The following is a 70,867-nucleotide window of genomic DNA, read 5'->3' as shown; positions in this document are numbered from 1 at the left end:
GTAGTCTCACTCATGTCACCCAGGCTGGAGTGCAATGGTGCAGTCTTGTCTCACTGCAACATCTGCCCCCTGGGTTTAAGTGATTCTTGTGCCTCAGCTTCCCAAATAACAGGAATTACAGGTGCCCATCACCACATCCGGCTAATTTTTTGTATATTTAGTAGATGCAGGATTCCACCATGTTGACCAGGCCGGTCCCAAACTCCTGACCTCAGGATATTCGCCCACCTCTGTCTTCTAAAGTGCTGGGATTACAGGTGTGAGCCACCGCACCCAGCCCCCAGCCAATCTTTTACTCAATTCACTATCTCATCAAGGGCGTGGATGCTTGAGATTGAATTTTACTTTTTTATACCGAATCAAGTATTTCATTAAATTCCAACTCAACTACTTCTACTCTTCTATATCTGATTTTTATTCTCACTTTTTGTGGAAAGTATGTCTGTTTATTTGGAGTAAATAAATGATCCATATAACCCATGGTCAAATTTTGTGAATTGGATACTTCTGGAGCTTGAATATTATCACTAAATTCAGATACTCAATTTGCTCTACATCCTCAGAAATTTCTCAAAAATAACAATTTCTAAATTAATTTAGAGTTTAAACTAATTTGGAAGAACTCAGAAAATATTCTACCACCTTTACTTTTGCATTTCTATTAGTGCAATGATTGACTTGTATTATTATCAATGCAAGAGCTAAGTGAATTCCAAATCATCATCTCAAATTTTGTGAAGTAGGGACCATGTCTTGCTTTGCTTTTATACAGAAAACACATTGCCTCTTGGAGTCATCTACAGGCCCATATGCTTTAAAATGTTTGAAACCTTGAAATGATGATGGCATATCAAACAAACACAAAATGAGGTGGAAAGACGCTGTCACGTCATGAATTTAAACTCATTTTTCCTTTTTAATTTTATTTTTAAAAACATTTTAAATAGTGACTGTGAATTAGTCATTCTCAATATCATCAGTGCTAACTATGTTTTTATATATTAATTATCAAGACAATTTAATTGGTTCCACTATGAAGCTATCTATTTTTTTTTATTTTATAAAATTTAAAATGTCCTTTAAAATGAGTTTAATTCTCTAAGCTATGGAGCTGGGAGGAGCAATCAAAAACCCATAGATGAATTTCTGGTTAGACCTTTCATATTATGGGTGTAAGTGTAGCAACTAATTAATTTCACCTTTCGTAAGATCTCCCTCCAATATTTGAAAAGGAGTAATTTTCTCTTCTTTATCTCTGAGGGGAAATGTTCTTTTTTTTTTTTTAAGAAAGAAAGGAAGAAAGAAAGAAAGAAAAAAAAGAATTAAAAAAAGGGATGAAGGAGAGGAAGAAAGAGGAAGAGGAAGAGGGAGACAGAACAGGAGTGTTGCTTTATTGCCCAGGCTAGAATGCAGTCTAAAAATGTGTATGCCAATAGTTGTGCTTAATAATGGAGATATGAAAAAATGAGGGAAGAAAATAACAAACAAGCAGCCAACCAATATTTCATTTAAACCTGTAAGTAGATGTGATGTTGTACTGATAAGAGTGTATATTTTGTGTATTTAAAGTGGAGAGTTCTATAAATGTTTATTAAGTTTACTTGTTCGAGATCTGAGTTCAAGTCCTGGATATGCTTGTTAATTTTCTGTCTTGTTGATCTGTCTAATATTGATGGTGAAGACTCCCACTATTATTGTGTGGGAGTCTAAGTCTCTTTATAATTCTTATGTATCTGGGTGCTCCTGTATTGGGTGCATATATATTTAGGATCCTTAGTTCTTCTTGTTGCATTGATCCTTTTAACATTATGTAATGTCCTTCTTTGCCTCTTTTGATCTTTGCTGCTTTAAAGTCTATTTTATCAGAGGCAAGAATAGCAACTCCTGCTTTTTATTTATTTATTTATTTTTGCTCTCCATTTGGTTGGTAAATCTTTCTCTATCCCTTTGTTTTGAGTCTTTGTGTATCGTTGCATGTGAGATGGGTCTGGATGCAGCATAACGATGGGTTTTGGCTATGTCTTTTGATTGGGAGATTTAGTTGATTGAAATTTAGGATTAATAATAAAATATGTGAGTTTAATATTGCCATTTGATGTTAGCTGGCTGTTTTGCCCATTAGTTTATGTAAATTCTTCATTATGTTGATGCTCTTTACTTTTTGATACATTTTCAGAAAGGCTGATACTGGTTGTTTCTATGTGTAGTGGTTCTTTCAGAAGCTCTTGTAAAGCAGGGCTAGTGGTGATGAAATCTCTGAGTACTTGCTTGTTCACAAAAGATTTTATTTTTCCTTCACTTATGAAGCTTAGTTTGGCTGAATATGAAATTCTGGGTTGAAAGTTCTTTTCTTTAAGGATGTTGAATATTGGCTCCCACTCTCTTCTGGCTTGTAGGGCTTCTGCTGAGAGATCTTCTGTGAGTCTGACAGGCTTCCCTTTGTGGGTAACCCGACCTTTCTCTCTAGCTGCCCTTAGTATTTTCTCCTTCATTTCAACCCTGGTGAATCTGATGATTATGTGCCCTGAGGTTGGTCTTCTTGAGGAGTATATCTGTGGTGTTCTCTCTATTACCTGGAGTTGATTATTGTCCTGCCTTGCTAGGTTGGGAAAATTTTCCTGAATAATATCCTGAAGAGTATTTTCCAGTTTGGATTCATTCTCTTCGTCACATTCAGGCACACCTATCAAACATAGATTAGGCCTTTTCACATATTCCCATATTTCTTGGAGTCTTTGCTCATTCCTTTTTATCCTTTTTTTTTCTAATCTTGTCTTCTCGTTTTATTTCATTAAGCTGGTCTTCGACCTCTGATATCCTTTCTTCTGCTTGATCAATTCGGCTGTTAAAACTTGTGCATACTTCGCGAAGTTCTCGTGTTGTGTTTTTCAGCTCCATTAATTTACTATTATTCCTCTCTAAATTGTCTATTCTCGTTAGCATTTTGTCAAACCTTTTTTCAAAGTTCTTAGTTTCTTTGCATCTGAGGGGAAATGTTCTTTGCTTGTACATCAAAAAATTTAAGAAGTGGAATGATTAAACATACCTCCAAGACCCAGCTTTTTCCAGTATGTGAAGATTTATGAGTACTACTAACACTGCCAACAATAAGCAGGGAAACCATGCTAAAGTGGTTTCCCTGACATGTCCCTGTTTTCTGGTTCTCTCTCTCTCTCTCTCTCTCTTTTTTTTTTCTATAACATTGGAAACTTGTAGCTGGACATCTCTTTTTGTCTCTTCAACCTTAAAATTCTATCTTTGCAAATTGACTTATTTCCTAGTGCTAAAGAATGAGAATAGATGATATTATAAATACAAGAAAGGGATGATCATAAATTAATCAAGTAGCTACTCTGCACATATTCCTTGAGCATCTGCCACATGCCCCAAACAAAATGAGAATAAATTACAGAGCAACACATAAGGAGGCTTGAGATATAACAAGACATTCAAAATACATCCACAATATATAAGTTAACAATGCAATATATAAACATAACTACATATATATTTATGTGCTTTATGTTGTAAATAAAGAATGGATTCAAAGAAGTGGAAGAATAACCAGAACTTCAAGAGCTTTAAGAGCTAGTAGAGAGTGGCCTCACAGAAATGGTGCCTCTTGATCTGACATTAAAAGGCCATGTTTAATGTAAAAAGACAGAAAGCCAACAGTAGAGAGTACTGGGCAGGATACAAAACCAAATAAAATGAACAAAAATCTTGAGTAAAAAATATGATATAAGTGTGGACAAGTAAAAACAACGTGAGAACTATATGTGATTATGAACATAAAACCAAGCTATCTACACACAGTCTTTTTGTCACATTGTATAGCCTTGCATTGTTCTTACTTCAGGCCATAACAATGCAAAAATAACAACAACAACAACAACAACTACCCCACTGAGTTCCCATCTCCATCCTAGTTAATTACTTTTATTTTTTACCCAATCTGTTTTATCCTATAAACTACTGATAATTAGTTCATCTAAGCACTGCCTGGATTCTGTCAGCCCCCCTTCTTAAACTCTTAAATGCTTTAATTGGCTATGGTATGATGCCCACAATTCCAATTCTCATATTCAAAATCTTCACTGATCATATTTAACTTGGCTTTCTGAGAATATTTCTTACATCCCCCTAAGTGTTTCCTAACCTTCAGCTCAATCTGTTGACTCTGCTTAGAGTGCCTCTCCTATCTTTCACTTATCAAAATTCCTCCAGAGATTCAAAGTGCACCTTGGTTTTTATCTTTTCTGTTCTTTGGGTGTTCCCCAACAGAAATGACAGCTCACTTTTTAATATGCCTATGTTTATTTATTGCATTCATCTAGTCTTTAAACATGTATTTTAAATACTAGTTAATTTTGATATTTTAACTTGCCTTCTAGTTCAGGTAGAAACTATACATTACCAGTACTCCAGGACTAAAGATTTAGTTTGTGCTCAACAAATGGATGTGAATTGAACTAAATTAAATTGTATTCATCATGCATGAACAAATGCCTTGGCCTGTTGGATCTATTTACATGCAATGGGAAATTGCAAGGACAATTGCTCATTTTATAGAAGTATTGTTCTTAATCTCAACAATGGTTTGAAAACTTACTTTAGCATATTATTCCATGTATTTCCAACAGAATAGTGTGAAAGGACATTATTATCTTATTTTACAGATGAGAAAACTGAAACTCAGAGTGTTTATGTGCTTTGTTGAAACTGTCGCAATTAGGGAATTCCCAATCTTAGCTTCCAAATCAGTATCTTCTCATTTCAAGACTTGGGCTCATTCTAACAGACAACTGTGAAATATTCTTATCAATTCATGATAACTAGGGAATTCATGTACCTATGAATGACTGTAATTTTTTATCTCTCCACATCACCTGTGATCCAGTAAATTAAGCCATGTATTCAACAAATATTTATTACTACCCCAGCCAAACACACACACACATGCAAACAAGCTTAGATAGATACTGTTAGGCTTAAGAAAGCCTGAGCCCCACATGGAGGTCTCTATGATTCTGAGTGATGGGGAGGATAATGGCAAATGGACTCGTCATCCAGTTGCTTCTCAAAGCATCCAGGAATTAGATTTTTGTTGTTGGTTTTAAATTTATCTACAAATATTTGAGGTCACATTAAACATAATCTCTCTCTTTTTTTTTTTTTTAACATGAACATGTACCTAATGGGTTGAAATTACACAAATTCAATGGCAGGATTTGACTGAAAAAGAAATAATCAATGAATGAAAATTTAACACAAAGCCAGAGTGCTTTCACTGAGGTCAAAATAAAAACCAGACCTAAAGTCTGTATGTTAGGCATACCACAATTATAGTGTCACTTTTGACATTATGGATATTGATGAGCCCTCACAGGTCAGGAGCTCAGCCTTGGAAAATTGCTTATTCAAATGATGTTCAGTCTCGAAGTTGCTGAGTGAGCCATAGCTCAGCCTCTCTGTGAATATTCCCAGGGCTTCTCAGGCTGTTCTCAGATGGAAAAGTTGGCAGAAATGCTCAGCTTGCAGTACCCTACATTCCATTTGGATCAATTCCTAGATGGAAACAGGACCTAAATTATGTTGAATCATCCAAACATTTGGGGAGTGGGAGCAGTTGTAGCATGTGCCTCTAAATATATAAGGTGAAGGGAAATGTTTTCATAATTTAATTTACTTGGTCCATTTTTTATGTTTGCATTTTTAATGTGTTTTTATCCACAGTTGAGGACCCATGACTTTAGTCCAAAGTTTTTATTTACCAGCATCAGTATCAAGCTGTTGGTAGCAGTAAGCAAGTAAACATAGGGTGAACTAGACGTGAATTTACGGCTGTGAGACAGTATACTCCAGAATTTACAAGGAGAGTTAATAAAGTGGGAATGTGTGTGCAGCTAACATGAATTCATGGGGTAAAAATTAGGCAAAAGCTTAAAGGTTTCCATTCAGAATAGAATAAAGAAACACAGCAGATCTCATGTTGGTACTTAAGAAGAGCCCAAAACGCTATGATACAGAGTGTGAATAGATACAAATGCTGAGGCTGAGTCAAGAGAAACCAAATATAATGAAGACATGATACAAAATTCATAGTCTATAAATTTTAAAAGACTTTTGTGTCCAAAATATAAAGAGAAAAATATTAAATATAGGAAAAGAATACCAGATAGGAAGACTTGTTTAAATACTACTGAACCCAGGTTGCTTTGTATGGATAGGCCTATGTAAAGGCATAGCAATGGCAGGAAAAGATGATCCCAACCAGGTTTTATCTATTCTTAGCCTTGATGTTAAACAGCCATGTGGTATGAGAAAAAAAATGAAAGGAGAGTTGATTACTATGCAGTGTTCTCCAAAGGAAGCCAACCTTGTAGAGCCAGGCCTGGTGAGTGCACTACAGTACAGGGAAGATTTAAATCCTGAACATCTGTGTTTTATCAAGCACTTTACATACACTGCTCCATGAAAACCTGCAAGGTACTTATTCACTGAGCAAGATGAGGAAACCAAGTTGCAGAATAACTTGCTGAATGTCACACAACCAATAATTGAGAAGGATGAAGTTCAAGTCATGATGTGTCTGTTGACAAAGTTTGTACATTTTCCAGCCATGCTAAGTGCTCCTTGGTTGATAAGATTTCTAGTTAAATAAATACAGGTCATTTTCTGAAGTTGATGAGAACTTGGAGAAAAGAAAAAGAATAAAATATTATGACAGAAAGGACACTTACATAAAATAAGAGAGCTGTCTACACAGCAATATTAACTCCTCAAAATATAATAATAATGAATAAGAAAATGGTTTCAGAGAGCTGTAGTGCTGCTGACTAAAAGTGTGACTGCAGTTATTAATAATATAAAACATTTACTCTGAAATACAGCATCTTCTCAACAAATACAACTAAACGTGCCCAAACATTTGAAGAACTGTAAGATCAATTTCTTCCCCATATTACAATTAAATGTTTTAGTAGTTCATTCTTTTCTGTATTCTTTAGTATTCTCAGAGAATTATGCATATATTTTACTATCTGTATTATGCATACATTTTTACTATCACGTAAGTGAAACGTGTAAAATTTGAATAGCATGGTATCAGATTTGGAAATAAATATGCTTGCCAAATACTGCCTGAGCTCTGTTGCCAGTTGTACGTTCAACTCATGATTCCAACATTCCCAGGTTTTCCTTTCAACTCTTCCTTGTACAAATGAATTGTCCTAAATTTGTGGTTTAAAAATGGTATTTGGTTTGTTCACTCATGCAAGAATGAGACATCCATTACAAAATTTCCTAGCATCCTGAAATTAGTTTGAAGGGAACACAGTTAGTAGAGTTAAAGGAAGGCAATTCTGCAAAAGGGAACAAAGGTAGAAAACTTGATAAAGACTAAAGGTTTGAGTATAATGGTTCCAAAAACGAGGTACTAGATGAACAGAGTTGCTAAAACATTGTTAGAATTTAATGCTGGGAGAAGAGCAGAGTGAAAAAAATCACGAACTGGTCATCATCTCTAATGTACTAGGCTTCCAACCAATTCTATGACCTTGAGAAAGCTGTGTTAAGACTTAGGGAGTAATATCAGTACAAGCCAATCCCAAAATTCATTGTCTTCAACAGCAGTGGATTAGCTGGGAGCTCATCTTCATATCGTGGGAGCAAGGGTGACAGGGCAACAATCCTATCTGAAACATTTCCAAACACCAACGTGACAAAGGGAAAAAAGAATCTGAAAGAGCGTTCTTGGCTCTAAAAAGTTCCACATAAAATGACAACATCACTTTTACATAATCAAACAAATGATCTGGCCTCATCCATCCTCCTTCAGGTGAGGTGAAGTGTAGCCTTGTAGTCTTTTAAGTTGCTAGAGTAGAAAGGCCTTGGGATTTTGGATAGCCCTGCTGGTATAAAGTTTATCTTGTAATGTGCCTGTGAAACATACTGCTGGGAATGTAGACATAAGAGTGAGGAGGCAATGCTGTGCATGAGTGCCTTCTTGTTCAAAAAGAGTCCTTGCAGGAGCTACTGTCACTACCGGAAGTAGTGCTATCTCTTGGAGGCCTCTAAAACATATCGGTTTTAATTTAATCAATCCCTCCTGAGTCTAGGAAGGTAGCACAGACCAGCCAACGAAATTGAATAATTCAGATTACAGGATTAACTCATTAATGCCCATTTGTACCACTCCATAAAACAAACCTCAGTCATAAAAAGACATAGATAAAGTATAATTTTTTTTTCATAAGAAAGGGGGAAAGATTTCCATCATGGGCAACCAATGTCCAGGAATGCAATGCCTTTCTAAGTGACAAAAGGCAGTGAAATGGCACCCCTGAAAGCACTGAGTTCGAAGAAAGAAGGATAAGGTGGGAACGGTTTCTCAAATAATCTTTGTTTTCTTTTTTAACAATATTGTTGAGGCATAATTGTATACAAAGAATTGCACATATTTAAGGTTGCAATTTCATGAGTTTGAACGTATGCAAACACTTGTGATATCATCACCACAATCAAGGTTATAGACATGTCCAACATCCTCCAAAGTTTCCTTATGTTCCTTTGTTTTTATTTTACTCTTTTATCTTGTTTAGTGATAATAACCTTTAACCCGAGATCTATCTTCTTAACAAAATTCGAAGTGCACATTACCATACTGTTCACTAGAGGCAATATGTTGTACAGCAGACATCTAGAACTTCTTCATCCAGCATAACCAAAATTCTAGTCATTGTACAACAACTCCTTACTTTCTCCTCCCACCAGCACCTGGCAATCATCATGGTATGCTTTGTATCCACAAACCTTGCTATTACAGATACTTCATGTAAGTGGAATCATGCGACTACCTTATTTCAAGTAGCATAATGTCCTCCAGCTTCACCCACGTTGCTTAAAATAGTTGAATTTTCTTCTTTAAAAAATACTCAATATTATTAGTAGCATTAGTAATCATGATAATTATAATCCTATATGTGGAAATGTTATGCATTTATATTTATTATCCCATTAGGTCTTGTAAAAAAAAAACTGTGTAAGACAGAACAAGTTACTTTCTTGAAAACTCTTAGAAATTTTATGTTACATGCTCATATGATTAAGATATGTTATTGTCCCAAGAAGCAATATGCTTCATATAGACAGGAAATAAAGAACTAAGACATGCACTTTAGCAAGGAGAGAATAGAAGGAGGGAAATTCCATGATTTAATAGCAACCATTCATCAAGATAGGTATACTGTCACTGCACCATTCCAAATTTTTAACTAAGCCTGAAAAATATATGATATGATATTTAATTTTCAGTTTTAATTTTTCTCTCTACATGCTTAGAATTAGGGATACAAATTTAAGCGGAAAGATCATTTTTCAGCAAACTTTTGAGCTTATGTCTAGTTCAGGGAAGACATACATACATACCTACATACATATCTGCATATATAAAATAAAACTACCTGGTATTTGAAACTCCATAACTGTCACCATGATATTTTGGTTAAAGATCAGAATCCAAATGAATAGAAAAACAACAACAAATAATTATTAACTTAGTATGTACGGAATAATATTCAGATTCCTTAGTAGAGCACTATTTCATAACCTTCCAAAATCAATCTAAAATATATATTTATAACTCTTTTCTCCAACACGTATCCCACAATAACAATGAATTGCTTAATATTGAGAAACCATGATCTTTATCAATATTTTTTCTTGTATAAATGCCTATAAACATTCAAATGTTTAAGTTTATCTTAAAGTTACATTTGCAATTAATATCAGCAAATTTGTTGTTATAATTACTCTCTCCATTTTCTATAATCCCATTTTACTTCCTATCACTATTACAGCACGTAATACATTTTACTCTGTGCTTTAAGTCTTGTACATACATATGTCTATTTCTGTGTGTGTGAAGATCTTGAGGGCAGGTATTGTGTTTTATTGATCTATTAATCCCATCAGTTACAAATTCTACAAGCATTTGTGTGTCTAATACTTTCCCTGATTTGAAATAAATTCCCATTGCTCTTTTAGTACACCACTTGCCTTCAAAGTATCTAGCCATTACACAAATTATAATGATTACTTTCAAACCATCCCAGGATTTTTGTAAGACCAACCTGTTTAGATATCGGTAACCGAGCAATTTAAAAATGTCAGCACATTAGATTATAATATAGGACATCAGATGATTCATGATGTCACTATGAAAATTCTCTAGTATTTAACTTGAAGCCAGTGCTCTAGTGCTGGGAGAAAAATTCAGGTCATCTGACCCATCCTCCCAATGCTATAGGCGATAGAAGTCTGTGTAGCACAAAGCTGGGCTCTGCTCACCCTGAGATTGAGGAATGTTTGGAAAACATGTAGGGGTCTTAAAGACTGCTGTCAGTGTTCTTTTTACAGTGATATTATAGAATTTTCTGGGATAAAAATCCATCCTTGCCTTCAAAGTACCTAACCATTACACAACTCATAATTGCTATCTTCAAAACTTCCAACTCTTCATTAAGCCAAACCATACACTAAATCAGGATCTTTATTTGTAATGATGCAGAGGGCAAGGGATAAGTTGTTCAAATAGTCTGAAATGTGAAGCACCAGAAGAGTACTTCAGTTTTGCCTGTATTGCAGCCCTCCTGTGTAAAGTAGTATGTAAAGTTCTGATCCATATGCCAGCCGGTTCTATTGTGATGCTGTTAGGTACCAAATATCTTACCAAAATTCTGTTATCTATATTATATAGGGAGGTGGTATGGTTAATTAGATCTCTATTATCTTTGAAGTGTTAAAATGCTATCATTCATAGTTTGATTAAAGTTAGAGATTTTGTAAGGAACCCTCACATGTCTGTTGCCACTTTTGGGAATTTCCTGACTGCAGGATGCTGTAGTGGAAGTAGTCATTCTTTACAGTACAGAGGAGCTCTCTGTATTTAGCCACCTTTAAGCTAACAGACCTGAACCCCTGTCTGCTGACTTGTAACGCTATATGGAACATATCATGTTATTGGTAACATTTTCATCTCTTAGAGGTTATTTCAAATCACAACACAACAAAAGGAGCTGTCTTGTGTTTCTTGAGTGAAATTTTATTGCCTCCCACTTTGCCTCTAGTGCACTGATGACACATTTAGCTTTTTCATTTTCATCGTAAGGGGAGAGCTGTCAATTTATAAGAGATGGCAGACATGTTCCAAAGGTCAGGCACAAATTCTGACAGTATGTTATGCTTAAGATGGTGTTGGGAAAACTGGCTAGCCATGTGCAGAAAACAGAAACTGGACCCCTTCTTGACACTTTACACTAAAATTAACTCCAGATGGATTAAAGACATAAGACCTAACACCATAAAAACTCTAGAAGAAAACCTAGACAAAACCATTCAGGACATAGGCATAGGCAAGGACTTCATGAATAAAACACCAAAAGCATTGGAAACAAAAGCCAAAATAGACAAACAGGACCTAATTAAACTCCAGAGCTTCTGTACAGCAAAAGAAACAACCATTAGAGTGAACTGGCAACCAATAGAATGGGAAAAAATTTTTGCAATCTACCCATCTGACAAAGGGCTAATATCCAGAATCTACAAAGAACTAAAACAGATTTACAAAAAACAAACAAGAAAACCCACTCAAAAGTGGTCAAAGGACATGAACAGACACTTTTCAAAAGAAGATATATATGAAGCCAACAAACACATGAAAAAAATGCTCATCACCACTGGTCATTAAAGAAATGCATATTCAAACCACACTGAGATATCATCTCACACCAGTTACAATGGTTATCATTAAAAAACCTGGAGACAACAGATACTGGAGAGGATGTGGAGAAATAGGAAGGCTTTTACACTGTTGGTGGGAGTGTAAATTAGTTCAACTACTGTGGAAGACAGTGTGGCAATTCCTCAAGGACCTGGAAATAGAAATTCCATTTGACCTAGCAATCCCATTAGTGGGTATATATCTAAAGGATTATAAATCATTTTATTATAAAGACACATACATACATATATTCATTGCAGCACTGTTTACAATAGCAAAGACCTGGGACCAATCCAAATGCCCATTGATGATAGGCTGGATAAGGAAAATGTGGCACATATACACCATGGAATACTATGTAGCCATAAAAAACAATAAGTTCGTGTCCTTTGTAAAGACATGGATGAATCTGGAAGCCATCATTCTCAGCAAACAGACACAACAACAGAAAATAAAATACCACATGTTCTCATAATCTGGCATTTCTCCCCATGTTATCCCTCCCCAATCTCCCTACCACTCACTGTCCCTGCCCTATTCCCCTACAACAGATCCCAGTGTATGATGCTCCCCTCCCTGTGTCCATCTGTTCTCATTGTTCAACACCTGCCTATGAGTGAGAACATGCAGTGTTTGATTTTCTGTTCTTGTGTCAGTTTGCTGAGAATGAGAACATGGGGAGAAATGCCAGATATAGGTGATGGGGGGATGGAGGCAGCAAACCACATTGCCATGTATGTATCTGTGCAACAATCCTGCATGTTCTGCACATGTACCCTAGAACCTAAAGTGCAATTATATATGTATTTTATATATATATATATATATATATATATATATATATATTTATATGACAGAATATCCTGAATGTAGTTTTCTTTAAGCTTTCTCTGCTTGGGCCTTCCTAAATTAAGAAATTGAATAAAAGCTAAAATTAGAATCCAAATTAGTTTTTCAGCTATTTACTCACATCTTTTTAATGTGATTATGACTAATTAGGGACACAGGTTTTAAAAATGCCTAATCATTACATTGCTAATTACATTTATGAAAGATATTCCAGGAGATTAAAAGCAGGATGACATGAGGAAAGAATGTGATGACTAATTCTTCCCATTTACTATTGGACAGTAGAAAATCCAAATTATGTTTTAGAGAGTTGTAGGGAATCCTATATTCTGGGTCTATTTTGCTTTACGCTAAGCCACATAAATAAAGGAATCTTGACTAAAGGAGCATAAGTCATCAACGCCTAGCACAGCCTCAGAAAGTTAGCTTCTGACATTTGTTGTCGTGGTATCTTTCATTCATGTATCAATTTAACACACATTGACTAGGTACTTAGTGTAAGACATTGTTCTAGGACTGGAAAATAGATGGCTATGTCATAGCTATTATGAGGTCTATCTTTCAGTGATTGGGAACGGAAAATAAACAAATCTATGCTTTCTCAGAAAGAAGTAAGAGCTATGAGGATAAATAGAGTGAAGGTGGAGATGAAGCAGAAGCGGGGGTTCAATGAAGCTGCTTTGAAGAAAAGGATACTGAGTAGACAGCCAGAGGAAATGAAACAGCAAAGCCTGCTGGAATTCTAGTAGGGAGAGCATCCCATGCAAGATGGTGGGGTGGGGGTGGGGGGGTATGTGCAAGCGAGCAGTATGCTTGATGTTTCTGATAAGCTGCAAGACCAAAAGTGGCTAAAGCAAAATAAAGGAGTAAGCGAAGAACAGAATTAGAGAGGCTCCTGGTGGAGACCATGGAAGCCTTGCTGGTCGTGTTCAGATGGGAAGGGTTTGGAAGGTTTTCAGCACAAGAGTGACACGATATGGCATATGATTTAAAAGAGTAATTAATTAGGACTAATGTGTAGAGAAGAGTTTTTTGGAGAGTGCTTCAAAGATGAAATTAGGAAACTATCAAGAGACTTTAGAAATAGTCCAATAAAGGGTTGATGATAACTTGAAGTGGAATGGTAGTAATGGAGACGGTAAGTTGTTTTCAGTTAAGAGGGTAGAGCTGAAGAGCTATGGAACTGGTGGATTGTGAGTTCTGTTTTGAGTGTGTTGAATTTGAGATACCAATTAAATATCCCAGTGGAAATCCAGAATAGATCAATATAAGATAATGCTGATTGAAAAAAATATATATTCTTATGAGAATAAGAAGGAAATTCTTCAAATGTCAAATATAATTCAAAAAATAGCTCTGTAGCATGGTATTAGAAAACAAATATAAAATTTTAAAACAGAAAATTTAGGCTCAAATCTCCTTCCTTCCATTTTGAATAAGTTATATAATATCTCTAAGTCTCAGTGTCCTATCTGTAATATGGATTCAAAAACAACCTTTCTAAATAGTACACATGGTAATTTTTTGAAGATTCAATGAGTTATTGCATAAAAGTACTTTATAAATTCTAAATCAATATTGTTTAAAAGTTTCTGCTAATCAGAATTGTCTGCTAATGTTTTATTTGTTTTTGTTTTGATTTTGTCTTATTTGTATGTTGGCTTTTAAATCTCATTATATGATTTTACCTGAAGTTAACTGGGACAGAAACTTCAAGAATGAAGCTTATTAATCTAGTGCTCTAAAAAAATCAAGAGCACAACTTTCAATTTTCTTCTAGTTTTGAAACTCTCTGGTCCAAATCTGTAACTTTTACTACATTTAAAAAATTATATTTCATTATATAAATAGCTCTGTGAAGTTAAGCCAGTATTATATCAGATTTGATATGCAAACCTTTGCTTTCTTTAAAATTTTCTAGTTGGGATACTCTATGAGATGACAATTCTGTGACAATTTTAAAGCCAGATGTCCAGGACAATTTTGAAGAACATGTTTATCTTCAGAGCCTATCATTCTTCTTCACATTCTTTTTGTTTACCTTACATTCACACTTAAGAGCTCAGGTCCTCTTGGCTAAAGTAATCTGACTGAATTACATGCATTCACTACGGTTTTTAACAACTTAGTGCATTATTACACCATGCTCTGAAGCATCTTAAGAAATCCTAAGTAATACATCAGCATATTCTGCAATAGACTTTTGGAAGAGGGAATATTGAACACAAAAGACTAAACAGTAAAATCTGAAGTATTCCCAGATTTGCATTTATTTAATAAAAATAACTTGTAAAAATGTTTTTTTACCGTGTGTTCTTGGAAAGTAGTTCCTTTCACCTTTAGAAAAGATGAGTCTCGATCAGTCTGAAGGAAGTTAGGGAACGTGGCAGCAGCCCAGGTCCCAAGTTAGTCATTTAAGAAGTCAACTGACTCAGTTACTTTTCATCTGACACGGATGCATGATTGTGTGAGGGTGGTGATAAAGAAACTGAAGAAGAACTGACAATGGAAGAAAAAATAAGGTCTACTTTAACCAGATATAGGTCTTGATGTCAACACTGTTGTTTGAAAATTCTCTTTTTTTCAGACTGTCCTTCATGAAAAATGTGGAAGGACTCAATTAACCAGATGTCAAAATAAAACTAAGTTATCTTGGGTCATATAGAATTATGAAACCTTAAAATTCTAAAATAAAATTGACTTTCTGTGCTAATAGCAGAGTTTAGACTGAGAGCTTGATATTCTAACTGCCAGTCCTTTCTCATTATAGCTTTTCTGTCTCTTCACGATTTTTTTTTTTGCAATGTACTTGTTTCTATGATAGTATGATGAAACTATTAATTTTTAAAAAATATTTCATGGCAAATTAATTACCACTTGTAAGTCAAATATCAGGTCTATAAATAATAAAAATAGCTTTTCTATTTATTGTTGTAATAAAAAAGCCAACTAGCATAGCATATGTGTCTCCTTTTCTATTTTAGTAAAACTACATATAGATAACATAAAATTTAAAAATTTAGTGACGGGCTTCCTCCTAGTGTCTTCCCATGAAATATGTTTTCAGAATATGACTACAATGTTTACACTATCTCTGTTTGGAAATGAATGACTCCTTCTCTGGCTAGCTTTTGGGAGTAAGTATACAGACTCCATTGTCCACGTACATTAAATAGAGAAACAAATAGAATAAGAAAAGCCTGGATATCTTGGTGTCCAAAAGTTCTACATTGAATATAAAACAACATGTCTGTCTGCATCCGGAAAAGCAAATTTCTCTGTCATCCTCTCTCTATCCAGGTATTATAAGCTAAATTTTGTCCCCCACAAAATATATCTGTTGAAGTCCAAATCCCCAATACCTCAGATGTGACTGTCTTTAGAGATAAGGTCTTTTAAAAAGATAATTAAGGTAAAATGAGGCCCTATGAATGGACCCAATCCAATGACTAGTGTCCTTAGAAAGAGAGGAAATTAGAACAGACACATGCAAAGAAGATCATATGAAAACAGTGGAAATAGACAGCCATCTGCAAACCAGGAAGTGAGATTATAGAAGAAAGTGATTCTGATGACGCTTTAATCTCAGACTTCCAGCTTTAAGAATTGTGAGAAAATAAATTTCTGTTTTTTAAGCCACTCAGACCATGGTATTAGTTATAGTAACCTTAGCAAACTACACCAACACCTATCTTTTTATTTTTTTTTAACATTCCTCAGAGTGCAAGCCTATATTTGTTTTTTAAATATTGTCACTCTGTAATTCTTCATATTGTTTTCTGTGTACTTTCCTTATAATTATTTGAATAAGATTATCATGCTATAATACTGGTTTGTAGTCATGTGCATCTTTACAAATATTCCAGCAACATTTGTCTTAGTGTGATTCCTTTTATAGCTTTTGGAAACTCAACTTGAAAATTTTGCTTTTGCAGTTAATAACATGTTTGAGATTTAGTTATTTAGAAAGCATCCAGAATTTGGCAGGTACATATTAATATGCATGAATAAAGGCAGAGCTGCATCAACATGGCAAATAGTTTGTTACCCAACTAAAAAAATTGGTTACTGCTTCAAAATAAAGCATTTTTCATACAAGTGGAATTATCAACTCGACCCCTCTACCTCATCTGATCTCCCCGTCATCCATGACACATCATCATGTTTTTTTTTTTTTTTTTTTTTNTTTTACTGTTTTCAACTTGGTTTCAACATGGTTTTTCTCTTTTTTGTGTATTTTGGCTCTGTGTGACCTTAAATCTAAATTCTGTCTATAATTCTTACTCCCCCCAACCATGCCCTTTTTTCCATCCCCAATTGCCATCACAGATAAAATGCAAATGTTAGTCTCTGATAAATTGTCAAATTTCCAAATGATAAAAAACATTACCTTTTCTACTTTATTCATGAATAGATTTTTTGTGAGGATTCTTTTTACTATGATGTAAAATATAGATGTAAACTTCTAGAAGCAGTTGACTACGAACACATATCAATATCTATTTTAAAAGCTCTGCAGTTTAACTTACTAGATTTTCTTTTTTGCATCTTTGGATTCAAAGAAATTCAATATACATTTTCTGAAAACCCATTTCCACTCAGAACTAATAACTCTTCTACCATCCTCTCATGTAATCTGCACATTTTGCTGTAGTGAAATTATTATCAGCCCTTTTATGGAGAGGAAGAAATCGAGACACTTAAATATTTAATAACAAGGCAGTCCTCACTCAGCTAGTAAGAGATGAAGCCAGGATCCACACCAAGAGAGCCTAAATATGGAGCTCATGTTCTTATCCATAAGATATAATGAGAATACTTTTTTTTTAGATAAGAAAAAGAGAATTTTATCCAATAAAGCAATTTAATTAATTCACTTTACATCAACATAAAGTCAAGAACTATGGAATTTTACTTACCAGAAAATGAATAGAAATATTTCCATTAAATTAGGTAAAGCTTTCCCAGTTCATAAATAATCAGTCCTGTCCATTTTGTATTAAGCTGTGATTTGACCTCATAATTCATGTCAACATGATCGTCCACATAGTTATGATCACTGGATTGTCATCAGTATTGGAGATGACATCGAATTGTCACCTCTGCACCAAACACTCAAACATGCATGTTTAGAGAAGCAGATAGTAGTTCTTAAAAATGTTCAGTGGAAACACAGAACATGTTGTTTTATTTTCTTTTTTCTTTTCTTTCTTTCTTTTTTTTTTTTTTTTGAGATGAAGTCTCGTTCTGTCACTCAGGCTGAAGTGCACTGGCATGATCTCCGCTCACTACAACCACCACCTGCTGCGATCAAGCAATTCTCTTGCCTCAGCCTCCCGAGTAGCTGGGACTATAGGCAGCATGGTAGCTCACACCTGTAATCCCAGTACTTTGGAAACTGAGGCAAGCGGATCGTGAGGTCAAGAAACCGAGACCTTCCTGCTAACGTGGCGAAACCCTGTCTCTACTAATAATTCATTTTCTTTTTCTTTCTTCTTTTTTTTTTTTTGAATTGGAGTCTTGCTCTGTTGGCCAGGCTGGAGTGCAGTGGCACCATCTTGGCTCACTGCAACCTTCACTCCCTGGTTCAAGTGATTCTCCAGCCTCAGCCTCCTGAGTAGCTGGGAATACAGGCGTGTGACACCACACCTGGCAAATTTTTGCATTTTTAGTAGAGATGGGGTTTCACCATGTTGGCCAGGCTGGTTTGGAGCTCTCAACTTCTAGCGATCTGCCCAATTTGGCCTTCCAAAGTGCTGGGATTACAGGAATGAACCACCATGCCCAGCCACACTGTTTTATTTTCTACTACCTGTGTGTTATAGATCTGTGTTAAAAACAAACAAATAAACAACCACCACTACAACAAAAAGCCCTGGGAAATTAAGTTAATTAGTATTCTCATTATTTTCAGTATTTACTATATATTAATATCTGACATTATCAAAGAAACTAGAGGTGATAGAAGCAAAATGCACAATATTGTGTTAGCTTAGAAGCAGCTCAGTATAATGAACCAAAGCAGGGACTTTAGGTTCAAGCAGCCCTGGATTGCATCTCTTTTTGTGATCGTGGGGTTTTAAATTAGATAACATTCTGATATTTATCTTTATCACCAGTAGAACTAGAATAATGTTGCCAACATCTTGTGTAGTTTCATGAATTCAGTGAGATAATATGCCTTATATAGTTTAGTTTTAAATGTAATCCAGTATATGTTTCAGGTCCATACTACTGTGAACAGATGCTGGATAGGAAGACAGAAGAAATGTCACAGAAAGATTTCCCATTAAGTGAGAGTATAAATTTTAAACAACTCATCCCAACTGTAAGGTGATGGTATTAGTACTAGAGGTAATAAGGCAGCAGCACTAGCATCACACTGCTCTCTGCAACCTGGATTGGTAAACGATTTTGGGATGAGAACCAGGCTTATCTCTCATCCAAGGATTATATATTATTATGGATTCTATGGATTCTCCACTGGATAAATGACATATGACTATAACAGAAGCTAAGGCAATCCTTTCAGTAAGCTCCTTCCTTTTCTCTCTGATTCATGTGAAGTAAATACGTTTTCTAATACTTTTTCTAAATTTGATTAAAATCTAACATTTACAGTGTCTCAAACTTTCATTAACTAAATAAATATTCACTGATCTTACTATATACAAAACCCTGACCTAGTCTCTATGAAAATTTAAAGATCAATAAATTTTATTTTCTTATGATGGTCTTTAAAATTAAACCATGACGCTTTTAAAATTGATGCTTTAAGAGAGTACTATACAGCTTTATGAGGGAATAAAGACTATCCCTATATGCAATTGGGGACTTATTTCCAGAATACATTGTTAAGCATAAATATAAAGTAGAAAAAAACATGTATTTCATGTTTTCATTCATCTAATAAAGAGGCATATGTAAATACACACACACTCATATTTATGTTAGAAATTAGAAGAATCAACCCCAAACTTTTAAAAGTATAGGAGAGAAGGGAACAGCCTGAGTGTATAAATAGAAGATAAGCTTTAGTTAATATATTTTTGTTAAAAATTTGACTTTAGAAAAATGAAAAAAATTCATGACCATAAAATAGAACTGAATTTAAAAAGAAATTTTTTAAGTAAAAATAAAAAACAAACAATAGATATACTTAAATGAAAAACTTGATGGCATAAATACACAGGAACTATCTCAAATGACTTTTAAATGTAATACATTTAGAATTATATAAAATATAACATTTTGCATATATTTAAATGTTCTTAGGATGATGTACCTTAAGAACAAAAAGAACTGCTCTTAGAGTATGTTATATAATATTACTAAATTTTAGGAATGATATTTTTTGATGGTGATATTAGTAATGTTTTCTTTTTTTAGTTTGGTTATAGTTGACTTCTATTTCCCTTTAAAAGCCTTTATTGAGGTTTAATTTACATGTAATAAACCATGCACAATTAAAGCATACAATTTGGTATGCTTTGGCACTTGCTGTATGTATATTTTGGTACTTGTTGTATGTATGAAGAAGTCATTCACTTTTATTGCTGACAAATATACCATTGTGTAAATATACCCCATTTTACTTGTTCATTCAATTGTTGATGAATGTTTGACTTGATTCCAGTTTTTAACTAATACAAATAAAGCTGCTATGAAAATTAATGTACAAGTCTTTGTGTAAATATATGCATTCATTTGTCTTAAGTAAATACTTAGGAGCAAAATGACTGGGTCATGGAATAGGCATGTTTTTTACTTCTTATGAAAATTACAACTTACTTCCTGAAGCAGGTGGACGTGCTATTCTTAACAGTAGTGTACGAGGGATCCATTTCCTCCATATCCTTACCATCTCTTGGCATTCTCAAACTTTAATTTTTGTTACTGTAATTGTTGTGCAGGGTATCATATTGTGGTTTTAGCTAGCATTTCCCTAATGTCCAGTTTCCTTGGAAATTCTCCTCCATATCTCTAGTTGCTTTTGACAGGTAAGTTTTCTTAAAATATATTTGAATTCTAAAATGCAATGACTCTTTTAACATAGCTGTGTACTATGACAACAATTAATACACTCTTACTACAATTAGTACAATTTGAAAGAAAAAAATTAGCAATAAATTCTAGTTTTATTCCACTTGCAAGACCATATTTTTAAATGTGTAATTACCATAAAATATTTCTGTAAAGACCAGAGCTGTGAAAAATGTCTGATTCTCCAGGTAGTGGGTCCTGTTGTTACCATTTACCTTAGCTGGTGTTTAATGGTGATATAATATATTATAGATGTTCTGGTCATTTTTCCCTCAATCTTAAAGAAAAAATAAGACATCTAAGACATCCAGGCCCACATAATTTTATTAGCCAAAAATTTCTCAGAATGTAAAAAAAAAAATTTAAGAAGAAAAGAAAAGCAGTGATATAAAATAGATAATGATGTTAAAATAAGAAATGATATAAAGGAAATGGATAGAAGAGTAAAGAAAGGTGGTTGAAAATAGTGGCGAGAAAAGGAAATGAAATATAGAAAGTGAATAAAATTTAGAAAAAAGTCAAAGAATGTGGGAATGAGCCAGTTGATGAAGTCTCCTTGAGGAGAGTGGAATGGTATAGAGGAAAGGACAGGGCAGACCATGAAATATTCTTGAGCACTATTTATTCCTACTTGAGTCAATTGCCTATGCTCCTTGATCCTCAAGTTTTGCTTTTATATAGTAAGGATAATGATATAATAGGGTTAATGATATCTGCTCCAGATGATCATTATGAAGATTGTTTTAAAGGTGTATTAAAGATTTCCGTGCTCAGTAACTAATGTTCGCTAAACTGTGCAAGGTGATCCACTAGCGAAACTTGAAAATTCAGTCAGCAATAAGAGAAGCCTTATTACAGAGTCCATTGGCAGAAAGTCTGCATTGAAATGGGTTGGGCAAAAGCAGCAATTTATTCATGTCTTACAAACGTGGTCTTACAAACATCATACAGAGCTGGCACAAAAGAACAGACACTGTCTCGTACACCATGCTTCCTTCCAAAACACTTCTATTGAGTTACAACATCAGAACAAGTCAATTACTGAGTTACATAGTTCTTCAAACATGTATACCTCCCCATTCGGGTGGTGAGATTTGCTAATCAGACAAACAATTAATTTACATGTTTAATACAGTGCAGGATTTGTAACAGGATTCAAGATATTCACATTGATATTGTAATACATTCTAAAACAGTACAATTTTCAAAAATGATGAGATTACGTATTAATATCTCCCTGCCTGTTTCAATTCCTTTCTTGTTTTTCTTCTTTCTTAAAATCAGTTGCAAATAGTTTCACTCAACTTTTCACACTCAAAAACACTTGAAATTTTAAAAGCTAAAAACTATTTACAAATTATCCATTTTAATTTTAAAAGTGTTTGTTGTTGGTTTCATTGTTCCATGTTAAAAAAAAAAAAAAAATCACCTTCTTCCAACAACCAAACCTCACCTGCTACCACCATTAATTTCTGGCTGCTGTGAGAATACTTAGAATTGGCCCCTTACAACTTTTCAGAGGTCCAAAATATATTCTGTTCCATGGCCCATGATACCAAAAGCATATACATAAAAAGGCCATTTAACTTCCCCAAACTACACACCAACTATGGTTCATTTCATGTTGCTTTCACAGAAATGCTGAGTGGAGCAAGATGCTGTGAGGTGACTTTGTAGTGAAATGAAGACAATGATTGGGAAATATGCTTGTTTAATCCCAAAGTCATTTTAAAGCACAAAAAGAGGTTAACTTTTAATATTTGTACATACAGAATGTAATACATTTTCTTTACATTAGGCATAGTCATAAAAAGCATGTATAAGTTGTTTGGAAAATGCATTTTTCATAGAATTTACAAACACTGTGATATCAAACACATTCTCAAAAACTGCTAAAGTACTGACACAAAACCTGACTCAAAATGTAAATTTTTCAGTAGACTTAATTTCTAACTTGCATATTTAATAATTCAACTGTACTCAAGTTCACTATTACTTCTCTAAAAACTCAAATATAGTGACATAACTCTCAAGTTAATTCTTTCCAAATAATCACTGGGTACAGCTTTAATCTAACAGGTTCAGAATGAATTTCAGAACCCTGGCAATGGAAAATGATACAAGACACAAGTCTGTAAACTGCTCTATAGACAACAGCTCAAGACAAATTCGCCTAGAAAAGATAGTGAAACACATTCTTTGTTGTGCCAATTTGACAGCCTAAGTATATTTTCTGTGAACATATGTAAATTATATTAGAATTTCTCTTGAACAATTTTGTAGCCTTACATTTGTTTGTTGGTTAAGTTACACTTTTTATCTGGCAATGTAAAAAAACTTCACAGTCTTTTCAAGTAGTATCTTAGTCTTTTCTGGGGAACAATAAGTTAAATGAAGATGTAAGTGGCCATGTCCACTCTGGGTACAAACGGTGGCTCTAAAAGTACACTTGTACACTGTACATATTTCCTATAAGAAAATGCACTTCTAACGGGATTTCTTTTTGAAATTTCTTTCTTTATCCACTAACTAATTCAACAACTTCATGAGGGTACATAGGGGTCTCTCAGGCCACACTGAGGCTTATGACAGGCAGTGAATAATCCAAGGCCATGGTTCTTATGTGAGGTTATATTTTACAAAATTTAGACTCACATGTAACCTTAGGGGGGAGAAAAATCATATTTCAGCCACAGTGTTCTCAACTCAGCCCTTTGATAAAATAATTTCTCAGCTTGTTCACTGTCCTTTTGAAATGAATTTGTTACTCTTATGATAAAATTGCATCAAATAATTACAAACCAAACTGAAATGACCAGATACTTTTGTATGCAGGACAACCATTTGCACATGACATAATTAATAAATACAAACTAGAGAACATTTCTTTTGTATCTTTGGATTTAAAGAAAAATTGATTTCCCAAACCTGAAGATAAATGGATAAATTTTCACAAGGCAAGGCATACTTTTTATTTTTAAATCTTAACAATCACATGAACTTTTTGTGACATGTTCCAATGAGATTGTCACATTTATAATTTGGGATTCTGGCACAGAATTCACAAAATGTCTTACTATTCCTATTTATATCACTGGTAACCTGAAGGAAAAATGGAATATCTTATGAAAATTTATCCAACTCTTCTAATAAATAGGGAAATTATCATGATACTCATTTGAAGTTACTTTCTGGCCTACTAATTTAATCCATTTCTAACAACAACAAAAAAAGATAGCTTGGTTTCACAAGCTTGCAATCCAGTATGGAAAGAAAGAAAATTTCTCCTTGCCTAGTAAAAATCTTTAAGTTCCAACTCATGGCTAGGATGCTAACCATCACAGAGCACATGCCACTTGGCAATTTGTCTCCTGGGGTAGTCACAGATCTCTTTCCAGTGCTCTCCACCAGTTCCTTCTGCTGCTGCACCCAAGACTAACTGCCCGATCACCTCATTTCGGGCCCCCCTTTCAGAATCCAAAACCAAAAATTCAACACTTATATCTTCAAGACCCTCACAAGGAATATCAAAGACAAACAGCTCATTGAACACTGCATTGGGGGTGCATTTCTTCACATGAGTCTTCTTCTTGGAGATTCTCTTTTTGGCATGGTACAGGTTCACTTTGACATAGGGATCTGCAATAGAACATAACAGGCATTACAATGGGGAACTGGGCTAGAGAGCTGATATCAACATAACAGTGTCCTTAGAGATCATGGCATACCAATGAAATGTGGTTACCATGAAAATAAGTCAGAACAAAGGGAAATATGGATAAAACTTGGCTTTTCTCTTGTCAACAGAATTAAAAATAAGGAAGAATATGCAAAATCAGAGAAAATGGCTCTAAATCAGAAAATAGGGAAAAAATAATGGTAGGAAAGAGGTAACATAAAAGGAAAGAAAATAAAATGTTCTATGGACTCATTCTGATTACTAATAACTTAGTGTAGAAAATAGGGTAGAAGGAAAATATATATATTAGACAACTTCTAGGTTTATTGACTTGTATGACTTTGGGTAAGTCTCTATTTCCCTGACTTTTGGCTGCTTTTTCCACCTAATGAGGATGTAGAGACCACAATGGCAATGGTCTTTTTAGTTTTAACTTTTCTGAATTTCTTCAGCCACAGGCTAGATTTGCTTTCTGTTTCCCAGTGTTGAGCTTCTCTGTGTCATTGATAATATGTAGATTTTAAGTTAATGCTATTTTATCACAATTACTTTTGTCTTTTTCTGGTGGCAGCATACAAGTTAATTTCAGCTTCCTAATCTAATCTTTTAAGACCATGTTTTCAAATCCCATCATTAAATAATAATAATAATAACATTAGATGATATTTAAAGAAGTACATATTTCTAGCTCCTACAATGCCTGTCAAGATGAATAGCATTATTTCCAGTTTCTACATAGTTTAAGAAACATACCCAATAATATTTTGCTAAGGGATGAAATTAGGACTTGAACTCAGGCAATTTTAAACTATAGCTTATTTTGTTTCTCATTGGACTATACAATAAAAAATTGGTGTTTTGTTTAGTTTTTGTAAAGTTAATCACAAAACTAAAAGCTAATTTTTAAAGCAGACACATAAGGAATTAGAGGAAAGATAAAACAAGAGAAGAGTAACAGTAGGTCGTGGGCTCGTTTGCAGTAAAATACATTCCACTCATACAATGAACCTGAGTATTTCAGAAGCATTCTTACCTGAAAGTCCGGATACATCAGATTTAGGCAGATGTCTAGCTTTTAAAACAACCACAGTTAGAGTATTTGTGGTGGACTGATAGCAGAGAGAGATCAGTAACTCACCCCTTCCTGAAGACTTCTAAAGAAAGAGAAAAGTAATATAAGTATTTCTATTATTTTTTTTAGCTTTGAAGTTTGCACTTTCATTCAAGTTTAAATAGCATTGTCATTTAAATGTAATCTTCTTGGTTATTTTTATTTTAATATGCTAAGGAATCAAAGAGTAAAAGCTTTTGTGCAGTACCATCACTGCTTGAAAAACTACTGCCTGCCATCTTGTGGTTCTATTGGGTACTACAGGATGTTTCACTTTGCAAAAAATTGGCCACACCCATTACTTAGCAATGTTTAAAGGATATTTAAATTATATCTTACACAGAATTATATATATATTTTTTTGCTTCTTAATAACACCTCTACTTTTCAAAGTTATTAATAGTAATAAAGTTTACCTAAGTCTTTGCATGAGTATGTGTAGGGTCAAATGACTCTACATATACTCATGCAAATAATTAGATAAGTTTGAATGATTTCAAATTCTTTAACATTGACATATTGAAATTTGAATTTAGACCAAATGAGATTTATTCTGATCCCAACTATCTTCCTAGCCCAAAGGTATAATGGAGTTAAAATTCTCTGCCTCTTTCCCAACAGCAAGTTTCCATTTAAGCCAAGGAATGATTTGATTTCAAGTATTGAAGAGAACAGATTCTGAATTTTTAATACATTGTTTTGGGGCAGTATCATAGCGTCCTTCTTTTCATGCTACTTAGATTTTATTTGTACTTTAAAGATAATGAGTAAGACATCCGATAATTCAAAGTAAAAGTTTTGACTGAAAGTAACGAGGTATTTACTTGGATTTTTTTTGCAACTAAAATGATGGCTGACACAAAACTAAAGCTGCAATATATTTATACAAAATCTAACATGGATCAGCTATATGAGTAAGCACTCTAAGGAGAATCAGGGTAGGAGACAAATCCTCATTCCCACTGTGCCACTAAGCCAGCCAGGTGTCTCAAACAAACTGTTGAATGTCTCTGAACCTTGACCTTCATTAATTTCAATGAAAGGATATAGTCAAAATGAGCTGTCAAGTTATTTTCAGCTCTAAAACACTATGTGGTTAAAAAAAACACATAAATTGGTATATTTATTGATTTTTATAAATCATTCTATTATAGAGAGAAATTATTCTGAAATACCACTATTGAAATCAATTGAGTTTCAAATTTAAATTGAAAATGGGGTTAAATTTGTTTAATGATATTTTATTATTTTTAATAAACCCAGAACTACTAGAGTAGTATAACTACAAAAGCAGAGGAACTCACTTCCTAGTATACAATTTAGAGATGGACATTTATAATTGAATATGACGTGATATTGCCTCCTTGAAAAGCAATTCCATGAAAGTCAATACAATTTCCAAACCCTCAGGAAGAATTGATTTAATTTTAAATTTCAATTTTAAATTCAATTATGCTGACCTTGAAACCGCTTTGTTAACTTGATTATGAATAAGAAATCTTCACCTGTATTTTAAAGTAGCAGTGTCTGTCAAAATATTTATAATCGAGATTAACACATTTATATAAGTGATATCTAAATATCCTTCTATAAATAATACCTATTTACTTTATGTCATTAAAACAATTTGAATCTTTCAGTACAGATTAAATTTTATTTTGTCTGTTCTATTCCCTTGCTCTCCATTTGATTATAATTAATAATAATTAAACATGGTAAGGATGACATGTACAAGCTTATCATATTAATTAAAATTCCTTGGACACAGAAAAAGCTACATAAAAGATTGTTTATAAAAACTTTGAGCACTGAAAATAAATTACCCTAACATTTCTTTTGATGATCTCTCTGTTCATTAACATTTTTCCTTCAGATAATTCAATTCCCGAGAGAGGAATTAGAACTTCCCCAATGATATCATCTCTTGAAAACCTGTCAAAGCTCAAAATTGTGAAGTGCAAGGCCAATTCTTGGATTTGGGTATAGGGGATCCCATAGAATGTAAAGGTTTCATCAAAAGCTGGATCCAAGGTTTTTCTCAGCACTCTAGTTTTCACTTTATGCTTCTTCTCTGGGAGGATCGTCATTTTGATATATGGGTCAGAGGTCATCGACTGCTCATCCATGGCTGGCAAGCCACGGGCTTCCTTTATATTGACCACAAATGCTTTTCTCTCGAAGTTGTATTCTAAGGAGAAGAAGAGCGTTCCCAGCTTCTCTTGTTTCTCTTCTGAAGAAAGGGAAGTGCTGGACTTTAAACTATCGGGGGAAACTGCCTCTTTTTCCCCTTCTAAAATGAGCTTTGGGGTTGCATTCTCTGGATCAGAAGGGCTGCCAGCTTTGAGGTTGGTTTTGGGAAAATTGCCATTGAGATCTCTCTTTTCAAGATCCAGATGTAATGAATTCTTTGGCACAGCTGGTTTATTCTTTTCTTCATTTTTGTCATCTGCTCCAAACTTCTTTTTGCTATTTAGGTTTTCAGGGTAAATGTCAACTCCCTTAAGCACATGCACAAACTTGTATGGAGGAGTCTTGTTAGACTTGGATGATTTTCTCTGACAGCAGATCCATGCAAAGAGAGAGACTGTGAAGACCAGGCCAAATGCACTGAAGATCCCCACCACTGTGGGGATTTCATCTGAAAAATCAAATGACCAATAATATACATTAAAGAAGCAGAGCCAGAGATAAGAGCCTTTGAAAAGCCTAATAGAGCTGGCAATTGTTATAGGTTGGATAGGTTGAATTACTTTCCAACTGTTCTAGGTATGAGTTAAGCACATATTTCACAGTAATTTCATGTATAAACAGATCCCCACAGGGAAAAACAAAACAAAACAAACCATAAAGTTTGGTGGAAACTCTTTCATTTCAGTAGTTTTTCATTAAAGAAATGAAAAGATGAAAATGGTCCTGAATCAGATACAGAGGAATGCTTAATGGCTCTGACTTATCTTTGTTTCCTCAGACAACATGAGGCAACTACGGTATGATGGATCGGTACTAATTTCATTATTTTTAATTGTCATTTTGAGGCTTTCCAGAGCGTCATTTCTTACTGGAATTCTAAGTAGTTCTTTATATACCAAGAATTCAAGCAGCAAACATTTAGGAACTCAGTGGTCCATTTAATTTTAGGGAATTGTGAAACAGTATTTACCATTGCCACAAACTCATTAATAATTTTTATCCCTATTGTGAAACAGTGGTAAAAATATACATATATTAGAGAAAATAAAACAAAAACAGAAGAGCAACAATACATACCAATATTATGTAACTTATAATACTACCATTCCCTTTTATGACAACACAAAATTTCTCAAACACCGAATTATACAAAGTATAAATTAATTAAACTTTAAAAAGATAAAAGCAGAACAATAATTATAAGTGAATCAGCATTCCTTGACATGTAATGAGAACAGTGAGATTTAGACTTCAATTTTATCTATAACTGTGTTTTCCCCTAGCACATGGCATAGTAAATGATAATCAAGCTGAAATTGTGATTATTTTCTTAAATGATGGCACATTAAATTACTGACACTAGGTAATATTCATTATGCATAAGATTTATCCTATTTTATATGTAATCATATTTCTTGAACAAACGGTTAGTTACACTGTGGGAGTAAATGCAGTATTACTACATCTGTACGTAGTGAATCAATAGAGTCAATGCTTAATATAATCAAAGTCAATATGACTACTGTAATATTATATACATTTAGTTCCATTGCAATATGCTTTTTGTTCTAACTAGCAAATAATAAAGTTGAAAGTTCCAGTCCAGAAAGGGTTAAAACTTTTCTAAATAACCACAGGAAGACCAATCTTTTGTTACTTTCCTTCCCCATCCCCCAAAATCTTCTGCCAATCTACTTCATAATTACAAAACTGAACTCAAAGAATGTAAGGTTAAGAAAAGACAAAAAAAAAAAAAAAANAAAAAAAAAAAAAAACTGAAGATAAAAAAATACAATAAAAATCCTGTATTTTAATGTACAGAAACTGAATCATGTAAAACAGTGACTACCACCGTATAAAGCAAGAGCTAAACATAATCAGCTAAACTTAGTATCAGCTTTTCAGTTTTTCCTTCTATTCAAGTCTTTGTGAAAAAAAATGCGCCCACATTCCTGGACCATAATAATCCAAGGCCAGGGAGCCAAAGCAAAGTCATGAACTGAGACAGATCTTTAGCCAAGGTAAGAACAATAAAAACAGTAGAAAATCATTAATTTTCTAAGTAGACTGATAGTCCATGCTAGAACATATTTTCATTAGCACAGTCTCCAAAAATCCCTCTGTATTAGAAAATCATTCAGATTTCTAATGAAGAACTGGGAATCAAAGTCATAACAAAATAAGCCCAAAAACCCAAATGGAAGGCTGGGAAAGAAATTCATTTATGAATATAGTATCACAAATTGTCCCTATTTAGTATTTACATCAAATGGCAAACATTTTATATAACATAGAAATATTTATGTACTCTCTATATATTCTCTACTGATAAAGTCTTATAATCTTGAAAGCAAAGATCATAGTTATTTCACTCAGGTTAATAACAATTATCACACATCTATAGATATCACTCCTCTTCACAAACTTCTATGAAATTTGATGATTTAATAAATACTTGTAAGTAAAATTCTGACTTTTTGCCTTTGGAATATACTGGGATCTAAAAATAGTACTTTTTTATTGTAAGAAGTACATCTAATTTTATGTACTAAAACCAAAAACTTCGTGTAAAAAAAGGGAAACTGAACTGGAAAATTGGATCCCTAATTCAAGTAGCTTTCAGCTAATTGTGCAACCTGCAATACTTCCCTCATCTCTCTGGGCTTCAGTTAGCTCAGCAGGGAAATAAAATGGGCTGAGCCAGTTCATTTTGAAAGTCCCTTTAACTCTACTACCATATGATTCTGTCTTTCACTAGCAACATATTTCAAAGATACAAGAAAATCATAGCAGAGAAAAACATCCTTATGGTACACCCTGTAATGAAATATACATTGCCAAACCCCAATAGACAAGTTGCTTTTTTTAACCAAGATCAAAGCCCGATGTAACCAGAGATATATTTATCTTCTCCTAATAAAATATAGGTTTACCTACAAATAAGAATCACCTACAAAATAGATGAAACCAAGATGGGAAAAACAGACCCCTTTTTCTTTACTCAGTGCATGCTTCTATATACAGAGGCATCTGAAAATTTAAGAACTTCTTGAAGGTAAATTCTCCCTAACAGAAGACAATTTTAAGGAGAGAGATACCAAGGAAGGGAGAGAAGCCACAGTAATAAGCCACATTTGCCTGTTTGCCATTCTCATTTTCCTTTAAATTAACTACCTAGGAAATCTGTATTCAACAACCAGGGAAAAAATAAAGGAATAAACAGCCCACCCCAGAGTATTCAAGGAACAACCGCAGTCATAAGTTCAGTAACTTGCTTACCAAATTCTTCCCTGCTGGTGGTGATCGGAGCCATTTTTTACTGCGTGTTCTGTCCGAGGTGCTGAAGGGAAAACTGCCTGGCTGGATTCACTTGCCTGGATCTGAAGCGCCGGCTTTCCGAGCGCTGAAAACAACAGCGCAGAGCCCAGGGGACCAGCTCCTGGAACAGGGAGGAGGCAAAGAGGGAGGTCCACTCGCCCTCGCACAGTGATTTGCCACCTCTGTTCCTGTTTTGGCGCTTCTGAGAAGCTCGTCTCCGAGACTCCAGACGTGGCTGGAACCCGAATTGACGCAATCCTGACGCTACAGGGCTGAAATCAGCACCTGCCCCCCTCCCCTCCTCCCTTCAAGCTTTCCTTCTTGCTTCCTCCCTCCTCTCTTGAGGATTCAACACACGCTCACCAATTATTTTAACTGTTGGACCACTAGAGATTAGCTTTGCTGTTTTGTGGGGGCTCAGAGGCACACCGAGATGACCCCGGAAACTGATCTCTGTCAGTTCCTAATATAAAATCTCCTGATCACCTAGATGAATAAAAATATGTTTCTGAGTTATCACAATAACGTAATCTACAGAGGAGAAATTTCTGCATCCAGTGACTCATTTTAAGATGCAAAAACATATTTTCTTGCTTTTTAATTTTTTCTTTGACATGTTATACCTATGATACTTATTACATTTAGAAAAATTCACTGCAAATTGATCCATTTAATATAGAATAGTTTTCCCAGTACAATTTTTTATGTTCTAATGAATTATTAGTCTAAATATTTTGCTGGTAATGTTGTTCCTTCCTGATCTGTCAGCTCTCTTCCCTTTAATATTTGACCAGTTAAAGCACTTAGGAACAGATGGGAATAATTCCTTGGATATTCAGACTCTCTCAGTTATAACTTTTGCATATAATAAGACTGCTTCTGAAATGAAATTTATGGTTAAAAGACCTGACTTCTAGTATGTTTGTACAAAATAGTTACAATAATCAGACCAACATCTAAAATAGCATTGATAACATTAGTTATTTCAAAGGAAATCATTCATTTTTCTAAACTGATGATATTCTTGGAGGTGAAAAACTGGGAATAATATGGTGTCAGATTCTGATTCATTTGAATCTGAACAGTGTGCCTTTCTAAAACAAATGCTTAGCAGTTTTTCAAAGGAAAGAAGTCAGGCTGTAACTCCAACTGTCAATTATTGCTCTGCAAAGAAATTCTTTGCTCTGGAGTTAATAAGCAAATGACATTCAGTGTGTACTTGGATGTGGGAGAAGGGATATAGGGTGAGTCTCAGAAAGCTACTGTGCAAATGACAGGCTCCTGCGCATTGGCTAACAGCAGCCCAAATCATCAGGGCTGTATCTGGGGAGAGATTGGCTTCAGTTCTTTGCATCATGGAAAATTTTATAAGCCAGTCTCTTCTTTGCCTTTCTGTTTGCTCCCACATAGTTGGCATATGAGTGTTCCTCTAACAGATTTTTTTTTACTTTATATCTTCATGCTATGAAAACACACAAATTAATTTGCTGTATTTAATTTTTCCACTGGCAGAGTCTGTGGTTCTGTCTTTATCATTTCATTTTATTCAGATTACCTATTTCTTCAGTTATGCATGCATGCATCTGGTGGGATTGTCCCTAGAAATAAATATCCCTTAAGTTAAAGAATAAGTGACATTTATTTGTGTTGTGTATCATAGGTAGACCAAATACATGGTGTGATGTTTACTAAAGTGTATGTTTTCTAGCTGTTATTGCTAACGTATGGTTAAGCTCATTTGTCATAAACATAAATACCTTATGTATATGTTCTATATAAATTAGTATCTCATGAATTTTACCTTCAGATGGTAAAATGTTGCTTTCTGTAAACTGTACAGATTGCTTAAACTCTATTTCTATGGAACGCACCCCATCCTGTGCTGTCTCACATCTTGATAACCTCTTGCCCAGAGCTAATGCTATTATGAACTTAGTAACTATTTCATTCCTTGCCTTATAAGCAAACTGAAAAGAGCTGTTATTAATTAAAATGTCAGAAGTTTCCCTCGTTTTCATTTGATGAATAACATTTTAGTTATTATCCGATCTCTTTAGACAAGCTTCTAGCAACACCAGATGAGGAGTGGGCAGCAGACAGACCCCACAAAGAGAAAAATCTGTAAGTTTCTTATGATTGAGATTCACACCCTACCACATTATTGAATCATTCTTTTTAGATCCATTAAACAAGTTATCAATTCATTGACATGCAAAATACTGCTCTAGCAGGGGAGACTTGGGGGGAGGAGTTGTTGCTAGGTAACCACTTTTTTACCACCTAAAACACACAGCCTCAAACAAGTTCTTGCTTTGGCAAACACAGACCATTCTGTGCAGGCGGCAGTATTTACTTCAGAATGATTCTTTCACTGTTAAAGTGGTTCAACTTTTACAATACTTTTTTTTCCCTATTGCAAATGTCTATTTATAATTTGAGAAACAATGAACAGAACACTTAGTTTTAAGAAATTCAGTTTAATTTGAAAGCTATGGATGACTAGTTATATGATTGTTTTTATTTTATAATTTAATTTAATTAGTATGTATTTTGATTTTTAATTATCAGTTTATTTATGTTATTTATTAATTGCATTGTTCAGTCTGTATTTTCTCTGTTCCCTTCTTCAAAAAATATTACGATTAATGTATTTAGAGCCTCATGCTAAGCGAAAGATAATTTCAAAAGGTTTTGAAAATGTTGGTGTGATCTTCAGCAATCTTTAATAATTCCTAGATTAGTAATAAAATATCATTTTACTGGTATGTGGGTGGAGTAGACTGAAGTATCTCATAATGGGAAATGGATAATTATTTCACTGTTCCTTATTATTATATTATGAATCCTGGCTCTAATGCTAATGGAATAGATTTATATTACAAGCGCACCCAAGTAAAAATCCTGCAAGACAAATGTATCCTCATTTGGTATCACAGAAATCCCTTTACTACATTTGTTTTTCTTCAACATATTCAGCATTTACTATATGCGTTTAATAGTTTGTAAATGACAGTGAACCCAAGCCACTAAATAAATAAATAAAGCTTATATTCTTCTTTTTTTATTTTCTTTCAACACATATTAAACATGTATCATTAGATTTTCTGCTAAGTGAGGGGTTTATATTTGTCAACATGAAAATAAAATGATCTTTGTCTTCATGGAGCTTGCAGACTATAGAAGAAATTGACAGCTTTTTCTCCAGAACTAGAAAAACACTTTTAGATCATAGTTACATGCATATTTATTTTGGCTTGTACTTTCTACAAACTCTGGTCAGCGCTATCCTACAGCCATCACATCTCTCTTATTCAGTCTATTCTTATTGACCCTTTCTTGCTGACTATGGATTCCTTATGATTCTTACGCAGATTGCATTCCTTCTTTCCCTGTATCTACCTATAAATTCTTTAAACTTTAAGAATCAGTTGAAGTTTCATTTGTACTGTGAAGTTCTAACTTATTAGCACTCATGGATTTCTTCTGATTTAAATTCTTATAAGACTATCTGTAGTGAAATCTTTTAAGTCAGCTTGACATATCCTTGATCTACATAACAACAATTCCCAAAAAGATAAACCAAAGGCCTTCATTAATGCTAACCCCCAATATTCCACAAGATTCTTATTTGTCTTTTATCTTCTCTGTACTATTTTTTAAATCACTCCTGTCTCCATTTTATTTTTACATTTCAGGTCTGCCTTCACACTGTGGCCTTTGAATCCACTTCTCAAATTGCTAGGTCATGGTATCTCAACAAGAACTTGATCTAGAACCATTCTAGCAGATTTTTTCTTTCCGTTTATCTTGAAGGTGTTTCTTACTAGCTCCTCTCTCACATTTTTCAATGTATTCCTAAGTAAGATCTCTCTTAGCCTTCCATTATCACTAAAAAACTGGAATTGGGCAGAGCAGAAGTATACTAAATTATTCATTTTAGGTAATGGAGATGTAACAAATGTTTTGTTATCAGGCAATATTTACTTTCAAAACATAAACCCTGGTAAAATTGGTATGGATAAAAGCTCAAAAAATTACTGGATTACATATAGTCTTACACAAAATAGACAGATATAACAAAAAGCAGGAAGCAAAAATAAGGTCAAAATGAATCATAAAAATAATACAAAAGAAAAACAAGCAGATAAAGTGAGTAAAATCTAATCATCTAAGTAAGCATAGAAGATTTACAAATTCCAAGGTAAAAGGTCTTACATTGAGTTAAAAAATAAAGTTTAACCATATGCTGCTCACAGTAAAAATAATTAAGTGAAGTGGCCAAAATACTTAAATAACATAATGCACAATGATTTATTAAACATAGAGAAATGAAAAAAATTAAGTTTAAGTTAAAAAGTCAAGAATAAAATTGGCCAGGCTTGGTGGCATGCCTTTGATCCCAGCACTTTTGGAGATCAAGGTAGGCAGACTGTTTGAGCCCAGGAGTTCCAGACCAACCTGGCCAATGTGGAAAAGCTCTGTCTCTGCAAAAATTATAAAAAATATTTTGGTATGGTGGCATGCCCTTTGGTCCCAGATACTTGGGAGGTGAAGGTGGGAGGATCATCTGAGCCCAAGAGGCCAAGGTTGCAGAGAGCCATGATGGCTTCCCTGCACTTCAGCCTAGGTGACAGAGTGAGACCTCATCTCAGGAAAAAAAAAAAAGTTAAGAATAAAACATCAAAATAAATAAAATATGCAATTTAACAATGTGAAAGTATATACTGACAATAAAAAGGGAACCGTTTTTAAGGCTTATGTTCCAAATAGCTTACCATCCGATGCATAAAGCAAAATTATGAAAAATATTGATGAGAAATATACAGCAACACGACTGCTAATTACAGAGATTATTACTTCTTCCAACCACTTACAGACCATTTTAATTGAGGTTTGGGTTTTTTTTTTTTTTTTTTTTGAATGACAAAGTTTTACTGTCATTTTTTTAAAAATTCGAACTGTAAAATTCAAATTATTTTCAAGACATGAAAACTCTTAGAGAACAGAGGTATTTCCTCAAATATTTTTTTCCTCAATTATTTACTAGGAAGTCTAAGAAAAGTGAGAAGATATAAAAATATAAAATGTTCTATTAAAAGATATGGACCTAAAAATCAAGAAACTATAATCTTCAATGATTATATAGTAGAACATCATTGAAAGAAGTAGTGTGTGTGTTTGTGTGTGTGTGTGTGTGTGTGTGTGTGCATCCAATAAACCAACAAACCAACAATCTCCTCACCAGCACGTGTAAATAACAGAGAAATTTTTACACAGGGTCGGGAGGTCCATGGTGGATAATATACATGGCAGTATTGTGGTAGCAGGAAGTTGAAGGCCACCTATAAATGTCTGCTGCGATATGAATGAATAAATTGAGTTAGGATTCTGTAATTCTGAATTCTCTATCTATATCTAAAATACTTATATATTCCAAAATACTGATATCTTATAAAATATTATGTTAAAGAGAGAATTAGAGTTATGGAAAAATACTATTTAAGTTATAATGGATTTTATTTGTGGTAGGCCTGCCAAGAATAATTAGAAAGCCATATGAAATGTGTTTGAAAAAGTTAGTATTACAGCATTTATGAATTGATGAGGCAACTAAAGCTTCTAGGACCAAAATACGAGGGAAACTACAGAGAGGTAAGCTGACATTTTGCAAGTCACTTTTCCTCTCAGGAAATTTTTTGATTCTTAAAAGAAATATTTAAAAAATGGAGAAATCAGAAAATGAAACAGGCTAAAAAATAGAAATGCAAGTAGATATTTTACCAATCTCATAGGACTGAAGAAGTAATATAGTTAGGAAATGCCTAGGGAGCTAGGAAAAAACTGGCTGGAATCCTCAAAAGGAAGAAGATACAGAAATGGTTGCTGTCCTCAGTGATTTTTAGACCCAAGACATATGCTCAGTATTTCAACTTTCAACTTTCAGACGAGAGGTGTAGAAGTTAAGCAGAAAGTCACTGAAAGAACAAAATGATGGCTTCAGCTGACTCGTGGTGCTGAGAATACAAAATATGCCATATTGTCCATCAATAAAAAGAACTCTTAGTAACCTCCACAACTCTAGTTGAGAATGCTGAATAACTACACCAAGGACAACAGATAAATCAGTAGTAGAATGAACCTTATAACCCTAGCTCCATGTAGCTTAGTTCCTGAGTCGATAAATGTAATGTATTTCCCCACAAAGTCATTCTACCAGGGATATTCAAACTCAATCCGAAAAAGATAATATCACCTATAGCTGCTACAATTTTTTATATACAATTTCTAGCATACAGTTAAAAAATATCAAGGAGACAATATGCAATAAAAATAGGTCCATAGAGTAACGACATAGATAACTTCATTAATATTGATGAGATAATAAAATAAAGCTATTAACCAGAGAATTAGAATTTAGAAAGCTCAGAATAACATTCTAGACCTAGAAAACACAGTTTTGTCCAAAATAAGAAGTAAGTGAACATAATGAACAGAAGACTGAATAAAGTAATAAAGAGGATTGGTGAACCAGAAGAAAAGTCTACAGATAATATCCAGACTAAAATGGAGCACTAAAAGTATGGAAATTCAGGAAACAGTTTAAGAGATACAATGAAAAATGGTAAACAGTGGTAGCAGAAGTAAAATTTGGCAACCCAGAAGTGAGGGAAAGACAAAATGAGGTAGAAGCAATATTTGAAGTAAAATAAGTGACAATGAAATTTCTCAACCCAATGAAAAAGATCAATCCATATATTCAAAAGGAACTAAAAATTCCAAGCAAGTTTAAAAGAAAATCACGTAAAGCCTCATAGTTAAATGACTAAGAACAAAAGGCAAAGAAAAAATCTGGAAAGCAATTAGAAAATGAGATAATAATGTTCAAAATGCAGCAATAAGACTCAGCCGACACCTCGCTAGAGAGGACAGATGTCTGAAGACAGTAGAATAGCAACTTTAAAATGCTATAAGAGAATGACTGCCAATCTTAAAATTTAATGACAGCAAAAACCAAGGTGAAAGAAAGAAGTTTCTAGAAAAGTGGAAAATGAGAAAATCCGTTGATGGCAAATGTTGACTAATGAAAGAAAAATGATCACAGACAAAATACAAATGCAGGGCAAAACAAAAAACATGGAAAAGCGTAAAAATATGTCTAAGTATAAATGAATATTAATAATAAATATGTATGGTGTGAAGTAACATATAGAGGGATTTCAAATTGTATGGTCAACAATAATTTAAGGGGTAAAATGGAATAAGTTAAGTTTCAATGTTTTAAAATATAGGAAATGTTAAAAGTAGTAACTTGAATTTGTAATCTCCAAGGTAATTACAAACAACAGTAGGAAAAAATATCATTAAGAAGTACTAAAAAGCTAATAAAAGCTAAAAGAAAAAAATAGAAAAGAGAGAGAAATAAGCAGTTTAATAGACTGTGAGTAACAATTTGGAGTACATTAACCTAAAAATATCATTACATTAATGAATTAATAAATACTCCTTTCAAAAAGAAAAAAAGAGTTTGTCAAACTAGGAAAAGGATATAAAACCAACTGACTAATTCTATACTGCTTACGAGAGACAAAATTTAAAAAAGAGAAAACAATAAAGTGAAAAGAAAAAAATCATATCTCTGTACACCAACCGAAGGATAATACACACACATACACACACACACACACACACACACACACACATACACACATACACACATATATAAATAGAAATATATATAATATCACATGGAATATATATATACCATATGATATAATATATTCTGTTAGGTTTGTATAAAAGTAATTGAGGTTTATGACATTAATTTCAATGACAAAAACCGCAATTACTTTGCACACACACACACACACACACACACACACACACACATATATATTCTGATATATGTGTGTACATGAGAAAAGTAGATTTTTAATTCAGACAAAATGGAATTAGAAAAGATAACATTTTAATACAGCAATATAGGGTAGGGTGATAAATTTTTCACGATGTAAGGAAGATATAAAACTCTTAAATTTGTATGTGATCATATATATAGCTTTAAAATATATAAAACAATCATGGTAGAACTGTATGAGAAATATAAAATTCTACATCATTTTGTCACAACTGATGCAAAAAGCAAACAAAAATTAGTACAGACATAGAATAAACAAATTAATAAAATTGACCTAGTTTTCAACTACCTTACCCAATAATCTTTACAAGAGAACAGTGAATATAGATCACTGAAGAATCTCAATAGAAATTAGAGGGAAAAATTGTGAACTGAATAATAATGATAACGATGATAAAATCTACAGAAAATAGCTCTAAATGTGCTTAGAGAGTATACGGTGTATACTCTCCAGGTATACAATTCCTGATAACATTGACAGGAAAAGAAAAGAGGGAAGAATACAAATTACAAATGACTCAAGAACAAAAAAAGGCAAGCCACAGAGTAGAAGTTAGTGAGTATATTTGCAATGTATATTCCTGATATAGGAATTCGTTTCCAAAATATTTAAAGAAAAATCAATGTTTAAGAGACAGACCTTCCAATAAAAATGGACAAAAGCCTTGTAGAGACACTTTGCTAAGAAAGGCATAATATCCTGGCCGGGTGCTGTGGCTCACACCTGTAATCCCAGCACGTTGGGAGGCTGAGGCAGGTGGATCACAAGGTCAGAAGTTCAAGACCAGCCTGGCCAACATGGTGAAACCCCGTCTCTACTAATAATACAAAATAATTAGCCAGGTGTCGTGGCAGGCACCTGTAATCCCAGGTACTCAGGAGGCTGAAGCAGGAGAATTGCTTAAACCTGGGAGGGCTACCGTGCAGTGAGCTGAGAAGGAGACATGGCACTCTAGCCTGGCCAACAGAGTGAGACTCCAACTCAANAAAAAAAAAAAAAAAAGAAAGAAAGAAAGACAGAAAAAAAGAAAGGCATAGTATCCCAAAGGTGGATGATCGTAGGAAAGGAGCTTGGCAGCAGTCACTAAAAACATGCAAATTAAAATCACTCATAATGGATAGTACTACATACTTACTAAAAGGATTGATGGGGTAGGTACTAAGTGTCAACAAAAATATAAGGCAATAAGAGTTGTTGCTTTGTGCTTTGGTGTGTTTATGTGAGTACAAACATTTTTAAAAAATGTTTTACAGTATTTAGTAAGCAGAACGCAGCCACATATTAAGGTCCTCCAATTCCACCTATTGCTAAATTCTAAATTGAAATGACTAGAGTGTTCATAGCAGTGTTATTTGCAGTTGCCAAAAATTAGAAACAGCTTGCTTTTCCTATCAATATTAAATTGGATAAATAAGTGTATTCAGTAGAATACTATCAGATATGAAAAACAAAATGCTGCCACATATAAGAAAAATATATTTAGTAAATATAATGTCAAGTGAAAGAAACCAAAGAGAAAAAGAGTGAATATTATGTGATTCCACTTATTTAAATTACATTTTACCAGAAAACTTAATCAATAGTGGTAAAGTCCATATAGTGATTATATTTGTACGGGTCAGTAACTGGTATGGAGTACATAGGCGGTTTCTAGGTTGTTGATATTCTCTGTATTGATTGGGGGAGATGCTATATTGTTTTTTGTTTGTTTTTAATTCATTAAGTTGTTATGTTATAATTTGTGTACTCTTGTTTATATATGCTGTATGTCAGAAAAGTTTACCAAAAGTTATGTGTTTTCATAAACTTATTGCTACATGTTTTTCCAAGGCAAATATATTTTCAAGCACACGTTTATACGTGCCTATACATGCTTATAAATGCCTATAGGGAGAAGAATGTGACTGGTAATTGGACTTAAAAAAAGTGGAATTAGAGATGGCCCATGCATACATTTAAGATGTACCTAAGGTTGTTTTTTAAAAAATAAAGCCTGAGTATTCTTCTGAGCAATCTTTAATGTTTTAACTATCTGCTCACTTTAAATTCTATCTCATAATCAAATATTTGCACTTACTCTTTGTATTTACAGTAACATATTAACTCTGAGCTATTCCTTTTATCCCAGTATATATAGAGTAAAAATAGGTGGTTAGTAGGAAGAAAGGAGTAGGAAAAAACTCTGCATAAAGATTGTTGAAGACAATGTATATGAAATGTGAACTTCTTGAACTTCTACATAAAATGAATATGCATTTCCAAATGTTCTTCACCATGGTCTCAGCCTTAGCAAATGAAATGTAGACGATAAAGGTCTCAGCTTTCACCCAACAATCCTAGGAGCTGCACAGCATGTGTGGAGTCCGATTATATATATAACGCAGCTAGGGATGAAGTTCAGGGAGCTGGAATAATTATGTAGCATCAGAATGGTGGAGTAAGGATTGGAAAGTATAGAACTCCATGACCTGCAAGCTTTCTTTCAATTATTAGACGCTATAGCATTGTTCTCTACCCCAGATAAAATGCCTTTGATTTCTACATCACTGAACCCTGTATCCGGTGTTACTTCCAATGCCAAAAATCTACATGTAGCAATCAACATGCCCCTTCTCCCTGCAAAAAGATGAAATATATCTTTGCTTTATGTAAACTTCCTTTACTTCACGGTACTCACTTCTTCACACAAGTTTAACATTCATCTGCTTATCGTTTTTCCCCCATCCCTTCAGATTTATATCTACTTTCAGGTGAAAGGCTAGCAATAGTTTCTTACAGCGAATCTTGAAATAAAATATTTTTGTGACTTCTCTTGAGGACATGTGCATTTTAAAGACTTACATCTGTGAATGGAACCAAATATCATTCTATACTCCAGGAACTTACAAAAGGGGTGAAATCACCTGTGTCCTCCCCTGAGCATCTAAAATCATGTAATAATCATGCTGCTTTGTTTCTTTTTACAGTATATCTCCTTGGAAGGCAGGACATACACTCATAAGCAGTATCGGAGAAATTAAGATCAAAATCTACAATATGCTTTTAACAGTGGTAAGGAAGGAAAAAGAAAACATATTGAAAGGTTAACTTAGGAAATCATTTGATATCTGAGAAGGTATCACCAATAAAGAAAGGAAACGTCAATGATAGCTTAGTGAGTTAAATCACAACTATTAAAATGTTATTTTTTAGGTGACAGTGAATAACCCTGGTTAGAAATTACTGAAATTAATTTAGTCAGGTTTGCACATTTTTCTAACCCCTTCCATCTTTTACTGAAATTAATTATTTTTAATTGAACTATAGCCTACTTACTCACTTTAGGCATTCAACCACATTTAGTCCGTTGGATGTGCAGTCATGACTTTCAAAATTCCTGATTATTTCTACTAAAAGTTATGGAAAATTATGAACTGCCATCTAAACATCTAAGGCTAAATTTTTGTCAATGTCCAGAATATGGCATGGGCCAACAAATAAAGAAAGGAAGAAAAGGCAAAAACACAGAGAAAATGGTAAAGGAGTAGGGAGATGAGAGAGAGGACAGTAAGACTATAGGGGAAAAAGGAAGAAGTTAGACAGGAAGGTGAGTGAGAAAGCAAGCAAGAAAGGAAAAAAGGAGGGAAGAGGAGAAAAGAAGAAACAAAAAACTGGAAAGAAACCAAATGTCCTTCATTGGGTGAAAAATCAGCCATGGAGTCTTGTAATAGGTTTGTATATTATTTGATAAGAAATTGCTGGGCTGGGCACAGTCAGCACTTTGGAGGCCAAGATGGGTGGATCACTTGAGGTCAGGAGTTCGACACCAGCCTGGCCAATATGGTGAAATCCCGTCTCTACTGAAAATCCAAAAAAAAAAAAAAAAATTAGCCAGGTGTGGTGGTATACACCTGTAGTGCCAGCTACCTGGGAGGCTAAGCCAAGAGAATTGTTTGAACCCGGAAAGTGAAGATTGCACTGAGTCAAAATCACATCATTGTACTTCAGCCTGCGTAACAGAGCGGGACTCCATCTGAAAGGAAAAGAAAAAGAAAAAAATAGCCAAACTATTTTCCAAAGTGACTAGGATTTTGCATTCCCATTAATAATGTATGAGTGTTCCATTTGTTCTATATACTCATCAGCATTTGGTATTTTCTATATTTTTCATTTTGGTCTTTCGACTAGGTATGCAAGGTATATAGTAATGCTTTATTGTGGTTTTAATTTGCATCATTTATGGTTAATGCCACTGAACACCTTTTCATGTGCTTACATACCATATATTTATTCTCTCCGGTGAAATATCTGAATTCTACATCCACTTTTTAAAATAGGTTGTTTCATTTTATTATTGCTAAATTTTGATATTCCTTAATATGTTTTAGTGGACTATAGACATGTAGATATCTCCTGTTGAATGTGTGATTTACAAATATTTCCTACTAATCTGTATCCTGTCTTTGCATTGTCAAAAGTACAATTTATCATCTTGCTTCTTTATGGATTGTAGGGCTAAGGGTCCCACAGGGTTGTGGGGTGTCCCTTATGCTGTGCTGAGGCATAGGATCCAAGAAATAAAGAGACAGGACACAGAAGTACAAATAAAGTGCAGCTGGGCTCAGGGAGGCCATGCTACCTCTAAGCAGAGACAGGCTAGATCTGAATGTCCAGAAGCATCTGCATTTATTGGGTATAGGTTAGGGGCAGGGTAGTGAGTGAAGTCATCTTTAAGGATAGTGATAGGGTCATGAGCAACAAAACAAGGGAGCCACCCCCATTAGGTCACCTAAGCTAGGAGGTGGACAGTGCACAGTAAGGGGTCCACCCCCATTAGGTCACCAAGCCATGGAGGTGGGCCATGCCCAAAGAAGAGGGTGCAGTGTGCAACACCTCTATCTATGGGCATGCTGCTCCTAAGAAGATCTATAGGAGGATGCTTAAAGTCACACTGCAGTGACAGAGCTGTCAGGGTCTACAGCCACTTGCTGGTAGAACTCCAATGAGTTCTGTAGAAGGATGCTTTTGATCTAACACAGTAACAAGAGCTGATACAGTTCACAGTCACCAAGGTGCGATTATTCAAAGGGGTTTTGAGCCCTCAGATGCTCAAGGGATTGTCAGTCTGAGGGCAGCCTTCCACAAGAACTGGACACAAGGTCCTACAACTCCTTTACAAGGAGGAGTGGCTCTTGCCCCAAGCCTGCCATACAGCCGGTATCTTTACGATACTGAATGCTGCTGCCTGGGCCATGGATTATTGTCCTGGTATAACTGCTTTTCCTTTAAATCATGTTCTGCACCATATCTGCTCTAGACATTCCTCTGACTATGAGCTGCTTATTCTTTAATTCATGCTCTGTACCATGTCTGCTCTAGGCATTCCTCCAATTATGAACCAAGGTACAGTTATATACATATAGGGAAATAACTGAGTAGTAAGATTATAAACTGAGATATTCTTTAAGTGTTAATTCTATAAACTATGATTATATATAAAGGATTATCTAAAAGGAAATAGCTGAGTCGTAATCACTATAAACTGAGATATTCTTCAAGCTCTAATTCTATAAACTAATATATGAAGGATTATATAAAAGGAAATAACTGAGTAGTAAACACTATAAGCTGAGCTATTCTTCAGGCATTAATTGTGCCAGGATTCTGCTTAGCCTTCCTTCTTCTGTGTATATATGGAGGGTTGCTCACAATGGATCATGGTGTTGGTATAATTTCTAAAACTCTTAGCTTAACCTCGTTCAGAAAGACTTTATTTTATAAGTTTATATTTATTTGCATTTACACTTAGATCTATAATTCATTTGGAGTTAATTTTAAAATAAGGTATGATGTTTAGGTCCAGGTTCACTTTTGTTTACATATGGATTACCAATTGCTCCAGCATCATTGTTGAAAAGAATTTCCTTTTTCCATTTAATTGCTTTTGCATCTTTTTCAAGAAGAAATGACCATATTTGCATGCATACATTTCTGAACTCTCTATTCTATTGATCGATATATCTATACCTTTGCCAATACCAAACTGTATTTATGTCTGTAGTTTTATATTACATTTTAACTCCTAATGTGATTCCTCCAATATTTTTTCCCCAAATTTTTTAGGTGTTCTAGTTCCTTTGTCCATTCATATAAATTTTATGGAATGAACTTGTCTACATCTACAAAACTCCATCTGGGATTTGTATTGATATTATATTAAATCCACAGATCATTTAGAGAAGAACTGACATCTTTACTGTGCTGAATCTTGCAAACCATGAACCTGGTAAGTCTCTCCATTTATTTACATCTTCTTTGTTTTCTTTTTTTTTTTTATCCACATTTTGTGGTGTTCCAAATACAAACCCTGTGTATATTTTGTTAGATTGATGCCTAAGTATTTTATTATTTGTAAATGTATTATAAATGATACTGTGTTTTAAATTTTGGTTTTTAAATGTGCATTGTTTGTGAGAAGAAACACACAATTGAGTTTTCTGCATTGCCTTTATATCCTATGACCTTACCAAGTTCAATTATTCTTTCTGGAATATTTATTTTTTATTATTCACTGGGATTTTCTGCATCAAAAATATCTCATCTGTATTGTCATAAGGTAGAACAAAATTTCACTTTGCAATATTAGTTTCCAAAATAAACTGTTATTAGTGGACTGATTTACACAGGATTAAGCAAAGGAAAGTGTACAAATTGCCCCTGCATCATATAACTGCAACAAAAGTTTCTTTGAAAAGGAAAGATTTAAACAGATGTAGTGAGTACAGAAGGTAAATCTTAATAGTGTTTGTACAGGACAATAGTGATAACATATTGGAAATAGCCAAGGAAGAGTTTGTGAACACAGGTTGAACACCAACATAACAAGTTTGTACTTGTTTCAATTGTTCATCCAATAAGCATCTATTAAGTATCTGAGGATGAATTAAAATATCTGAGTCTATATTTAGGAGATTATATTCCAGTGAGGAAGATAAGTTTATAAGCAACGGAAAAGCACAATAACATGTCCTCAGTGCTATAAGTGGATATGCACACTGACTCATTCTGATGGTTGATGATTTACAGGGATAAAGAGTGACATGTTTAACATAGCTTTAAAATAACCTAACCCCGTCTTGAGAGTAAATACATTTTATTTCAGTCTATTCTCAACATCCTTCCAAATCCAATTACTTATGAATTATGCTTTATCTGTCCAGAAATTATTTATCTACACCAACCAGGCTTAAAGTTATTATTAGCAACATTTGGGACTGTCTCAAGTTTGAGTCAGGTCCTCGTTGAAATTTTCATCCCTTTTAAATATAGAAAGCAAACCCATTTCTGGCATTGTAAACCTTTGTTAGTCTCCTCTCTTCTCTTGTTGATGGAATTAACAAAGACTATCAATATCCATCTATGTAGCATATACAGCAACACATGCATGTTTTAGAAAATGGGGCTAAGTGACCTCATCTCCCCTATGAAGTGAGATTGACAGTTCTTTTTTGTTTTGTTTTCAGAAACTCATTCTATTGGACAAACAGATTTTGTTACCACATTCTAGATTAAAATTACTACAGAAACTTAGAGAAGGAAGAAATTCAATTCTGCAAGCTTCTCCCCCGATATTGTATTTTCATCTTTTAAACTTTATGTTAATTTCTTTCAAACTCTTTCTAAAGTTTTCTTTTTACTTATGCCTCCCAAAGTAGATGATGAAGAATTAAAGGAGACAGACGGTGTGAAGGTCAAATTGGAATTCTCTTCCCTGTTTTTGCAGCAGTATTCCCCTTAGCCTTCCATATGGCCAGGGTAAGAGCATTACTCGAGGGTGGTTTTTTGTACAAAAAGATAAAGAAAGAAAAATTTTGTCTCCATCATTTTTTTGTTCATTGTCTACATTTCCTTTTTTTTTTTCTTTCTCACCTCTCAGGCATTCAGGACTCCTAGAATTTTTTTTTAATTTTTATTTTATTTTACTTTAGGTTCTGGGGTGCATGTGCAGGTCATGCAGCGTTGTTGCATAGGTGCATACTATATCCTGCATTTCTCCCCATGTTATCCCTCCCCATCCTTCCCATAACCTGCTGTCCCTCCTCTAACCCCCCTGCAACTGCCCCCAGTATGTGCTGCTCCTCTCCCTGAGTCAACGTGTTCTCATTGTTCAACACCTGCCTATGAGTGAGTTACCACACAGTGCTTCACACGGAGTAAGGAATTTACTCACGCCTAAATTTGACTTCTCCTTCACTTTATCAACTCTGTTTTCACTTTCCTGGGCTTTTCAGATAAATCAGATAAATCCTGGCCCAGATTTATCTGATTAATTAGATTCAATTTAGCATTGGGTCATAATGGCTTTCTGAAGTTACTTCTCTCAGGTACTATTCATAACTTTTTTTTTTTGAGACAGGGTCTCACTTTGTCACCCTGGCTGGAGTACACAAACTAATAACATTCTCATCCACTCAAAAATGCATTCTGAACTGGGAAAGGCTGTTGAACATTCTATCTCTTTTGAAAGCAAATCTGTACATGAGCATCTGTATCACAGTTTACTTGCTCTATACAGTCTTGCATTTTGGCTATTTCTACATTTCAAATGGTATGATCTTAGCTCACTGCAGCCTTGACCTCCTGGGCTCAAGAGATCCTCCTGCCTCAGTCCCCCAAGTAGCTGGGACTACAGGCATGCACCACCATGCCCAGATAATTTTTTGTATTTTTGTGTTTTTATTTTTGTAGAGTTGAGGTTTTGCCATATTTCCCAGTCTGGGCTCTAACTCCTGAGATCAAGTGATCTGCCTGCCTCAGCTTCCCAAAGTGGTAGAATTATAGGCCTGAGCTACGGAACTCGGCCTGGCCCTATTTGTAACTTAATAGTCACTGCATTTGCAAAACCATCTAAAGAAGTAAGCAACATGAACCTTGTAAAGAAAGGTGGGAAAAAAACAACTCTGTCTCATCGTGGGGGCACTACATAACACATCACTTTGACAATTCTTTTTTGTTAAACACGTCCCCTACCTTGAAGATTTCTTGAATCTTACATTTAACTGACTTTTCTTTATGATTAGGCATATGTTTGCTTTTCTTTATGTCAGCACATTTTGAATTCATGGAGCAGCTAGAAAAAAAAATCAAATGAATCTTAAAATAAGTGCTCATCCAAGAAGGCAAGGTGATAAAGGTAATTTTCCTTTTTGCTTTTGCACTAACTTCAGTAACTCTGGAATCAAAACTAAAATCTGAAGACAGATACCTGGAAATAAATTCTCAGAAACAAATTAGGAATTTGCATTCAGGATAAGAATTGTATAAAATCGTGTGTGCTGCTTGTCATGTGCATCATAGTTCTGTGAATTTCTACATCCAATGGAAGGTAAACACATTGGCCTAACCTATAAAAGTAGTCGGATTGGAAGCATGGCATACAATAAATGAAGTACCTACTGAAGCGACTCCCTTTTCTCTAGGGATCCTAAGTTACTGAGTTTTTTCAGAACTGGATTACTAAATGATTACAAGGTATATGCCCAAATCCTTTGAACTGCACAGCTTCTTGTCACTCTTCTAAACATGTTTCGGGGTCAATTTCCAAAGTGTTTTCTTGTCATGGATTCCTTACTTGTCATTCTTGGCACTAATTCCCTATACAGATAAAGGTGTCCTTATGTAGAGACTCACAAGCTAATAACATGCTCTTCCACTCAAAAATACATTATGAACTGGGAAAAGCTGTTGAGAATTCTCTCTTTCCAAAGCACATCTGTACACGAGTATCTGTATCACAGTGTACTTGCTCTATGCAGTCTTGCATTTTGGCTATTTCTACATTTCAAATGGCCTTTGTGAGCTTATGAATAATGCTTCATTGCCTGCCTGGACAGCAGCTTACATGTGTAATATGGTTCTTTGTATCTGTCCATATTCCATGGAAGTGCATGCATTTTCTCCTCTCAGGTCTCTGTATATTTAACTACAATCATCCAAGCTTTGTATCACTCCTATAACCCCTTGTGATGTGATGATGTTTGCTTCCATTTACTTCTTGTCAATATTCAAGGGAATTTCACTCTAAAGCAAAGTGTTAGAAAAAAAAATTCTTTCTACTTTAAGTATGCTTTTTATTTGACTGCATTACTTAACTTGATATAGATGGCACTTGCATTCCATCCATGACCTCACTTGTATATGTAGAAACTATTGTGCTTTTATAACTTACTCCTGTTTTCATTTACTTTTTATTTTACATATAGTGTCTTTTTAACCAATAAAATACATTTCAGACCAATATATGAAAAGCATACTATTGTCTTGGTTATTTCAATACCTTAAATGAGTAATCTAAAATAATCTTTCATTGAAATTGAAACCTAATATATTTATTTGTGATAATGCCATCAAACTAAAATTAACAAACATTTTATGTACATTAGCAAATCTTTTCAAAACATAAAACCTAAGCATTGCTAATATAACTAGATGGTAAAAGGAGTTTGAAACATCTACTGAGGACAGTGGGTACAATACTTTATCTCTAAATAAAATAGAAAAGGACAAAATGCAATACTCAAAGTAATGTGAAATGAAATTAACCAAATTCTGTTAATTGGTAAGAATTTAATCTTCATCATATATAATATCTGTATGAAAATATTACTAATTTTATTTTGTAGATAAATATATTAAGGCCTAACATGAAAAGTAGTAGAGGTTTTCTTTTTTGTTGCTTACTTATCCCCAGAAAGTAAGTTACCACTAGAAAATGAATCCTGAAGTGGTTGAAGGAATTGATAAGTCCCCCGAGGCCACACTGTAGAAAACTGTTAAAACTGAGTAAATTGAGTTGATATTTCAACTGCATTCATTTTTGTTAATCCTTTGACCTTGTTGAAATCACGTGCTGTGTTACTCTGCTGTTGAACTTGTCTCTAACCTGGCACAGACATTCTCGTAGCAAACCAAAATAAGAAATGAAAGAAGAGAAATGAATCCAACACTCATTCTTTAATTTAAAAATCTACTGCAAAATGTTTGGAACTCCTTGAAGATAAAAGCTCTAAGAAGGGATTACCTGTTCTTTATGTATCTCACACACTGTAATTTCCACAAATTTTTAAATCAATGTGGTAACGTAAGGGCACAATATGTTTCAAAGCAGTTAACAAATTAGTGATAAAAATATAAATTCATTTATTTATTTTTAAAAGAACAGTGCCCTTTTTATTTTAATATAAATGTTTTCATTATTTATTGTCTCTTCAAGCACCTTTAAATTCATGACTCATAATTGAGAGATAGTCCTTTACACAGCTTGCATCATCTGATGGCTGTGACTGAGGATGATGATGCAGAATGCCCGTGTCTGTATCAGTCAATGAATCGGCAGATGAAATGACTGGAAATGAGTGAATCATCAAGTGTAACCTGTGGATTCTATGAGCAATATGTTTCTCTTTGTACTAATGCAGCTTCCTTTAATAATATAATAGAACCATAAAATTTTATAGCTGTTAGAGACCTCAGAGATCTTTAAACCCTACTGTTTAAAATCTAGGTGAGGGTATAAATATTCACTTTAAGAATTTTGATACAAGGTCACATAGCATGGTAGTGGACAATCTGAATCACCATTTTAAAAAAAATCAATGTTATGTCCTTTTCAAAATAACTTTCAGTTTCCGTATTTGATTAATGCAATGCACTTTATCTACCTCTTTTATTGATAAGCATTCAAGAAAGTAAAAACAATTTTAAGATGTTACCATGTTTAAAGTTCTAAGAAAATACTGAGAAACCAAAATTGTTTGTTTTGTTTATTTTTCAAGATATTTGAATATACTATTGATAATTATGTATTTTGGAATATTAGATACACTTTATAATTAATGTTTAGTATGAAAGGAAAAATAAAACATTTCCTATGTGAAGACAGGCAACTGGGGGAACCCAAACTTCTGCCTGATGTTTCATTAACAACTGCCCCTCTGATCATCTAAAATTAAAATGCTTCCAGTTATAAGTATTCTTCTCATTGCTTCTCTGCATGACTTGATATTTATGGGATCAATATGTAATTTAGTATCAGTATGTTTAATCATAATCAGCCGGAGTGCTGTGTTTAGCTGAACCTATAAAATGTAATATAATGATTCTAAAATGTTTAATTTAAAAATCACTGCTTCTGTGCATATGAATCAGAGACCTGTGTTTAATTATTGATAGCAATTAGTACACAGAAGCAGACAAACACCATCTGGTGGTAGAAACGCTTGTATGGCTGTCCTCCTTTTACTCTTGGTTCTAAAGTAATGCATCATTGATTGGGCTTCCCTCATGAAAAAAAATTGAGTTTATTTTTATACCCCAACTCCTGGAATTTCTGTTGCTTTACTACCCATAATATCAATAGGTACTATTCACAGAGCTAAGACAAAGCCATCAGTACTATAGGGTAGTCAACTGGGTTTTAGCATCATAACCAGACCCCAAAACAATTTCTCATAAAAATTCACCCTGAATGCCTCTCATGAATAATAATAGGAGAGGTGTTAAAGTGAGTGAACCTCAAGGTCAGATGTTCAGAACAAAAAGCAGTGTTCAACATAAAGCCTATAGCAAATGCCAAATGTTAACTAATTAGGAAAATATATCATTCAGAGACAAACAGGTGCACATGTGTGCAAGTGTGTGTGTGTGTGTGTATGTGTGTGTGTGTGTGTGCATAATTAAGGTAGTTTGCCTTCTTCAATATTATAAAGTTTAAGAGAGTTTCTGAAATGAGGGTAGAGGTAACTACCAGGAATACTCCCAATGGACCCACCATTGTTATCTCACCGGGACATAAAGTACATTCATATACCTACTGTATCCTCAATAAAACTGCTTAAGCCCAGTGTGGGACTATGTCACTCAGGCCCCAGAGCTGACACCTTATTATTCCTTATTCTTCTTATTATTTATCCATGTCATACACTGTAATGTCACACATTGGGCAAAGCTGAATTATATGTGTTCCAAGACCTGATTCTTCTCGGGCCTCTGGTTATGGGGCTGCGCCAGAGGCAGCTCAACCTCCTGCGAGGCCACCTGTAGCATCAAGTACTCTTGTCGAGGTTTTATGGTTTGTCACACGGTCAACAGGCATACTGTGTAAAATTAGTGCCTGCTATGCCATCTCATGGGGCAGAATGCACCCCAAAAGGGGTTCTGCCACCTATACACATACTTCAGTAGTCGGTGACAAAGTGCTTAATAATGCTCTTTTATGAGCAAGGGCCTAATTGCTAAAACAACTTCCAGGGCAGGTACAAACAGTATCGTATCCTAATCAAAGTGAAATTAGGGTAGAGAATAAAGGTTTTTAAGGAGAGTCTCAGGAAGCGTTCTCAAGCCTTAAACTATGTCTGATTTGTATATCTTTGTCTTCACACATTTATTGGTTGCTTCTATCCATTTGAAGATCATGTGTCTTTTGGTGGAGTTCAACCTGGAGGGATCAAAGTAAAAGCAAAACAACATGAGTGATCTACAAGGTCTAACAAGGTCAACAAGGGGCTGGTGGCAGGACATTTCTGCTTGCATTATAGTTCTGTGTGATTTTATATTCACAGTGTGAGGCCCTGGTCCACAACCCAAAGGATGGAACTGATTCAGATCTTGTTACAAATATAACTCAGCTTGGCCCAAAGCATGTCATAGAGAACATGAGCTAGGTTAAAGAAGAACATGGAAGAGAGAGGAGTCAACTCTGAGGCCCTGGTGGCATAGTGCCACATTGGGAAGCGGGTAGGCAAGAAGCCCAGAAGCCCCATCCAAGTTATTAGTGATCTACATTAGACCTTGGCCTGAAAAGAAGTCTGGGACATCAGGAAGACAGCCTCATAATTTAAAGATAAAAGGAGAAAAAAAACTCCCAAGGCCAAGTCTTTAGTGTAGGTCAATGCATCTAAACCACCTGCCATATAGCCCTGTGAGCCTACGGACATGTTTCAGGCACCTCGTGCAAGGTTGTAGCTGAACAAGGGAAATCTCGGTGTTCCACCCTAGGTTCTATCCACTTTATTTTACATAACAAGTACCTCCTATCAGTTTTACATAATAGATTTCCATGAAAAATTCCATTTGAAGAAAGCATTCAATAAAAAGACTAAAATTTTATTTGACTTGACAATAAGGATGATGAAAATGCAGCATCTCAGAAGCCAGACTGTAAGTCTGTTCAGGTTAGCATCATGTTTTACCCCCAAGGATGGATGATGGCACTTAGGCTTCTGTGCTGTTATGGCAGGTTAAAAAACTGAGGTAGCGCTTACAGGGGTGGCTGACTGGGAAAGTGATAGGCCACAGCAGCTGAGATCTGTAGAACACTGTGCAGTGTAGAATGATGGATGGGTTGGGTATGTGCACTGGTGTCTGCTATAGTCTCAGAAACTGAGGTTGGAGAACAGATTTCTGTACATGACCTCTGCCAGTGGAAGGAGATTTGGTCACACCTTTGATTTTATAAGAAAAGACACATGGGTTCTTCATCGGATCCACTGATTTAATCAAATTTGTGAAGAGGTTAAAAGTATCACAGATTGCTGTACTAGTTTCTTTATACATTGCCCATGAACTATAGATAATTGTGGCTACAGCTGTTCATGAAATATTCATTCATTCAAACATGGCTTAAGAAAAGTCATGAACAATGAAATAATTTCAGTGGGGCAAACTTGTTTTAAAGGTCACCCTTATATTTCTTCCAAAGAATGTTCTGGTAGAAGATCAGAAAATATAATAATTTTATCATATAGAAATAACAAATTGAGCCAAGTTATTTTACTAGAAAATAATTCTAATTATATTGTTCCAAAAATACAACGAAGAGGAAGCATTTATATCCCGTACAAGTAAGTCCTTCTTAGTTTCCCCTACATTTCATGGCAGAGCCCACTCTACTAAAATAATTTTCCCAAATTCCTACTGCTATAACCATGGAGGAGCAGGAGTTTGGAGGGTTTGTGTGTCAATGTATAGTGAATATTTCTTTGAGATGTGCCATTTTTCTATTCGTTTCCTGTCCCTTCCTTCCCTGACTCAAGAAATTCCCTTTAAATTTATAATTTCCTCAGTAATCAAGTTTGTAAACAGGCTGGTGGAAAGTAAGAGGGTTTATCTGATTAAAAATATAGTAGGTTATATGGGTACTTAAAGTGAAAAAGCACATTTTAAAAAGTCATACCTAATAAAGAATTTTAAAACCTGCATTTGAAGGATGAGTTCAAATTGAGTTCCTAAAAAAAGAGATCAACTTAGACCCTGTAATTTCTAACCATGTGATTGTGCGTGGCTCCCAGAGGTTCTCTAGAGATATGTGCTGTGAATGAAAGGCAAACCATTAGATCTGTGGCCCTCAGTACATGATAACAAAACCCAGAGAAATTCCTGGTATAGATTTTTGTAAAAGAGGCTTAGTAAAATAGTTCAAATTTAATGTTTTTATGTTATAAGCAAATAAAATAAACATGATAAAACAAATAGATCATAAGGAAATCTAGTTAAAATATTGAGAGCTTATAGAAAAACATGCTATTATATTAGGAAAATTGTTAAAATTTTAGCCACAAATGTACTATAATCTACACAAATAAAAGAAGTATTCTTGAAACAACTAAATTTTAAGATTTCAAGGAATTGTTAAAAGTCAACTAGCTTTGTGACTCCGTTTTTAAGTATCCCAAGTGGGATCCCATATAGAAGGCCATTGGTTCCTGAACCTACCTATCAGGCCATGTGGAATAGCATTATGATTAAACTCGCAGCCTCAACAGCAAAGCAGACCCCTTACCAATGATATATCTTTAGCAAGAGACTTGACCTCCCTAATCTTCAGTTTCTGCATTCGTAAAATGGATATAATAATAGGACAGTTGACCCTCCTTATTCACCAGTTCTATATTTTTGAATTTGCTTACTCAGTAAACCTTATCTGCAACCACAACTTGGATACGCTTGGTGCCTCCATGTTTGTTTGTGGTTATGCACAGAGCAACAAAAACGTCACTTGTTCAATGTGTACATCCCCAGCTGCAGGTCAAACAAAGCAACTCTCTGCCTTCTTGTTTCAGCTCTCCTACTACAAACAACTGTAGTTTTCATCATATATTTAGTGCCAGTATGTCTGTATTTTTGTGTTATTTGTTGCTGTCTTCACCAATTAAAAATGGTCCTCAATCATAGTGCTAAAGTGCCATCTAGTATCCCTAAGTGCAAGAAGGCTGTTATATTCCTTATGCAGAAAATACATGTTTTAGTATCTAACTTTATTAGCTCTATTTAAAGCTTTATTCAAATGTGAGTTATAGTGCTATTGGCTGTGAGTTCAATGTTAATTAATCCGTATTATATACATTATATTCATATAAGATATCATATATATCTTATATTAAATAGCATATCTTTAAACAGAAACATTTTTAAGACTAGGTTATGTATTGATTGGTTGATAAAAATGTTGTAAGCAGAGACTCATAGGAACTTAACCCTGGATTATCCCTAGGAGCATTGGTTCAGTGTTTGATAACTCATGACAGCATTGTAAAACATAGCTACCATAGATAGCAGTAATATACCCTACATACCTCTCTCAGGAGATAATATATTTTAATCTGCTCAGTACTGGACTCGATACTTGATACATAAAATACATTTAATAAAAATAAATACTGTTATTAAACACAATATCATAAAGAAGTCTCTTCCATTTCAGACATTCACATTAACTAACTTTTACTAATTTGTCTCACCTGAAAAATTAGTGTGTGTGCATATTTTTCTTTGTTCAGGTGGCCATTGCAATGTAAACCATGGCTACTGTTTTAGCTTGTTCAGGCTGCTTTAACAACTTATCATAGATGAAGTGGCTAATAACCAGTAGAATTTTTTTTTACACAGTTATGGAGGAAGAAAATTCCAAGTTCAAGACACAGGCAGATGTGGTATCTGATGGGGGTCCCACTTCTTCATAGATGGCTGTAACCTGACATGGCAGAAAGGGTGAGGCATCTCTCTGGAGTCTCTTTTAAAAGGACACTAATCACATTTATAAGGGCTTTGTCCTTCTGAACTAATTGCCTCCCAAGTTTCCTACCTCCTAATAGGATTACCTTGGGGGTTAGTATTTTAGGTTGTAAAATTTGGGGGAACATATGCATTTAGTTCATTTCAGTAAGGTTGACATGAATTTTCTTTGTTTCCTTATTCAAAATCTCCTCTTAGATTTGCATCAACAAACACATTCATAATACTCATTGAACATGGTCATTTGACCTGCTACAGAGAAAATACTTCTCAGTCATCAGTGTTTGCTGACTTTGGAGAGGGATTTGGATTAAATATATCTATAGATGTACCTGTGTGGCAACATGTGATAGGGGGAATAATGCTTTGCTAGTATGGCGGGAACAGCCTTGTTCACTCAACTTGTGAACTGTTTCTCCCCCCGGGGACACAACTAGATGGCATTTCCCAGATTTTCTTGACATTAGACTGAGTTGTACTAATGTAATGTGAGAAGAAATTATGTATGCCATTTCTGAGCCTGGCCTATAAAACAACCCATGTTCTTTCCTTTTATAAGGCTTGATGCTGTGCCTTTGGAAGCTGCTGATAAAACCTATCTGTTTGAATCACACTGGGAGGAAATTGCCCACCAATTATGAGTACGTACTTTAGACTTTATTTGAATGATAAATTAACTTATATTTAACAATTATATATTTTGGCATTTATAGCAACAACCTTACTTATATAGCTGGGATTCAGAAGACTTAAATTTTGGTATAGGTTCTACCATTAGATGATGATGATGTTTAATCTCAGATGAGATATTTAATTGGGCCATATCTCAGCATCCTCATCTGTATAATGGCACTAATGATGTTTTTTCAACCTATCATACAGGATCAAAAAAGACACCTAATAAGATAATGGATCTGGGAGTACACTGCAAGACATGATATATGATATGAATGCAAGACACTATAAAATAATTTGGGGTGCCCATGTCTCTCAAGTGATGAGTAAATTGAATTAATACATCCACTCTATGAAAAACATATCCTGCTTCTTCTACATATGAATGATTTCCTGCTTGCTTCTGTAATTCTAATTAGTATAGATGGAACATCATGATATTCTGAAGAGAGGGTTAGCACTGCCTCTTACATCACAATGTGGAAATACTCCCCTGTGCATCATTGTCCAAAGTGAAAGCTCTAAATTACAAATAAAGGTCAACCATAATCTAGTCTGCAACTTCTCTCAGGCCTAAATCACATTAATCTCACACTCTGCAGTAGATGTATAAGTGAAAAATACACCAATGTGTGATGTGAGCACTCAGGAAGATGATGCTGATGGTTCATTTCTGAAGACTCAAAGAAGCATTTAGAATTTGTTAATCCACTTTCTCATTTTTTCTATTAATTGTCGAACATACTGAGTTTCATATACAAAGTAAAAATGTATTTTAACTTAAAAACATGTTGATTTAAATTTTTTGTGGGATATAGAAAATTTTTCATATTACTAATGACCAGATTTAAAATTCACACTACTAAAAGTTATCTGATGGAGCAAGACATCTATTTTCTTATAAGCTAAGATATACCTGAGGCACCACTGTAGGTGTTCCAAAATTTCACCCGCCTCATCCCAGGCCCCACTCCCTACTAACCTTCTACATCTACAGTGTTCCAAACTATCATTTCTAGAATTCTTCACTTTTGAAGTATATAAACTTTTTGAAGTATATAAACACCTACATTATAAGAAGGAGACCATGTTATGTGTAATCTTTTGAGAATGACTATTTCCACTTAATTGCTAGGGTTTATCCAGATGATGCTACAACACTGCTGTTTGTTTTGATGCTTGCATACTGTAGGAGGTAGGATTATGGCAACCAAAGATGTGCTGGTCCTAAAATCGGAAAGTGGAAATAGGTTAAATTACATCTACAACCTTAATTCTCTGGCAAAGGAGAATTAAGGTTGTAGATGGAATTGGTCGGGATGAGATGTGAAGATTATCCTGGATTATCAGGATGAGCCCTATGCAATCACAAGCATTCTTTCAAGTGGAAAAGGGAGGCTAGAGAAAGCATTTCAGAGTAATTCCATGTAAGAAAGACTACAGTAGGTATTACTGGCTTTTAATATGGAAGGAGGCAGTGAGCCAAAAAATATGGAAAACTTCTAGAAACTGAAAAAGCAAAAAAAAAAATTAAAAAATTTATCTCTGGAAACAGCCCTGCTGACACCTTGATTTTAACACAGTGATACTATTTCAGACTCTGACCCTCCAGAACAGTAAAATAATAAATCTGCATTGTTTCAACTCACAAAGTCTGTAGTAATTTGTAGCAGCAGCAATGGAAAAGTCATGCATATACTATTTCATTGAGTGAACAAACCACTGATTACTCTTTGACACTCCTATTGAGGAATGCTTGTGTTGTTTCGAAGCTGTCAGCATTGTGAACAGTGATTCTAAGAACATTCCTGTACACATCTCTTTTTGCACAGGTGCAAGTATTTCTTTTTGGTATATACTTAAACGTGAAATTGCTGTGTCTATGGATGTGCAAATGGTCAAACATAAGCGATAAATTAAAATTATCATCCAAAATGGTGCATAAATTTATATCCCTACAAACTATGTATAATAAGCTATATAGTTTTACATCTGTTGACATTGTTAAACTTAATTTTATCTTTTTTCTAATTGCATGGCCTTATAATGCTCTCTTATTGCAATCTTGATTTGCAATTCTCTGATTACAAATGAAATTGGTCATATCTTGTTTGTTTTCTGGTCAATGTGCTCTTTCTTATAAAATATTTATTTGTTTCACTTATTTTTAAATTGGGTTATTGGGTTTTTTATCTGTTAGTGTTTTTATGCCGTTTTATACTAATCCTTTGTAAGTGATATAGACTAAAATTTCTGAGGACTTGCAATGACTGACACTAATTTTATATAACAGTATTTTTAAATAAGCATTTAAGGTCCTTCAATACTTTGAAGACTATGTTACATGTTACATGTATGGTAATCTTAAAAAATATCTTTGCCTTTGGATAGGATCTATAATTCCTTTAAACTTCAGGAATTTTCTTGGTGTCTATAGTATTAGTGTATCTCATTATCACGTCTAAGTGTCTCTCCTCACTGGCACTTTCTAAGCACTTTCAAATTGTGGTGTATCATCTTTTTTAAAAAAATGTAGAAAATGTATCTCCATTATTTACTCAAGTCTTTGTTCCTCTTATTTTTCTTTCTTTCTAGAACTAGCTGCATGCCAGCATTATTATTTATAGCTTCTGTGTATCTTAGCTATGTTTTTCTATTTCTTTACTTTTTCCTTTATTATTGAGGGTAAATTTATTTTATAAATCTGATCTTACAACTTGCTAATTCATTCCTCAGATGTACCTCATCTTTTTGTTTTTAAAATGAGTTTTAGGTATTTATACTTTTCATACATTTCTGTTTAGTTCTTTTACACTTTCTTAAGTTTTTTATGTTGCTAATCTTCCACTGGCTTTGTGAAATCACTAGCATTTCCAAGTGACTAGCTGAGATGTAATTGCTTGACTGAATCAAAACACTCTAGGTTGTGATTCAATTTTAATCTTAACTCTTTCAAAGATATATTTGTAATTTAAAAGTAAGATACAAATATACTTTTAATTTAGAGAATATGAGGGCTAGTAGATTTTAGCAAAAAATATTTTTAAATTTCTCAACTAATTTCTGAGCCATCAGAGATCTCCCCAAGAGGCAAAACATAGTAGGAGATATTTAATACTAATTTTTGAAACGCTGCTGGATTTAGGGCCTGATTCATTCAGAATCAGCCCAGAACAGTGCCTGACACACACAGCAGGCATGCAGTAGAGATTTGCTTAATGAATCAACAAATAAGTACCTTGTAAAGATAGCATAATTTAGTGCTCTGCACTTCTTTAATTAATCAGAGTAGAAAACTCCCAAATAAAAATAGAAATGCATGTGTCTGATTTGCCTGATATCTCTAAAGTTGCGTGGGTGGGTCATAGCAGAATAATGTGCACCTTAGTCGGATTCTACAGATTGTGATGCTTTTAAGAAGGTAATGTGGTGCAGAATGTTTCTGTTACATTGTTTCACTGAAAATTCTCCACTGCCGCGCTCAACAGAATAAGGATATGCCTTTAATAAATACCAATTAAAGCGTTTTTTCTTGGACTTGGATTTTTGTCTTGATTTTTTTCTCATGAACTTAATAAAGTTGAGGAATAGTACCCCACAAAAACAACATTTCCTGCCTTCTAAATTCCTGTTATGGATCAAGTTTCTCTAGTATTTATAGCATTGATTTAGACCAGAGGTAGGGAAGCAATTTCAGTACAGGGCCTCAAAGTAATTATCATAGGATTTGGAGGCCAAATGGTGTCTATCACAATTTTTCAATTTGCCATATAATGTGAAAGCAGTCACAGATAATATGTAAATGAAGAGGCTGTGACTGTATTACAAAAAAAAAAAAATTCTTATTTACAAAAGCCAGTGGCAGCCTGGATTTAGCCTGCAGGCTATAGTGTGCAGTTCACTGACCACTGATTTAGACATTTCAAGTAATCAAAGACATATACATGGTTGGTTACCTCAGACCATTCTGAAATTCAAGCCAGCATGGTATATTAAGGATTTCCTATTTAGATGAAGCTCAATAGGCAGCCAAGGCCCGAATCTTAAAACATGATTATGATCAATTCCAAAGAATTTGAATTGTATCAATGATAATTTGTTACTGAGTTTTATGCAGGGTAATAATATAAACAAATCTATTTTTGTAGATTAATCACAGGGGCAATGAGCAATGAGAGGGAGGTAAAGCTGGAGAACGAACAACTAAGAAGTCATGCAGCAACCAGTTCAACAAAATATGAAGGCCTAACTCAAGAGAAAGTAATGGTGGTCACTATGAGGAAGGTTGGATTTGAATGCTGTAATGGGTTTAAAACTTCCCGGATGCAGTGAACCTAATTAGAGGTAGAAAATAAGCAAGTGAAAGTCTCTCAGAAAGATCCAGAGCTTTGTTTTGACCTCAGCCTATGGGTGAATGCTGTTGCCCTTTACTAAAAAAGGATATGTAAAAGGCATATTTGATTTAATAGGATAAAATGATTAGCTCCTTTTATGAAACTGGAAGTTTATACTGCCTGTGAAATATTAAAGGGAAAATGTCTAGTAGGCTGTTGGTAATTTGCCTCTGAGCTTAAGAGATAGGTGTACATGCTAAAAAACAGTGAATTCAGGATGGAACTCTATGAGCACCAGTATATAAGGGAAGGATGAAGGAAAATGAAATTAGAGGAAGATTTGCATTACTGTTCTTCCTCATTACCTTTTTCGTCTTTCCTTTGAACCTTGAAGTTTCCAGGTTGCTCTGGTTCTTCCCCACTTTTTTTTTCCGTCACCCCTTTTTTTTCCTCTCTGGACAGTTTTATCCATTTATACATTTGGCTTCAAGTTTATGAAACTCCATACACTATTTCTTTTCTGAAACTTTATTTCCCGTTAAATATAAATAGGTTCAGCTGAGACAACATAAACTTAAAATGTCAAATACTAATGTTCTTACCCAAGCAACACCCCCAACCTCTTGAACTCTCAAGAAAAAATAACACTGTCAACATCTATGCAGTATGTTTCCTTTATCTTTCACATGTAGTCAACAACCCAGCACATTGCCTCTTCTCAGGTGTGTCTTCCTCTCTACTGACACAGCCCATAAATTTATCACCTCCTGCCTTGGATAACTGGACATCTTATCTGTATTTCTCTGTCCTAATGCCTACCAATTGCAGTCCATGTTTCACAGTGCTGTGGAATGATCTTATAGAAAAGAAATCTGGTTGTTTTGCACACTTAGAACTATTTAGGCCTTCATACTCTCAGCCTCAACAATCACGTATGACATAAGATTTGACAGCAACACTTTTTGAACTCTTCGAAAGAATGCCTTGCCTGTCATTGCAAGGGAGTTGAAGAATAATTAAGACCAAAGCTGACTGAGATGAGAGAGAGAGACTTTCACAAATATTTTACCATGTTAATTTTCCAAATAATCTTCCTTCAGTAACATTCTCCTCTTAGCTTATAATTCTCACATCTCTTTGATAAGAGGAAATAAAAGAACTTCTCAAGAGAAGTTGCTACTATCATGTCACATTTTTTGTTTATTCCAAATATTAATAACCCAAATTCCAGTCACATTTTTTTTCTGACATCTTTAATAAGAATTATGTCTTGAACAAATTTGATAAGCTAGGAAGAAAAGAGACAGAGGGTTAATATAGTGAACACACCGGATTAGTATTCCAAGCAATTTTTTCTTGAGGTAAAATTTTGCTTCTCTGTTTACTCCTCCACAACTCTGCAGCTTACTGTTAATTCAATTTAAATATTATGCCTTTAGTAGTAACAACAAAAAAAGTTAAATAATAATAATAAAGCTAACAATTATGTTGCTTCAAAATGTCTAGATTTGTAAATCCTATAAATATGTTAACTCATGCAATCTCCAAAATCACCAGAGAGGTAGTTGTCCTTGTTTAGAGATGAGGAAAGTGAGAAGTGAAACTTGCTCAGAATGAAGGAGTATATAAGTATTGGAACTAAGCATGTATCATGCAGTCTGATTAAAGAGTTCATGTTCTTATCCATTGCCCAATACTGCTTCTCTTAACCATATGCTGTACCAAAATCATATAATTAACAATATAAAATGATATCAGTCTTGCCACTTATATCACTTCTTGAATAAAATATAAACTCCTCAGCTTAGAATACAAAGAAGTTCAAATATTTCTGCATCGTATTTTGTCTCCAACTTCCCAAGGGTTCTTCTGACACTGAGTCTGGACACACACTGCTCCCACTTCCCTGGAATATCTTGACATGATTTGGCTAATAAGTTGGTGATAACTGGAAGGATCACAACCAGCAAAGGAAATTTGTTGGCATTAGTGTCTTCTATAAAGTGTAAATTAACAAATTTTGAAGTGCTGTCTCAATCACATTTGAATCCTTAAAACATAATAGGAATTCTGAAAAATGCATGGATAGATAAAAGTGAAAGATTACATTATTACCCCTAATTATGTAAAGCCTAACTTTTAATTATACCAGGTTTGGCTGTTTTCTTAATTTATTAATGCTAAATTAAAGAGAAAAATAAACTTTGCATGTATTATGGTCTGTAACTATGGAACCACATGTCACTTTTGATCATATTTCAAAAATTCCTTTAATTATTTATCTATCCATCTCCCCTCCCCCCCCACACACAAATACAGTGGTTCTTTGGATTACATGAAAAACACATAGATACTACATTGTCCTGCATTTTATTGTGAGCATTTAGTGTTGCAATCCCTGTAGCAGTGCTTTAAAACAGACTATTTTCAGAGAAAAATCTCCTTAGAAATTTTTCTTCTGCATAATTAGGTTCATGTCAGAAAAACATTATAAATTGTTTAATATAGCTATTTTTGCAAATTTATGTTGTCTACAAAGTAGCAAAATAGAGCAGAAAAAAAATCAGTGGTTTGGTTTTAAACTGGCTTATTCCATGCATTTCTTAATTTAATATACATTTATTGAGTATATTTTTGTGTGTTAAATCAGTCTTCAAGAAGTATACAACGAAAGATATTCATTCAATAGTAAATCTAATCCACAAATATTTATTCTGTGTGTAGAACATGCCTTGTATATTCTCCACACATCTACAATGAACTGTAATAAATGTTTTCTGAGGTGGTCATGTATGGTGAGTGGGGTTGAGTTTAATTTAGTGTATTGTAACAATGCCAAGGTGGGATACCTTCTTGCTGTGGGAGAGTGGATAGAGGAACCAGAAATAATTTCTAAAAGGACAGAATTTGAAGAATGAATCCTTATTCATATGACCTTGGAGAACTAGCTCAACTAGTTTGAGACTAAAATAATCTATAGGGAAAAGGATAAGATTTAACACAGGCCATACAAGTTCTCTTATGAATTCAAAATATAAATTTTATCAATTTATCAAAAAAGAAGAAATATAGCTAATGAAAATGGAGAGCAGCATTTTTTCTTAGGCTCAAGATTTGCAACAAGTGATTGAATTTGAACTCCACAGAGCCTCAATAAGAAACTAAAGAATCTATGCCCTGTATATGTAGATTTCATATATACCATATATAGATCATATTTATACCATATGTAGATCATATATAACATATATAGGTCTTATATAACATATATATATCCTGTATATAACATATATAGATCATCTTATATATATACTATATATGATGATATATATATAGATGAGATATATACATCATATATACTTATTTTACATACACTATATATATAGATCATATACATACATACCATATTTATAGATCACTTGCATACACATCATATTTATAGATCATATATATACACCATATTCATAAATCATATACATATTTATAGATCATATACATACACATCATATTTATAGATTATATATATATACACACATGCCATATTTATAGATCACAGGCATACACACCATATTTATAGATCATGTACATACATACCATATTATAGATTATATGCATACACAACATAAATATAGATCATATATACATACACACCGTATGTATAGATTATATAACAATATGATCCCCAAACTGTGTTGGCATCTATTCATCATTAAAAATTGAGCATACTCCCCAATATGTAAATATTTACTCATTTATAAATTATATATACATGGAACACATAACCAATATAATTCTGCAGAATCTCGACAAAGAGGTAATACTTTCCAACTGATTTTCAGATTCTTGATACCTGAACCTTTCAAGAAAAATAGGTGAAAAATTATGGTCCAATCTTGATCAAAAACATAAATGTTAAAATTTTAAAGAAAATATTAATGAACTGAAACTGGCAATACATTTTAAAAGATGATAAATTTGAGTTAAGCTGATAAATGTAAATTTGATCTAATATTTAAAAAATCAAACAATATACCACATTAAAGGATTAATAGAGGAAAATTATATCTTCAAGTCAATAGATGTAGAAAAAGCATTTGATAGAATTCAACAACTGGCTGATGATATTTTAAAAACCCCAAACTCCTTTTTAGCAAATTTGAAATGAAAGAGAAAACGGTCTCATCTGATAAGAGGTATGTACAAAATTGCCCAAGGCAAAACTCATGCTAAAAGGTAAAGTGTTTTCTTTATAATTAGAAATATGACAAGCTGCTCCTTATACATATTAGAGGTCTTGGCTATACCTTTATGGCAAGAAAAACCAATAGAAATTTGACTATAGAAAAGGAAGACATTAAATTGATATTTCTCTTTAGTCACAATTGTGTATGTAAAATTTCAGCTGAATGGTAATGGTAAAAGTTCAATAAAGTTACACGATATGAAATATATATATATACATATACACACACATACAAAGCAATTGCATGTTCACTAGTTTAAATGGGTTATATTATGCTGTGATAACAAAGAAACACTAAAGTCCAGAAGTTTAAAATAGTAAAACCTGTTTTCTGTTCACACTACATTCTAACAAAAGCGAGTAGGGAATGGCTTATTGATTTATCTAAAAGACCCCAGTTGATGGTGGCCCAATTGAGACACATGATTTCATCATTATATTGAGAGTGAGAATAAAAATTAAAATTGATCACTAGCAACTAAATTTTTCCACCAGAAGAGACAAGTATAATTTCCACCCACATTTTATTTATTTCATTGACCAAAGCAAGTCAGGAATGTGCCTAACTTCAAATGGGTGAGAAAATACAGCCCTCCAGATGGTCCCAGTGACTGGAATATTTGTGAATAATCATAATGGCAAATATTGTAATCTGCAGGTCAAATATAATAACTAGTAAAAGTTCAATAAAGTTACACGATATGAAATATATATATACATATACACAAACATAAAAAGCAATTGCATGTTCACTAGAATAAATAGCTAGAAAATATAATTTTAAAACTCTTAATTTAATAATGGGAATTTGAATAAAATATACAAAGTTCCAGAAATAAATCTAAGATGTAATACTGAAATGGACAAAAGTATATTTTATGAATAAAAATGAAAGAAAATTTAAATAAATAGACATAATATGCTCCCAGGAGAATCTGTAAATTTAATGTTATATCGGTCAATTAAATTGATCCTTGTGTTTGCTTGTTTTCATATAATCAACAAATTCACTGCATAATTTATAGCAGAGAGCAAAGAACATATAATTGTTAAGAAAATCACCCAGGTTGTAATACTTGTATTATCAAAGGGCATAAAGTATTAATAGAGCATGAGATTAACACTTAGGACAAAGCTATAGAATAAGAGTCCCTGAAAGAGCCATAACTATATGGAAGCTTCATTTATAAGATTGTTAAACTAGTATTAAAGATTATTGAGAAGAGTATGGATTCATTAATAAATGACGCTTAAATAATTAGTATCCACTTGGCAAATAAAGACATTAAAATGTGATGCCTACCTGACAGCATATGCTCCTGGCCTTTCATCCTGTCCCCACACTCAACTGTATCATACATTCTGTTTTCTTCAACATTGCCTTCTCCCAGGTCATGGAATCTTAATTATTTTGAGGGTGACGGTAGATTTTCTTCTGAAACTGATAAATCAAAATTTTTTTATTGCATTTTAGGTTTTGGGGTACATGTGAAGAACATGCAAGATTGTTGAATAGGTATACATGTGGCAGTGTGATTTGCTGCCTTCCTCCTCCTCACCTATATCTGGCATTTCTCCCCATGCCATCCCCCCAGTACCCCGCCCCCTGCTGTCCCTCCCCTATTTCCCTCCAACAGACCTCAGTGTGTAGTGCTCCCCTCCCTGTGTCCATGTGTTCTCATTGTTCAACACCTGCCTATGAGTGAGAACATGTGGTGTTGGATTTTCTGCTCCTGTGTCAGTTTGCTGAGAATGATGGCTTCCAGGTTCATCCATGTCCCTACAAAGGACACGAACTCATCGTTTTTGATGGCTGCGTAATATTCCATGGTGTATATGTGCCCCATTTTCCCTGTCCAGTCTATCATCAATAGGCATTTGGGTTGGTTCCAGGTCTTTGCTATTGTAAACCGTGCTGCAATGAACATTCGTGTGCATGTGTCCTTATAGCAGAACGATTTATAATCCTTTGGATATATACCCAGTAATGGGATTGCTGGGTTAAGCGGAATTTCTATTTCTAGGTCCTTGAGGAATCGCCACACTGTCTTCCACAATGGTTGAACTAATTTACACTCCCACCAACAGTGTAAAAATGTTCCTATTTCTCCACATCCTCTTACACTAAAATTAACTCCAGATGGATTAAAAACTTAAACATGAGACCTAACACCATAAAAACCCTAGAAGAAAATCTAGGCAAAACCATTCAGGACATAGGCATAGGCAAGGACTTCATGACCAAAACACCAAAAGCATTGGCAACAAAAACCAAAATGGACAAATGGGACCTAATCAAACTCCACAGCTTCTGCACAGCAAAAGAAACAGTCATTAGAGTGAATTGGCAACCAACAGAATGGGAAAAAAATTTTGCAGTTTACCCGTCTGACAAAGGGCTGATATCCAGAATTTACAAAGAACTAAAACAGGTTTACAAGAAAAAACAAACAAGCCCATTCAAAAGTGGGCAAAGGTTATGAACAGACACGTTACAAAAGAAGACATACATGAGGCCAACAAACATATGAAAAAATGCTCATCATCACTGGTCATTAGAGAAATGCAAATCAAAACAACATTGAGATACCATCTCATGCCAGTTAGAATAGCGATCATTAAAAAATCTGGAGACAAAAAATTTTAAAATACTATTGTTTCTGCCAATAATTTCTAGAGTCTGTTTTGGAAAAATAAAACAAAACAATTACTTTCATTCTTCCCTTTTCCAGCTGTGAAATACATCTGTAGGGGCAGGACAAAGAAAATCATCCATTAGCTTATGCCTATGGTATGGGAAGCTCACAAGTTTAAAAAAATATCTTAGAAATGAAAACACGTTGGCTATCATATGCCCAGAAGAACCTGGGATATAAACACATTTTGGAAAACTATTATAATTTCTATTTTCATGAGGGATGAAGTTCATATCTTGGGCTGAGGGCAATGGAAATAGGCAAGAATATATATATATATATATATATATATATATATATATACTACTTAAGTGTGCATATATATATATATATATTCAAGTAGTACTATAAAGCAAGGATTGCAGCAATGTCCTGTAGGTAGCAGTGGGAGATAGGAACAGCTCCAACATTTTCAGGGCTGATTGCTGGTAGACTCACCTCATTGGTAATGCAAACGAGATCACTAGTAGTCATAGGGAAAATGGTTTTAGTGGTAAAGGTGATGGTAAGTGTTAGAAAACAATATTAAATGCAAACAAACATACCCAATATATCTTTGGAAAGATAAGGTTGTAATACAGGTTTGAAGTTGAAGTTCAAGATAAAAAAAATCTATGAAAAACTAGTGATTTAGTTGATTACCAAGTTCGGTATATACTGCTCAATTCTGGAAGATACATAAGCCAAGGTTGCTTATTAAAATTGTTGGACTCACAAATCCTATGTTTTCATGACATTGTTCCTTATCAATATTATAGATTATTTACAGAAAGTAAACCTGACAACAATTCTCTTTTCTCTCCTTCCCTCCTGATGGATTCATTCTCCCTCCCTCCCTCCCTTCCTTCCTTCCATCCTTCCTTCCCTCCCTTCTGTCTTTCTATCTTTTTTTTCCTCTCTCTCTTTTACTTTAGAATGGAAGGAAAATGCAACCTGGCTGCCTCAGAGGTAATATAAGACTAGGCATAGATATTTTTTCAATTTTACTCATGGCAGGGTCTGAAAAAAAAGTAGGGGTTGTGATTAATAGTGTTTGTATTATTAAAACATCGTGATTAATAAAATGAGTATTGTACTTTTTTAATTAGACATTCATCCAAATTCACCTTTGAAAAGCTTATATTACTGCTGAAACAAAACTTAAACAACAGGCCTTTCATTTGTAAGACCACAGCACAAAAACCTAGACAAGCAGGGAGACTAGTGAAGGGAGAGGGAAGAGGGAGAGAATATTCTGTTGGTGGATCACAGAGCAGAGTGGAGAGCTGGCAAGTTCATTAAGAAACCGAACTATGAAATACCTTCTAAGATGCTTGGATGTAGATGAAGGTTTGTATATGCCATTCTATGCATGGATTTGTAAGCTCTTACAAGAGCTTAAATCATAACTGGAGAAAGTTATTTTAATTGAGCTACTTAGAAAAACACCTATAACAAAATCAAAAGTAAATGACGTGGTACATTTCACTTTCCAGGGCACTGTATTATAGTAAAAGCATTTTACCTTAAATTATCAAACACATATTTTATGAATAAGACCCTATAACACTATGCTTGGTCTACTTTGTATAAACGTAACGATTTGCTCCCATTCTTAATGCAGCACAAATGTTTTTGTCCTTCTGCAATTGATCTTGTTCCTATAGCAGCTGATTCAAAATATTGGGCCTGTATCCAGGGTATCATTGCACAACATGAGTCATACAGTAATAATTTTAAAATGTGCCTTTTCTTTGATTTTGTTTTTCCTACTATTTAGTTGCAATAACTGAACATTCCTTGAGCTAACTTTCAGTTAATTAAAAAGCCTGTAGCAGAGTACTGAATGTGCCCACAAGAAAACCTCAAGCAGTGCTGATGGCCCCACCTCTGCACTCAGAAGCAGAAAAGCAGTCCTCTGAAACAGCTGTGGGCTGGAAGGCTCTGAGTGGGCTATGCCTTCTGGCATGCAAATAAGCAGAGTGTATCTGACTTGAATCTCCAGTGCTCAAACAGCATATTGCTGTGATAAATATCTTTTCAGCTGCAGGAGTATTCAAAATTTATTCTCTGCAGCTGTATTTCTTTGCTGAAGTTTTGTGCTATCTGGAATAATGTGTATGCTACATATTGCCCAGAAAGCTGTGGCTGCATGTATATAGGTATAGAGGATGTAGGCATTGGAGAAAGCAAAGGTAATGATACCACAGATGTTTTCTGAGTTCCCATTTGATCTCCACAGAGAAACTCTAAGATATGGGGTTAATTATACCTTTACTCATTTTTCCTCCAGTTGCTCATATATCAGAATTTGGAAAGATTCTAGCATCCTACAGCTTAATTGCAACCAACCCTTACCTTACCATATTGTATAGGCAATAAATATTGATTGAAACTAAGTACATTCCAATGTATTCCCCTGCCCTCAAATCCCAACACAAAAAATCAAATTACCAAAGGGCACAGAGCTCAGTTCCCTCTTTGTGAGTGTGAGGAATCTTGCTGTAAAAGCAAACTGAAAATCAATGACCCCGTGATATTCCCGAAGGCCTGTTACTGGAAAAGGGGTCTCAATCAGGATGAAGGGATGCAAAGCACTTTGTGGTACAGTGTCTTCCTACCAGTGATTGCACTACGTTTTTGGAGATCACTTTTAAATTAGTGAGGAATTATACTAAAACCAGAGGAGATTGTTCTTATGGTTACTTGATCTTTGTATAGTCAAGTTACCACTTTACATATTAGAAAAAGATGAAATTAGCACATTAACAAAGAATAAGCCAGCCTCGCCAACATGGTGAAACCCTGTCTATACTAAACTACAAAAATTAGCCAGGCAATTGTGGTGGGCTCCTGTAATCCCAGCTACTCAGGAGGCTGAGGAAGGAGAATCACTTGAACCCGGGAGGCAGAGGTTGTGGTGAGCTGAGATCATGCCACTGCACTCCAGTCTGGGAAAGAGTGAGACCCTGTTCCCCACCCCACCCCAAACAACAACAATAA

The 70,867-nt window shown here is 34.3% G+C and overlaps 1 protein-coding gene across 1 annotated transcript; it reads right to left on the bottom strand.

The window, feature by feature from the left end:
- Positions 1 to 21,561: 21,561 nt before the first annotated feature.
- Positions 21,562 to 31,329, bottom strand: SYT4 (synaptotagmin 4). Its single transcript, XM_017529724.2, has 4 exons — positions 30,934 to 31,329; positions 27,288 to 28,102; positions 25,387 to 25,507; positions 21,562 to 24,313 (listed from the first exon to the last, which is right to left on the bottom strand). Exons 1-4 carry the CDS (start codon positions 30,965 to 30,967, stop codon positions 24,006 to 24,008), a joined length of 1,278 nt encoding a protein of 425 aa, XP_017385213.1. The 5' UTR covers positions 30,968 to 31,329; the 3' UTR covers positions 21,562 to 24,005.
- Between the last annotated feature and the right edge of the window lie 39,538 nt (positions 31,330 to 70,867).

This window comes from Cebus imitator, unplaced genomic scaffold (assembly GCF_001604975.1).
Source record: "Cebus imitator isolate Cc_AM_T3 unplaced genomic scaffold, Cebus_imitator-1.0 Scaffold60, whole genome shotgun sequence".
NCBI classification, from domain to species: Eukaryota; Metazoa; Chordata; class Mammalia; order Primates; family Cebidae; genus Cebus; species Cebus imitator.
The sequence above is the reverse complement of the archived record's forward strand: the minus strand, read 5'-3'. Positions and strand labels throughout refer to the sequence as shown.

Coding starts and splice junctions, on each gene's coding strand:
- SYT4 (XM_017529724.2), bottom strand. CDS start 30,967: ATGGCTCCGATCACCACCAGCAGGGAAGAATTTG. Junction 25,508..27,287: donor TCATCAAAAGAAATGTTAGG/GTAATTTATTTT, acceptor CTCTTTCTTTAG/AAGTCTTCAGGAAGGGGTGA. Junction 24,314..25,386: donor TGATGTATCCGGACTTTCAG/GTAAGAATGCTT, acceptor GTTCTATTGCAG/ATCCCTATGTCAAAGTGAAC.